The following is a 72089-nucleotide window of genomic DNA, read 5'->3' as shown; positions in this document are numbered from 1 at the left end:
AGCTGCCGGGTACACAGCAGGCGGCGCCTCCAGACACCTTCGGCACCTGGAGCTTGCGCTCCATTGGAACCACCCTCCCTATGCCCCAGCATACACAATTAGAATTGGGGAGACTAATACATTTTTTTACATATATATTTTTTATTATTGTTATTATTATCCTCTATATAGTGCCACATGGGTTCCGCAGCACCTTACAAAGTACATAAACAAATAAGCATACAAGAAAACAGTTATTAACAATACAATACAATGCAGGACAAGGACATGGTTTATATACATTGCTGCATTAGCGATCATAACACTTAAACAAGCAGCAGGGCATCAGCAACCAAGTGTTAGGTGCCATTGTGGGGAGTTAGGAATAAATGATAGTATAAGTAAGAGAATGAGAAACACATGAGGGAAGATATATTAATACTCTACATAGGAAAATGCAGGGGGAGGGGGTTCCGGTTGAAAACCCCCCTCCCTAGCCCACACCATGATGACCACAATAGAAATAGCATGTAATACTAAAGTGGTATGTTTTTAAGCTCCCCTTAGTGTCACAAATGAAATAATTAGCACCACCTGTTGATCTTTTAAAATGTGTTAAGGCCCCCATACATCAGAGATTGATTGCAGCAATTGTGCAATTTGCAATCGATTGTGTATAAAAATCTTTCCCTTTTTCAATCGATTGCAGATTGCAGAATTGCCACAATCGATTGAAATAGGGAAAGATTTTTATACACAATCGATTGCAAATTGCACGATTGCTGCAATCAATCTCTGATGTATGGGTGCCTTTAGCCAGTAATGAATATACTTATGCACCAACTAGGAGATCTGGACAACATGCATTGTTAGGTTTGCACTGATATAGACCATCTATTGGGTCAATTATTAATACTGTATAATAATACACTGTCTAGTACATAAGGAGACCAATCTGTATATATATGTCCAGGGCAGTACAAGGTCTTCTGCTGCTCCCTCTGACTCCCAAAGTTGCTCCCATGCTCTACATCTGAAATAAAAACATTCAGCTCAGACAGGATGGCCCTACTGCCGCATATAATGGCTTACTGTGATTGCTGGTCCTTTATATGTCATAATTATTACCAGGGGCATTTCTAGAGAGGAGGGGGCCCGTGTGCAGTCTCCGTCACGGGCCTCCTCCTCTCCGTCTGGTGGCTGGCAGCGCACTGAGCTGTGCGCGGCCAGTGCCGTAGTTATAGACTCTGGGCACTAGAGTGCGCACAGAGTTTATAGAGTATGCGCAGGTCACCGGGAGAATGGCCACGGCGGCCATTTTCCCAGTACTGCGCATGCGTAAACGACGGGAAAATAACAGCAGCGGCCATTTTCCTGCGCCAGACCCCCGCGGCGACGTGGGACTCCGGAGAGGTAAGTAATACTATGGGTGCAGGGTGTGCGGTGTGGGGCCACCCTGAATGCAGGGGCCCGTGTGCCCCGCACACCCTGCACCCATTATAGATATGCCCCTGATTATTACATACAATGTACTTCGTATTATGTAAATTATAGCCTCTTTAAGCAGGGGAGTTTCAAGAGAGGAGGGGGCCCGTGTGCAGTCTCCGTCACGGGCCCGCCCCCTCCTCTAAGTCCGGTGGCTGGCAGCGCACTGAGCACAGCACGGCCAGCACCGCACTGATAGACTTTGGGCACTAGAGTGTGCCCAGAGTCTATAACGCATGCGCAGGTCAACGGGAAGATGGCCGCGGCGGCCATTTTCCCTGTAGTGCGCATGCGCAAAACAACTGGAAAAATGGCCGCGGCAGGCATTGTCCAGGTGTTTTTACAGTGCTGACACCGGTACCGACGTGGGACTCTGGAGAGGTAAGTATAATATGCGTGCAAGGTATAATATGGGCCCCCCCTACACCCAGGAGCCTGTGTGCACCACACATCCTGCACCCATTATAAATACTCCCCTGTGGTTAAGTGCTGATTATGCCTTCTTCATGGATTGGCCACACTTGCTTTAAATTCAAGCATTTGGAAACCCCTCTCTAGAAATCCTGCGTTTTCCACTGCTCTATTTTATCTGCTTGCTCTATATCTAATATACTACAACTGTATGAGCCGTGAATTTCTAATAAGCCTACTACATGTTTAAATAACAACTATTGTCACTGTATCAATGCCTAACTTGTCTTTTTTCAATTTAATTATGGGGACACATTAGGACCTATTCATTTAAGGAGGGTTGGTGGGACCTACAGTATTTTTAAACATAACTTCTATTTATTGTCAATTATTTGGTTGATTTGCTGAGTTGAGTTGCTGTTGTGTTCTTGTGGGTTTTTTTTTTCTGGGGGGGAGGGTTGATAGGAAATTGTTAATAAATGTGGAAATTTAAATTTTAAGCTGGATCTGGTTGGAGGGATAAACATCTATTATGAAATGTGTATGCTATTAATTATATGCTTGGGCTGGTGTGGGGAGATAGGACTATGTATTACATAAAATCTTTATAAAATGTAATATAATAAACTGTGCAAATAATTAGTGATACAGGACACATTTATGTTTTGGAAGCATGCCAAAATTGACAAACTTTTTGCTAAATTAGCAATAGTTTTCAAAATGAATTAAACGGTTTTACACATTTTTCGATTTAGAGCAATAACCAGAGATATGTTCACATATCCCTCATTTTCCCACATGGGCGTCCAATAATCCAATAGCAATCAGCACTACTAAGCACTGTCTGCCTCAAAAAATAATGAAACAGTTACACTTCAAAACACTGCACACAAGTGAAATTCTCAAAGTCGGCTTTATGAAAGATAGTCAATTTATCGAAACGCGTCAGAATGGAGTGAGAAACACGTCTGGACCAACCAGGCGAATAGTGAGGGAATACATCGAAGCCAGCAGTCAGCTCCCGGGACTCTTAGTGCAGTATTCTGATGGGACTTTTCCTTACTTTCATCTTGTACGGAGTTGGTAGGCTTTTTAATAGTTTATGTTATGCTGCTATACTTTTCTCATTTTGTAAGTGGAACTAAAGTTTAAATATCCATTGTATTAGTGGTACTTCACTATACAGGTTGAGTCTCCCATATCCAAAATGCTTGGAATACGTGCATACCATAATTAGATATCTTAGGAATGGGACCCAAATTTAAATACAGAATGCATGTATGTTTCATATACACCTTTATATACATAGCCTGAAGCTAATTTTATACAATATTTTTAATAATATGGTGCATCAAACCAAGGGCGCAATTCGATTGTTTGGCCCCACCTCACGCCCGCTGGAGCTATTCAATTGTTGCTCCTGTTTGACGCGAACAGCTGCTGGCACCGGCATTTAAGCTCGCACCCCCCCTGGGGATGGCAAGCTGGAATGTGTGAAAAGTGACCCTAACGGCACTTTTCACGATCGTGCCCAACACTTTAGTCGGGTGTAGCCGTTTTCTGCTGCTAAACCTGACATTTTTTAGATTGGCATCAATTGAATACCGCCCCGCAATCTCCTGTCACTTTAGATGGGAGATTGGGCATGCTAAAACAATTGAATTGCGCCCCAAGTTTGTATAAATACACAAAATGCATTTATGTTTCATATACACCGGCTTATACACACAGCCTGAAGAGGATATTATACAATAATCAGGGCGGCCATCAGGGGAGGACTGCCAGGCCTCCTGTCCTGGGCCTGGAGAGAGATGGGGTCCGGGTGGTGGCGGTGAGGAAGAGCGTCAGTGCTGCGGCATTTGAATAACTAACATAGAGCTGGCCACAAGCCAATCAAAGCTTGCGGAACAGCAGCAATCAGGAGAAGCCGCTCCTGATTGGCTGCTGTTTCACGAGCTGTGATTGGCTTAACGGCCAACTCAGTAGTATTCAGCTGGCCGCGAGCCAATCACAGCTCGCAGAACAGCAGCCAATCAGAAGCGGCTGCTCCTGATTGGCTGCCATTATGCGGCCAGCTCCATAGTTCTAATGCCGCAACGCAGCCAGATGCTCTTTTTCTCCGCCTGGTGCCTGCCGCCCGATGCATTACTTGCCACTGCCACCCTGGCCCCTTTCTCAGGTTTGTTTCTGTTGACCCTGTCTTGTGCCCCCACTTGATTACAGCCAGCCTTCCCTAAGCCCTCTCCTTCCCAGCCATCCTTCCTTCCCTGCCCACCCCCCCAGTGCAGCCAGCCTTCTATTCCTGCCCACCCCCCCAGTGCAGCCAGCCTTCCTTCCCTGCCCATCCCCCCAGTGCAGCCAGCCTTCCTTCCCTGCCTACCCCACAGGCCAGCAAGCCATCCTTCCCTGCCCACCCCCCCAGTCCAGCCAGCATTCCTTCCCTGCCCACCCCCCAGTCCAGCCAGCATTCCTTCCATGCCCACCTCCCAGTCCAGCCAGCATTCCTTCCCTGCCTACCCCCCCAGTTCAGCCAGCCTTCCCTGCACTCGCTCCCCCTTCTAGTACAGCCAACCAGCCTGTTTTCCCTGTCCTAGTACAGCAAGTCTTCCCGGCGGCACCCCTATGTCTAGCCAGCCTGCCAGCCTTCTCTGCCCTGCCTCTCCCCTAGTCAAGCTGGCTTTCCCTGCCCTTTGCCCCCCCCCAGACCAAACCAGCCATCCCTGCCCTTTGCCACCCCAATCCACTTCCCAGCCAAGTGCCCCCGCTTTTTTAGCCTTCCCTGCCCTGTGCCCCCCCCTTAATATCCAGTCTTCTCTACCCTGTGCCCCCCCTCCACCATGTCTAGCCATCCCTGATTTACACACCAATTGATGCACCACCCCCGAAGTAGTTCCACCCACATTATCCACAACTCCACCCAAGTCTGCCCTATACCCCGGGGGGCCGTGCCTATTTTGTTAGTACCGGGCCCCAACATTTCTGATGGCAGCCCTGACAATAATAATAATAAATTTGTGCATTAAGCAAAGTTTGCTTAGAATAAACCATCAAAAAGCAAAGGTGTCACTATTTCAGTCATGCTAAACAAATTCTGTATTTTGGAATATTCTGTATTTCGGAATATTTGGATATGGGAGACTCAACCTGTATTTCAATTTCATTTTCTTACGTGGTACTTTAATGGAGACTTACTGTACCTGTTAATCCTAAGGGTGGAGAAAAAAAGATCTTGAGTTAACGCATGGAGCTAGTAAGAGCAATGGACCACATTAATTAAAGGATTGGAGAAGAATATACAAAAGGACACTTTTTTCATTTATTGAGGCAGAACATCCAATGGAACAATGCAATGAACCACGGGTGCAAAGGACGGATTAGGGGTACACACTATATGATCATCGTGGAGAATGGTCGAAAGTACCATGATTGCACCATACATCGTATATTGTGTACCCAGTATTACGTTCAAGCAGTATCTTAGAATTAAGGCCCTCATTCAGAGCCGTACGCTCTGAGCAGAGCGCACGCTCTGCATGAGGGCCGGGCTCCTTTTTCATGGAGCGTCCTCCTGGACGCTCGTATAGCTGTGGGTCACCACCCACAGGCTATACGAGCGTGCATTTTGATGGCCGCGATGGTCGTGACCATCGCGACCATCGAAATTGCGAGCCGGAGCCTGCGGTTGAGGTTTTCAACCGCAAGCTCCGGAGTGATTTTGGCTCTATCAGAGCCAAAATCACTCCCACTGACATCACTAGTGATGTCAGTGGGCCGGCTTCTGACGGGAGGCGTTCCCGTGGGAACGCCCCCGTCAGGGAGGCACGCCCCCGGCACGCCCACCAAAGGGGGCGTGCTGTCAATCAACATTGACAGCACGCCCCCTTTGATCGGACACAACGAGCGAAGGAAAGTCCTTCGCTCGTCGTGTCTGGCGCATGCGCACGACGGAGCTCCCTCCGTCGTGCGCATGCTCAGTGCAGACCATCGACCCACTTGCGAGCGTACAGCCGCTCGCGAGTGGGTCTGAATCAGGCCCTAAGTTCATATAGCTCTTAGAAAAGCTTTACCTTTAGGATTAGCTCTCAAGAACCACTACTTCATCAAGGCCCAGCTCTCATCCTAACTAGGGATGTGCGCCGGACCATTTTTGCCGGATTTGGATTTGGATTTGGTTCTAATTCGTCGTCCGGCTTTGGATTTGGATTTGGATTTGCCAAACTGTGGTGACTGGCTTTGGATTTGGATTTGGATTTGGATTTTTTTACAATAATTGACAAAAAAAGCTAAAATCACATAAATTGGTCTTTTTTTCCTTCCTAGAGTATTATTAACCTCAATAACATTAATTTCCAGTCAATTTAGACCATATCACAGCTTATAATATTGTTTTCAACATTATTGGCCAAAGGTTGCAGTGAGCCGACTGGTTACACTAAGCGACAAAGCAGCGGCACAACGACACAGACACCACAGTATAAAGCACATCTATGACACATTGCCACACAGCAGTGGCAGAAATGAAAAGTAGTGCACCCACCCAGTGGGGTACGGCCAGCAGAGTCACAGTACTTGTTTACAAAGTGGGCTACGGCCCTAGGAGTCACAGTGCACAATCTTATTCGCATTACACCGCACATAGGGCCTGATTCACATTACACCATAAAGTAGTGTCTCTTATTTATGTTACGACACACAGTAGTGCCCCTTTTACACAATGCCCACAGTAGTGACCCTTTTACACAATGCCCACAGTAGCGGTGTCCCTTACACAATGTCCCCCAGCAGTGGTGCCCCCTATGCAGTCCCTTTAGTAGTAGGGTCCACTATGCAGTGCCCCCAGTAGAATGCCCCCCAGTAGTATGCCCCCCATTAGCAGGCCCCCCCAGTAGTATGCCCCCCATTAGCATGCCACCCAGTAGTATGCCCCCCATTAGCAGGCCCCCCCAGTAGTATGCCCCCCATTATCATGCCACCCAGTAGTATGCCCCCCAGTAGTATGGCCCCCCCAGTAGTATGGCCCCCCCAGTAGTAGGCTGCCCCAGTAGCAGGCCCCCCCAGTAGTAGGCTGCCCCTGTAGTAGCCCCCCCTGTAGTATGGGCCCCCCCTGTATTATGGCCCCCCCTGTAGTAGGCTGCCCCAGTAGCAGGCCCCCCCCAGTAGTATGGCCCCCGCCAGTAGCAGGCCCCTCAGTAGTATGGCCCCCCCAGTAGCAGACCCCCCAGTAGTATAGCCCCCCCCAGTAGCAGGCCCCTCCAGTAGTATAGCCCCCCCCAGTAGCAGACCCCTCCCAGTAGCGCCCCCGGCCCTTGCACAAATTAAAAAATAAAAACTTACCTGTATCCCCGCTCCCGCGCCGTCCGCTCTGTCACACGCTGAGGAGGGAGCCGGAAGACGGAGCTCATGTGTGAGCTCCAGCCGGCTCCCTCCGTGCAGCAGCCAATGAGAGTCTGTGTGACTCTCATTGGCTGCTGTAACAAACACACAGCTGCCGCTGGCGGCTGTGTGTCTGTGTCTGTGTAGGGCAGAGCGCTATCACTGCGCTCTGCCCTACACACGAGGAGACCTGATGTCGGATTCTCTAGTGAGAATCCGACATCAGGCGGCCGCCGTTCGGCCCCGAACGGGGATCCGAGTCAGGCGGTGAACACCCGAACAGGGTTCGGGTGGACTCGGATCCCCAATGTTCGGAGCGGTTCGGATTCCACAGAATCCGAACCGCTCATCTCTAATCCTAACCCACATAATACTCTCTCCTCCCTATCTTCCCCTTCTGTATCATGCCTGTCTGTCTGCCCCTCCCCTTTAGAATGTAAGCTCTCACGGGCAGGGACCTCTTCCCTCATGTGCTTCTCCTTACACTTTCTTCTACTCCTTACTCCTCATAACGGCACCTAACACGTCTCTGCCAACTCCCGGCTGCTTATTGTGAGTGTTTTAATCACTATTGCAGCAATGTATATAATGTCCTTCACTGTACTGTAAGTTACTTGTTTTTTTTTTGTTCACTTATTAGTTTTATGTACTATGTAAGGTGCTGCGGAACACTTGTGGCGCCATATAAATAAAGGATGATAATTATATATATATATATATATATATATGCTGCTGGATGGTAATAGTGCATAATAGTTCCCACACAGTTTAATCTGCAATCATTTATGCTATTTGTACACCAGGGCTGGTGATGGGCTAGTCAACTGGATGAAGGTAGACCAGCTACATTTTTTTTTTTATTTGATCATGCAAACTTCTCTTCCCCTTAACTAGGATAGTATTGATGGTTAATTTAAGGATGACACCTGTACATGGACAATTCTTAGATCTGTCCGCAATATTGCTTCTATGTAGCACTAGTTCTGAAATCCTAGCAAACGTCAAATATTCTCTTTTCTGATGCCCTTCAGAAGTACTCAACCTCAGATTTACATTCCTCCATTTACTTTTTTTTTATACATATATTTTTTTACAGGCCTCTCAATCACTAATGTATTTGTATTGTCAATATATTTCCATGGTCTTATTTTCTTTATTATATAATGGATCAAACAGGTTTTGTTCTCTTCTTTCGCTAGAGCCTTTTCTGTGTGTGAGACATGCAGCAGCGATTATAACCTGTTACAAAAATCATCTAATAAGTGTTTGCTGGTTTAGTGCAAACATTAGTGCTGGCTGTCTTTAATACAACTATTTACACCATGTTTCACTATAACAGTACAATATAGGTTACATGAGATTAAGGGCTCTATTTATTAACATTATTTTTACTAAAATAAAGTGAAAAAGGGTGTTTTCACACCCTTTTCACATTATTTTAGTTTCACCTGTATTTATTACAGGGCAATTGGAGTAGAATTAGTAAAATTCTACTCCAACCCCCAGTATCACTTATTTTTAGTAAAGCAGATCGCATTTCCCATAATTGTAATGGGAAATGTGATCTGTGTGCAAGTTACTAAAAATAAATTGTAAAAAAATACCGGGGAAAGCCCTGTGATAATAACGCCACCTGGAGGTGGCGTTATCCAGGGTCTCCCCCGGTTACCGGGCTCCCACTCTGCTCTAACGGGGAGAGCAGAGGCGGGAGCCGGTACCAGTAATCAGCTATGTGGTCTAAAGAGACCGCAAGCTGATTGCTGTAAAAAAAAGAAAAAAAAAATTAAACATTTTTTTTTTCACTTACCTGAATCCAGGGACTGGTGATCGGGCCTCCGGTGATGGCTCCTCTCCGGTCAGCTGGTCTCCCACAGTGCACTGGGGCCCGGTCATCAGGTGATCGGGCCCCAGTGCAGTATGGGAGATCACCTGATCGGGAAGCCCGGAGAAGACCACCGGAGGCCAGGAGGATGCAGGTAAGTGTAATGAAGGGAGAGGGGGTCGCGGGGGGGGGGGGGAGGGGGGGTCACGGGGGTCCGCGATAGTGGGGGGCGGGGCTTAGCGTCGGTGGGGGGGTAGTAGCGGTGGTCGGTCGGCGCATGCGCGTGCTCTTAGTCGCGGTATTTTTTCCGAAAATACCGCGACTAGAGTGCGGATGGGATCCGCAGGGACAGAGCTTTATCGTAAATCCCTGTGATATTACCTGAATTTGCAATGCGAATTCACTCGGTAATATCACACTACAATCCGCATTCAATATGCGGATTGTAGTAAATAGAGCCCTAAGACAGTTGATATATTTTATAAGCAAATTTCTATGACAGTGCTGCCATCTACTGGTATAAAATAGCAAACATGACCTGGTTTTCCAAATACTGTATCTCAGATAAGAAATACAGTAAAAGTCTTAATATACAACTGGGTGCAATAAAATTAGCATTTTATCACAAAATATAAAAATTAGTGATTTATGTTCTTGACATTCAGCATTAAGTTTCAAAGTGGCTTAGGGGCCCATTTATCAATGATCACATACTCAATGCAATTTGGGCGCAATATTAGCCCCCATGATTGCATTGCAGTATGCGATCATATCAGCCAAACTTATTAAAGAGCACCCACAGGCACAGGGGCTCTGTCACTGCGATGTGCTTGAAGTGACTGCGTCAGCGCACTAGCTGCTTGCTATTTTGGTGTCGGATGGTGTCACCGAGCAGCCACACTGGCAGGGGAGAGGTTGTTGGCTGCCCCCAGCAGCTGCCATAGCGCTGGGTAAGCCCACTGTGTGCCCGAGAACAGGGGGCGTAACATGCAGCCACGCCTCCCAAGATCGGCACACATAAGGGGGTGTGGCTTCATGAAGCGAGGCCACGCCTTCGGCGAGTGCACAGATTCCTGCCTCAGCCTCACTGGGTGTTACCAAAGTAAGTGTTGCCCCTGTGTCAGCAGTCTCTTCACACCTGTGACAGGACTCCATCGCTTGTGCGGTCTTTTGACCACGCATGTGCCGAGGCCATTGCTGGGAGTTCCTCCAGAACCCCTCTCCCAGTAATTTTTGCGATGTGTTGCACATAGGCTACAGCAGCACAATGCCATCTTTAGATGGTGTTAGCTGCCGGGGACAAAAATTACGACACCATCGTGTCCCCCATAGAAACCTATGGGGGTTGCAGCTGCTGTTGGAAATGGAGGGACAGCAGCAGATATCGGAGATATCTGCTGCGGTCGCTCCATAATACATCTGGGGGGATACTAATTATCTGCTGTTATCCCCCGAAACTGGGTGTTTTGTGGAAATATGCTGCAAATAGTTCATGATAAATGGGCCCCTTAGACAGTTAGAGGTACCAATTAGTAACTTGATAATAACAGGAGGTAGGCAGCAGTTATCTATTACTATTAATTAGAGATGTGTGGTTCAATTGTCCTGAAAAACAAACACACCCAAACTTAGGGGTTCCCAGTCGAATGAAGTCCCAGTTCGGAATCACTTTGCGGTTCCGAGTGGTACTGAGTCCTGCCTCGGGTCTGTGGTGAGTTCAGAACTCGGATTTAAAAACAAAACTCGGGTTTTGGATTGCAGGTCTAAATTACATGATGCTGATTAACAAGATAAGAAATCCAAAACCAAACCAAAACCAAATCCGAACCAAAACACTTGAGGGTGCTTTTGCCAAAACCAAAACACAATGATGAATTAGAACCAAAACCAAAACACGGGGGTCCGCGCACATCTCTACTATTAGTATTAGTTTATTTCTGGGAATATCATATTACAAAATATGCAATTATTAGAGTTAGTCATTAATTATTTTTCCTTCATAATCTGTTCTTGAGGATAATGTGATCTTTGACCATTGAATTGCCCTTTATCCAAGGGGAATTATTTAGACATTTAAATGACACTAAAACATGGGTCACCCATCTCCTGAATACATCTTATTTCAAAGTTTTAAAAGCTGATGAAAATGTTTATTGGTTGATATTCAGGATGGGGCTAAACATAGCTCTATTCATTTTGTGGATTGAAAGTTGTCAATGTGTCTCTCAATTGATAGTATTTTGCAGTTTATATGGATTGAACAGGGGAAGAACAATGCATCACCAGGCCCCATAGTAAAACTTAGGTAGAGGAACAACAGTGTCACTGAAGCCACAAGGAGTGTTGCAGGTGCCCCGGAAGGGAGGTAGGTCTCAGAGTGCTCCTGCAACCATAGTAGTTCCACCAATGGTCATAATTATGTGGAAGCTGCTTGGTTGCCATGGGTAAATTCTCCACTGGTACACTGCTCCACTTTTTTCAATACTTCATACATCTGTCCCATTGTGTCATACATGTCATGTTAACTGTGATTATGGAGTGTAGCTCCCAGTCCATGAGACCCATAGACAAATTTTGGGGAATGCAGACTAGACAATGCGTATTTGCAGCACTAGACTCTCCTAAGCTGCTCTTTTCCTGTGTATGAGTGGAGGATAACACCTGTATACTGGAGCCCGGTTTGAACTTCCTGCTCCATTGTAATAATTATCACAACCTTTTCTTGTATTGCTGCTTAGGGCGGCTTACTGTCCTTTTGTGGTTCATTGCTATTTTGGAACACCTGCAAGATTCATTAAAGCCCATTTTTGAGTTCTACAACATGCAGTTTGAGCTCCATTCATATAGTACAGTACAGTAGTAGAAAGTTTATATAGAGAAATAGATACAACCAAAGTATTTAGAGCCTCATTTATAGAAGAAAGATACAAGGTTAAATAAAGAGAATAAATGCATATTTTATTTGATAATTGAACACAATAATGTATGTTATGCGGATTAATGTACCGGGGCATTTATGAACAGTATAAATCAAAAAAATGTAGCGCAAATGCTTTTGTGAAGCCATGTATGTACCTGTATTTGCATAACTGGACCTATTTCATGGATTTGCAAGTCCACTGTACCTAGAATGGGATCTGGTCTTGTAAACTAGGAGGGCAAGAAGCACTTGATCACATAAAACAGCTTTACCAGGAGGCAGATATAGGGGTCTATTTACTAAGCAGTGTTAGGAGACAGAGTGAAAAGTGATAAGAAAGTGATAAGGTGCCAGCCAATCAGCTCCCAACTGTCATTTTTCAAACACAGCCTGTGAGATGACAGTTGGGAGCTGATTGGCTGGCACCTTATCACTTTCTTATCACTTTTCACTCTGTCTCCTAACACTGCTTAGTAAATAGACCCCTTAGATTCTTACTGACTGCACATAGGAAAAGCAGCAGATATCTGCCACATTGCAACAAGTGACCTTTCTCAGACTTCTATAAAACATGCCCACAGTGGTTTCAGACAAATAGAAGGAACTTTATGCCAAACTGCATCCTGGGAATTCTACAGCCGTCAAGTAACAGGAGTGTACAGGACTAAGACACTGCCTGACTGGGCTGTGACTGCGTCCTACATAACGTGTAGAAACCCGCTGAAATACAGAGCTAAATTATAAATTAACTTGCAGCATTATACATGTAAATGTAATAAATAAATTATTCATTCTTATGAACTTCTATCTCCAGATATCCTTTAGCATTCTGGAACTTGTTACTTGTAAAATCAACCAGCAAATGCTTCTTGCCATCCTTATATGGCGTTACTGTTAGAGGAATTGTGGTGGTCTCATTAGGCCTCACTGTGCTTCCCCTAAAGGCAAAAAAACAATAACATTATTATATTTATATACAGGCAGAGCACCAAATACTTAAGTTATTATTAGTGGCTTTTACAACAAATGGTTGATGCCATATTAGAGTTATTTTACTCTGATGTATAGATTTCAATACAGCTTAGGTGCATAATTTGCAGTTAAGAGTAAATCCAGAGTATTGGCAATACTTTTATAAAAACACCCTTATTACAATGCAAATGATAAAGACATTTGCTCTAATACAGTCGGCTCTATTAAGGTGTAATGAGTGATGTAAGGGGCTGATTCTCTTGCACGCTGTCTGTAGCTGCTGGCAGCCGCGAAAGCCAGATATACTATTTTATGCTAATGTGAGAATCCATAAAGGTAATCCGGGGGGTTAATGCATATGCAAGTGGAAAGCCGTGTCACCCACTCATTTTACACCAGTCACCGCAACCATCATTATTGTATCAGCACTTGCACTTGCTCCATGGTCAGTGCAAGAGATCTGTCAGAAACAGGCTTCCCTTTCCCACACACATGACTTAGAATTGCACGGATACATGCCCATGACACTCCCACAAGGTAGGGCGGGTCCGTGCACCCGCTTTTTTAGTATTCACCTGCTCCCCCCTCCCAAAAAACCTAATAAAAGACAAATGCGGCCATGTTCCTCATGACTCGGCATAGGATTGTCGAAGCTGGATAATTGGCTGAGACAAGATCAGCTTAAAATTAGATCGAAACGATGCCATCTTGCGAATGGCCGCAAGACACCATCTTAAAAATGAGATTTGCAAGACGCCATTTTGCGAATGGCCGCTCAGCGCCATTTTATCTAAACTCACACTTAAGTACATATGGCGATGCTATTATTAGCATCATGCGATCGCATATTTTACCATACCTCATACACACATTAATACACACAGTTGCACTGTTAACATGTCACACATAAGCGAATGCATAATATCCTGCATGTGAACGCTGTTTATTAGCTTCATGCGTACGCATCTGCCCCAAGTTAACTAGCGTCTTTTCCCAAACCCCTAATACTTACACAATGCACACTCACATAAAAGGTTCCATAGCCTCAAAGTGTAAGATTCAAGTTTTATTCATTTATTACTAATGCTGTGAAATAAAGGCTATTTGGTATCTAAGGTTTAATACGTGATAAGTAAACCGTGTTTGGTGTTGTACTGATCTACACTTTCTCAACAGCTTTCCGGTATCATCGGTGAGAAGATTGCAACATGCATTCTCAATTTATGGATTGTAGAGAGTTAAAACACTAAAATGTACTTTGTAAAATTAACAGCTTAGATTTGCATGAGGCGGGAAAACAGAGACAAAAGGCTGTCGGAGGCTGACCTGTGTCCATTTGAATCGACCTGTTAAATGTCCTGTAGCAGAAGCACCATGATGGAGAACCAATGGGATCGCAACAAACCTCTCTATTGTATAGTCTATTTCTGTAAGGATATACATATATGTGTGTTCTGACCCCAATCTGGAGTCTTCTTGCTGATTGCTGATTGCTGGAGATTTCTTGTTGATGCCGGTAACTGGTCCCAGAGTGCGTGCGTATGTATAACTGTACCTTGGGTCTGTATAATTTCTTTGCGCTACATTGTATTTAGATCACAGCATGTAACTATCTGTACTTTGCTTGAATAATAACCTTTGTGCGTTGGAAACACATTTTCTCAAAGTCTGAAGGCATTTATTTACTGTATGACTGCATACACAAATAGCGTCAATTTTAGAAGGTATAGGCAGGAGCATATAGAGGTTTAAATTCAGTATCCTTAGTTGGGGGCTCGTTGAGTGAGGTCACTTACCTATTCACACGATAAACATACGGTCATCGATCTCTCACCAAAGGGTGGAGTGTGGCCACACGCAGTTTATCTGCAACCACTTGATGCTGAGAAATCGCTACCCATTATCGTGTGAGTCAAGGTACGCTGACTAGAACCCAGGGACAAAAAAGGAAAAAGTTTGTTTTCCTTTGATAGAATTTCACGCTAAAAGGGGTGCTGCAGTATTGCGTACACGGCTGAGTCTCATTTTTGCGCACACAGCAGAGACGCACTGTTGCATACGCAGCTAAGGGTAAGAGTCATACAGTTGTGTAATAGTTGCATTATTGTGTAGGCGAATAGTCGCACAATAGCGTATACGTATTTCCGGTTGTGCTGCCACGTGTTTAAACAAAGCCGTTGAGATTACATTATCAATTGTTGCCAATAACTGGTGTATTTGTCTGCGCAGGAAAAAAATGTGTAACTGTGAGTATTTGTTAAGGGTGTAACACGGGACCTAAATGTTAAGGGTATCGAAGGACCCTTAAGTGCTAGGTGCAGGAGTTGGCCTAGTGACTCGGTAGCTGCTTACCATTTACTTTACACAAGGCAGGTGTATGGGTTGTTATTTTTGTTAGGGTTCGGCTCCCAGTGTGATTATAGTATTCAGTAATCAGTGTGTGTGATCTGTTAGGCTTATTTGAACACTATAATTGAACCACATAGTTTTGGGATAAACTGTGATTGTGAACTGGTGAGAGAGTGGACGAAATCAACTAGAAAACAAAGGGTATTTATTGCTCCCTAGCAGTTGGAAAGTAATCAAAAAGGGATTTCTGCGTGGGAGCAGCTTTCTCCCATAGGTGAGTGGAGGCGTCTAGAGTTCCTCCACAGGGTTCGTGGATACACCCTCTTTCAGAGGAGTCCGCAGGTAAGTGAAAGTATCTTGACTGTCTTTCACCAGTTTAAATCTTTATTGAAAAACGTAGTAGTCCCGAGATGGGAGCCACGCAAACAATAGAGATGTTAGACAATGATGTGCTGCTAATGGAAGCGCCGCTTGGATCGGCCCGTCGTATTATGCATACTAAGTACGGTGCTTATGCAATAAGGTATTGTGACGTATGGTTTAAGATAACGATGAAGAGTGTTAGGCAGTTCCCCAGAATTGGTAGTTTTGATAAAGATGTATTGAACAATGTCCAAGATCACATCAGCCTGATGCATTCTCGAGGGAAAAAGGTAAAATATTACGAATGTTTAAAATTGTGGCAGCATGAAGGGGATGCGTGGCTTAAAAATGTGCAAGCGACGCAAACTAGCATCGCGAACGCATTGCCAGAAAATACACCCGCGGCGCTGGATTGCAATGTGTGCGAGCCGCAAAACAGCAGGCACGTGCAGCAAGGTAGCTTTGCGGAATGTATTGCCAGTAGTTCACGCACACCGCCACCACCTTATGTGGATGGGGGTGCAGGTACAGTTATTGAAAAAACCCATAAAAATGTAACAAGTAATTTGTACCCTCTCTTAAGTAACCATAAGGAAAATGTTTATGATGTGGATGATGAGCCTATTGTCATGTCTGCCATTTCCCATGCTGTACACATTTTAGATGCTGCACCATGACAAGCAAAAGTGGTGCCACCATCTCCATCAGTAACAGCATGGGAAGTGTTAACATCCTCTGCACCCGTAGAGGAAGTTGTTAATACCATACGTTGCAGCAACAGACTAAACCCCCAGCCAGGTAATAAGGTCAAAAGCAGCAGTGTGGCCGGTCTGCATCCCATCCAGACAATAACTGTTTCCGAATGGGAATGCGGATGCGAATGGAGTAGTGCCCACAAGGGAAGTGGTAATGCATTGTCCTTGGACAAGAGAAGAGCTAAATTCCATCATGAATGATTTCCCTGATCCCAAAAAGGAATTAGCCAAATGTCAAAGATTTTTGAGAAATTTGGGTAGTTCTCACGAGCCAACCAATAAAGATTGGCGAGTGGTGTTAAGGGCCTGTCTACCACGCAATATCACGGATTGTGTATTGGATGGTGACGTTCCCTTAACAGACAAAGTAAACCAAGGTAACATTTCCCGTATTATAACTCAATTGGGTGTATATTTTCCAATAGTAGTTAACTGGAACAAAATCTTCACCATAAAACAAAAAGACCGGGCTCTGCAGGCTATCACCCAGTACACTGGGTTAGAAGATATTAAAGATAGCACTCACCACAGGGGAATGATTGTCACTATACTCATGGATGGTCTTAAAGAGAACCTAAAGACCCAGGTTCAGACCTCAAAGCCTGGCTGGAGGGGAGTCACAGTAGATACCCTCATAGAATCCGCCATAGAACATGACAAAAACATCTCTAAAAAGAGAGAGACCCAGAGCGAGAAACTAATGGCTGTCAGTATTCAAGCTTTAGAAGGAATGACGGTAACATCACAGCCAACCGACACACCTGCACCCACATCCACACCTGCACTTGAACAGTTACACGTCCTCACTAATCCCACACCATAGCAAACACAGCCCTACCCCACTTATCATAAACAACCACAGATCCCATACTACCCACAAACTCCATACCTCCCACAATATCCTTTTCCTCAATATCCTTACCCATACCCACCACCTTTCTCTCCTGCTCAACCTACACAACAATCCTTTTCTTCATCTAACCTATGAAAGTGTTATAACTGCAACCAGCTAGGACATGTAAGTAAAAACTGTACGGCAAAAAGGGTAGGACCCCCAAACCAGGGAGTACCTGGATATCCCCATAAAGGATATACACAGAGACCAGCAAATGTCCAACAGGCACCAGCTCCAATTGTGGCCGTTAATGCTTTATTGGAGAGTGGGAGCCAATGCTAGGGGTCAGGTCATACCTGTAGTCTACAGATAGTCAGGTTAATGGGAAGTACTAGGGAAGAGCCAGTCACGATGGTTGATGTAGCTGGTACTAAATATCCTTTTCTTGTAGACACAGGTGTGACCAGGTCAGTGATAACATCTCCCGTTAATTTACAGGTAACCAACGAGACAGTACCAGCAATGGGCGTAACGGGTAAAGTGCAACATTATGCTTTAACAAAATTCACAGAGGTTACTATTGGGCCGAGTCATACCAGGCATTCTTTACTCCTGGCAGCAGCAGCTCCTACTAACCTACTGGGAAGGGATTTGTTATGTAAAATGGGATGTGTCATATATTGTACCCCTGATGGTGTATTTTTAGATATCCCAGAGATAGTTGCACACGATGTGAGGGATATGTTGGACACTCCCCAAAGGATAATGTATCACTCTACCAGTTTAAGTGAAAATCCATCCCAGGTAGATCAAATGTTATCCCAGATTCCAGATTCACTTTGGGCCAAGGATGGACAGGACACTGGATTAACGGCAAACGTAAGCCCCGTAATGGTAAATTTAAAAGGCGGTAGGCAAGCTTTAAAAATTCCCCAGTACCCACTAAAACAGGAGGTAGAATTAGGGGTTTATCCAATAATTGAGTGATTATTACAACAGGGAATTTTAGTTCGTACAGTTAGTGTAGCCAACAGTCCCATCTTTCCGGTAAAGAAGAGTGGTGGGAGGGGTTATAGGCTGCTACAAGACCTTAGAGGTATTAATAAGGTAGTGGAGAGCCAGTTTCCCATAGTGCTAAATCCAGCTGTCATTCTCATGCAGATCTCACCAAATGCAACCCATTTCACTGTCATTGACCTCTGTTCTGCTTTCTTCTCTGTGCCTCTTCATCCTGACTGTCAGTACCTATTCGCTTTCACATACAGGGGTGTACAATACACATGGACACGATTGCCCCAAGGTTTCATAGACAGCCCCAGTATCTTCTCCCAGGCCTTGCACGACTGTTTACAATCTTTTCAACCTGCCAATGGGTCTGCTCTAATTCAATATGTAGACGATTTATTGCAATGTTCTGATTCGTTTATGTCATGTTTAAATGATACTAAACTTTTGTTGCTTCACCTCTCGCGCACAGGACACAAGGTTGCTAAGGACAAACTACAGCTGTGCCAAACCAGAGTAATATATTTGGGACACTGCCTAACTCAGGGATTACGACATCTCACAAATGACAGAATCCAAGCCATACAGATCATGACACTGCCGCAGAACCAACAGCAAATTCGTACCTTCTTGGGAATGTGTGGATACTGTAGAATGTGGATCCCAGGTTTTTCTATTTTGGCCTTGCCATTACAGGACTTAGGCCCTGATTCAGAGCCGGACGCTCTGACAGAGCGCTCGCTCTGAATCAGAGCCGTCCCTACTCCTTTTTGGAGCGGCTATAGCGAGCGGCCAAAATGATGGTTGCAATGGTCAAGACCATCGTGACCATCTGGCTTGTGACAAGACCCTGTGGTAGGGTCTCGCTGCCGCAAGCCCAGGAGTGCTTTTGGCTCTAGCAGAGCCAAAAGCACTCCCACTGACATCACTAGTGATGTCAGTGGGGCCGTCTGGGCAGCCACGCCCCCGGCACGCCCACCAAAGGGGGCGTGCTGTCAATCACCATCGACAGCATGCCCCCTTTGGTGCAAGACCCATAACGACGGCTTGGCCGTCGTTATTCAGGTATCGCGCATGCGCACGACGGAGGTGCCTCCATCGTGTGCATGCACACTTGGGCACCATCGACCCGTTTGCGAGCGATCAGCGCTCGCGAGCGGGTCAGAATCAGGCCCTTTGTCTCTTCCTCAAAGCCCAATCGTGTCATACACACAGAGGAATCAGTGCAGGCTTTCCTTAATCTTAAGGATAGTCTGACAAAAGCACCTGCATTGGGAATATCTGATTATGAAAAACCTTTTGATTTGTATTGTATGGAAGCCGATGGTTGTGCCGCAGGTGTCCTCACACAAAAACATGGTGATGCCAGTAGGCCCGTAGCATACTACAGTGCCCAATTTGACACTGTGGCAAGATCACTCCCAACGTGTTTAAGAAGTGTGGCAGCAACTTCTCTATTGGTGAGTAAAAGTGAGGACGTAGTATTGGGCCATGATATGATTGTCTATACTCCCCACTTTGTATCTGCTCTGCTGAACTCTGCCCAAACCAGACACATTTCTTCAGCTAGGTTTACCAAATGGGAACTAGCTCTAATAGCACCTGCAAACATCACTGTTAAACGATGCAATACGCTGAATCCAGCAACGTATTTACCATATGTACAACTTGATGTACAAAGGGTGGAAGGAGACGAGTTGCTGGCGGGAAGTGAGTTCAGTGGACATAATGATACACACGATTGTATGGAATATCTGAACCAGACCTTTTCTGCAAGACCTGACATACGTGACACCTTTAGAGAATGTGGATGTAACATTTTACATGGATGGGAGTTGTCATAGACAAACAGACACAGGTGAATTATGTACAGGTTATGCTGTTGTAAATGACACAGACATCATAGAAGCTGAACCCCTTGGTCCTCCTCACTCAGCCCAGGTGGCAGAGTTAGTAGCACTAAAAAGAGCATGTGAATTGGCAGCAGGCAAATCTGATAACATTTACACTGACTCTAGGTATGCTTTCGGCGTGGTACACGACTTCAGAGCTCTGTGGCATCTGAGAAATTTTATGACAGCAGCAGGCACACCAGTTGCACATTCCAGACATATAAAACAATTATTAAGAGCAATCCAACTGCCCAAAATGGTGGCAATACTTAAGTGTAAAGTCCATACATGTGAGGATGATCCGGTGTTACTGGGCAACAACAGAGCAGGTGAAGCTGCAAAATGGGCAGCAGGGTTAAAAATGAACATACCAACGGAACAAATTATGTCTTTTCAAACAATTGATATGTTGAAATTAATTGAGATGCAAAATTTGTGTTCAATCCAGGAAAAGTCAGTCTGGAAGTCAAAGGGATGTGGACAAGAGTCATCCGGGCTCTGGAGGGACGGACAAGGTAAGCCAGTAGCCCCCAAGGCATATTACCCCAGCCTGGCGGAGGCAGCACACGGTCTGACTCATCTGGGAAAGCAAGGTATGTGCAAATTGGTGTGCACCGGGTTTTTCTTCACAAGCAGAAAAGAGAGCAATGTCCTGTCTGACCTGCTTGAGGAAGAACATAGGGAAAGCGATCCCTACCGAACCATCCCACATTCCACCGACTGACGGACCTTTCCAGGTAATACAAATTGATTTCATCCAATTACCACCCTGCAGGAATCTCAAGTATGTATTAGTGTGTACGGACGTGTTTTCCAATTGGGTTGAGGCCTACCCAGCAGACACTAATACTGCTGCGTTTACTGCCAAGAAAATTGTACAGGAGTTTGTATGCAGATACGATATCCCTAAAATTATCGAGAGTGACAGGGGTACTCATTTTACAAGTGATGTTTTTCAAAATATGTGTAAACTGATGGGTATTAATAGTCGACTTCACACCCCTTACCGACCGCAGGCCAGCGCCAAGGTAGAGAGGATGAACGGGACTATTAAAAATAAGTTAAGTAAAATCATGGCAGAGACGGGACTTGCATGGCCAGAAGCATTACCATTGGTCCTACATAGTATAAGGACCACTCCTAGACCCCCTCTAAATCTGTCCCCCTTTGAAACACTGTTTGGTAGACAACCTCATTTGATTATAAATTCACAGGAAAACTTGAAGGGTAACAACAAGGTAACTGTAAGGTATCTTATTTCAATGAGTAAACAGTTAAAACAGCAACAGCAGAAACTGAAATTGTTGTCCCATGATATGCCTAAAACTAACTGTCATGATGTTGAACCTGGAGAATATGTTATGATCAGAAATTTCTTGCATTCAGGTTGTTTGACTGATCGGTGGGAAGGCCCGTACCAGGTGTTGCTGATGAGCACCACATCCTTGAAGGTGGCTGAGAGAGATACCTGGGTCCATTCCACTCACTGCAAAAAGGTCAACCAACCGGTGGAGAAACAAGGCGGAGACAAGGCTGATAACATGGAACTGTCGATCGCGAGCTTGTTCCGGGAGGATTAAAAGATTGTAGTGAGATACCTGAACTAAAAGAAATGTGCAGGTCTTTGTTGTGGCAATGGACTGGCCTGCTGTGTTCATTTTCATATTCTCTTACAGAGTTTTCACCATACTGGTTGGTTCGGGAATTTCCGGTTTCTGTGACAGGGGACCGATAGAGGAGATGGTAGCTGATGGCAGTGCTGATGGAGTGGAGTCAGGAGGAGGAGTGCTATGCCAATCAGGGGAGTGTCTGCCCAATCTTAGTACTGTAATTGTTAAGAGAGCTGCTATTCCGGACACTCGGGGACGGTGTGGAGGTTTATCATCTGCAGATTCCTGTATTTCTGAGCTTTGTGGGTCCCTAGTTGATGAGAACTGTATTATAACAAAGAAAAGATATCGACTGCGCACACCAGATGATGCAGCCAATAAGGGGAAAACAAAGACTCTTCACAAATCTTAATGGTCAGAAACTAATAGTACAAATATCCCCCCAAAATATGGCGCTTCACCATATAAATAAGGTAAAACACAAAAAATCCTTACATCAATTATTTTCCAGTTATTTTCCGTTCCTTTAATAGGATAGTCTTTTCCATATACAATTATACTGTCTCAAGCATATGTAGAGATGGAATCCAAGCTGCGGTGATACAATTAATGTGTACCTTGTGGTGAATTGGCTGGAATCATCCTAAACTGCTACCTTGTGGAGGAAACAAGTTTCCGGGACTTTTTGACCTCTTACCTGGCACCATCGGGACGGTAACATTTGTTGGATGAGATATAGCTATTCTTTCACCGATTAATACCACTGTGTGGTGATATGCTCATTTAATTTTTTTAAAATGTGAGTTTGAAATCCTAATAAAATTTATGTATCTCTTTGTGTGACAATATCACACTATGTATTTTTGTTTATTTTGAGTGACTGAAGATAATACCCTTGGACAAGTGGATTGCATCTCTACATATGCTTGAGACAGTATAATTGTATATGGAAAAGACTATCCTATTAAAGGAACGGAAAATAACTGGAAAATAATTGATGTAAGGATTTTTTGTGTTTTACCTTATTTATATGGTGAAGCGCCATATTTTGAGGGGATATTTGTACTATTACTTGATGAGAACTGTATGCAACGGTGCCAGCCTAAATATAACCCGTACTGGGGTGGGTATCCTTTAGAGGATTATCATAGCATGGTAGGCAAAGTATTAAACCAGACTGATTGTTGGGTGTGCTCACATGTGCCACAGGGTCAGCATAATGTAGGGTTGGTGTCATTTCCGCTGAATATTACGGAAATTTTAGAATTGCAAAAAGCGAAAACGCTGGATGGAAAATTCCTCTCATCCAAACCACCTCATTTCAAAATATATCAATTCCAAGTAGATAGATCACTTTTGTGTTTAAACATAACCAACCCCAATAAACCAGGGAGTTGGGAAGTGACAGGGAATAATCAGACGATGACCTTCTCACTGAGAGCTGATAATGAGTCTCGCTCGGGGTACATTCAATTTTAGATATATTCATGATCTTGCTAAATTGATAGATAATGTCACTGAGATGTATGATGATACCTTCAGGTATACAGGTAGGGAATTGCAAGCGTACAAGAAAGAACTGGTGCAACACAGGCTAATGTTAAATTATTTAACCACTGTCACGGGAGGGTACTGCGTAACTTTGGCCACTCAATTTGGAGTGAAGTGTTGCGCCTATGTCACCAATGATACCAGTGACCCCAAGGAGGTGATAGACTGGAAGATGGATGAAATTCTGCAGCTGAAATGGGAATTTCAGAAGAACTGTAATGTTTCAGTGGCTGAAGTAGAGGAGAAGGTAGAGGAATGGGTTTCATGGTTGAACCCCATGAAATGGTTCTCAGGTCTAGGAGAATGGGTCCAGGAAATGATCGCAAGCATAGGTAAACTCCTGATCCTCATACTGGTTGTCATCATAGTAATTGACATATGTGTCCGGTGTGTTCCTACTGTGGTGAAGTGTGGAAAATGTAAAGATAAGGTAAAACGAAAGAAAGAAATTATGCTGGTGGTCAGTAATTACAATATGCATACTGAGGTAAATATAGAACTGCATTACAACCCTGAGCTAGGAAATACCATCATATAATGTATTATATTTAGTGGTGCACAAAATGTATTATTAAAATGTTATTTAAAAAAAAACACCTCAAATAATGTAAGTCCCTATTCCCCCTCAAGACTGCCTTTATAGGATTGATGCATCCCCACATCACTCCCATGATCTTCCAATATCCGTGGTGTGCAAATAATGGTAGTTTTATTTCCCCTCCCAGAGACACATTATTGATGGATTAAGAACCACCTTGTGCCATCCCATAACAACATTAAATAATATATCATAATGTAAGCCTAAATTAATTTTAAAATCAGAGTATGATAGCATGTTGTTCGCTATCAAAGGGTGGACTGTCGAAGCTGGATAATTGGTTGAGACAAGATCAGCTTAAAATTAGATCGAAACGATGCCATCTTGCGAATGGCCACAAGACACCATCTTGAAAATGAGATTTGCAAGACGCCATTTTGCGAATGGCCGCTCAGCGCCATTTTAGCTAAACTCACACTTAAGTACATATGGCGATGCTATTATTAGCATCATGCGATCGCATATTTTACCATACCCCATACACACATTAATACACACAGTTGCACTGTTAACATGTCGCCCCAAGTTAACTAGCTTCTTTTCCCAAACCCCTAATACTTACACAATGCACACTCACATAAAAGGTTCCATAGCCTCAAAGTGTAAGATTCAAGTTTTATTCATTTATTACTAATGCTGTGAAATAAAGGCTATTTGGTATCTAAGGTTTAATACGTGATAAGTAAACCGTGTTTGGTGTTGTCCTGATCTACACTTTCTCAACAGCTTTCCGGTATCATCGGTGAGAAGATCGCAACATGCATTCTCAATTTATGGATTGTAGAGAGTTAAAACACTAAAATGTACTTTGTAAAATTAACATCTTAGATTTGCATGAGGCGGGAAAACAGAGACAAAAGGCTGTCGGAGGCTGACCTGTGTCCATTTGAATCGACCTGTTAAATGTCCTGTAACAGAAGCACCATAATGGAGAACCAATGGGATCGCAACAAACCTCTCTATTGTATAGTCTATTTCTGTAAGGGTATATATATGTGTGTTCTGACCCCAATCTGGAGTCTTCTTGCTGATTGCTGATTGACTGAGGTTTCTTGTTGATGCCGGTAACTGGTCCCAGAGTGCGTGCGTATGTATAACTGTACCTCGGGTCTGTATAATTTCTTTGCACTAAATTGTATTTAGATCACAGTGTGTAACTATCTGTACTTTGCTTGAATAATAACCTTTTTGCGTTGGAAACACATTTTCTCAAAGTCTGAAGGCATTTATTTACTGTATGACTGCGTACGCAAATAGCGTCAATTTTAGAAGGTATAGACAGGTTTTAGAAGGTATAGGCAGGAGCGTATAGAGGTTTAAATTCAGTATCCTTAGCATGGACTGTGCATGCGCTGTATGTAAAAACTTGCTGTTTGCGTCCATGCACAGAGATCCACCAGTCTCAGTATCAGCCCTCATGTATGATTTTGAGGGACTGTGTGTTTTGAAAAATACAAACTTTACTTGTTATAAATATATAATCAACCTTCCTGCTCTTTATACGAGGCTGTAAAACTCAGTAATCCAACAAACAATAGGTTTCTGAGGTTTTCAGTAGAAAAAATTGTTTATGAAGATGGAATATGTTATAAAACTACTGTACTTGTAAAGAAATCGGTATGAATTACAGTCGGGATCCTGGCGGTCAGAATCCAGACCCCGGGATCCCGACAGGGACAACATACCGACACCTGTTGGTCAGTATGCTAATCCTCCCCCTCTCCCTACTCTAGCCTTAACCTTCCCTCTTTGGTGCCTGCCCTTAACCTCTCCCCTAGTGCCTGAACCTAATCTCCCCCTCCCTGCACCCTAAACTTAACCTTTCCCCCTTAGTGCCTAACCCTACCCGCCCCCTAGTGCCTAACCCAAACCCATAAACCTAACCCATCCCGTTACTTATCTTCGGCATCCCGGCGGTCGGAAATCCAGCGCCAGGATTCTGACCGGCGTCGTTATTCTGGTGCCAGTAATGTAAGTGTCAGCATCCCGACCGATGGGATGCCGAATGCATTCCCTTGTGAAGGTGCTTCTTCTCCATCTACACGTCATTAGGTAGGTTGTTTAATGTCAGTTATTAGTAGAGATGAGCGCATAGCAGATTTATCTTATTGGCTATCCAAAACACGTGAGAGCCAGATAGCCAATAAGATGTCGTGTTTGAGATCCACACATTACCAAGTAAAACTGAACTCATCTCTAGTTTTTAGTAGTCCATAAGGGGAATAGGTGGACAAGCATGTGCCCTGCTACCATGCGCTAACCATGAATAACTCGGAGACATGAAACTGGTCACAGCTTTATTTTCACAATAATGCTGACTGTGTCTCCCTGCCTGCCCCTTTATACCCCTCTGACTCCTGCCTTGCCCGGCTGCTGGTCACTGAGCAGAGGTAAGAAAGGTAGAGCGGGAACCCCCATATGACTCTCCAGCGCCATTGCAGTGCCTGCCACTCCCTTCACTAACAAGGAATTAATGGTATACAAGGAGAAGAGCTCTACTCTAAAAAAAATACTTTTCTAGGGATTGCCAAAGACCATCAGAATGTTAGGAAACTCTGTTTATATGTGCAGCGTGTCTTGGGAGCTAGTGTGCACAATTATATTTGCTAGCAGGCACTGCAAGCACCATTGGGGACTACATATGTGCAGTGTAAAACAGACGTTGGCTTCTGGGGAATGTGAGAAAGACTCTAAAGATAATGTTATGTCGCTCTTCAGGCTTCCCAGATGTACTTAAAGTAAAGGTTTTAGCACCAAATTTTAAGGTGACATAACCATAGCCACCTAGGAGTCATTTTCAGACCTTCCCTCAACACCGCCTCAGGGCAGCTGGACAACTGACAAGCTGCTTTAATTAAGCTGTGCAGCTACCACCAACATGATATTAGTTAGGTCTTCTTTTTATTCTCTGGCTTTCACCTCAATGTCCCCCTCCCAAGTCCTGGCTCCCATGGCTGCAGCCTAGGTAGCCTAATGGTTGAACAAGCCATGGGATCATGTCTATCAATTGCAAAACAATGAAGTACAAACCACAAAATGTTTTGACTAAGAAGATATATAGGGCTCAATCCAATTAGCCGTGGTGATCTTGCAGATGCGAGTCATTGCAGCAACAGCCACACTTTATGGCAGCTCGAACTCGCACAAAAGTGCTCGCAAACCCATAATGTTCTGAGCAAAATTGTGCGATTTCTAGCGCGGAGTGGGTCGAGAGGGGTGCGAGTTCAGGTGCCATTACCAGTGTTTTAACCCTTCGCGGACAATTGGATTGACCCCTTAGTCTGTAATTGTTCTAAACAATATTTTGACTAGTTTGACCGCACTGACAACAAACATCCTCTCATTTTATGTTACATCACCTTTATTCCTTTGCATATACATCTTTTTTTACTTTTACATTGTACTTAAGTTTAATAATGAAATTATTTGTTTATGTTCCTTAGAGAAAAGACGAAAGAGCATTGTTTCAATAACCATAAGAAGCATGCATTACAAGAAAAGAACCTGCTCTGATAGCACAGTGGCTCACGGCCAGCAATATATGACATTTCCTGGCACAGCTGTACTAAACCATACTGAGCCAAGTGATTTGTCACATCCCAGTGCAGTTCTGTTCTAGAGAAGAGTGATCATTTTATACTTTATAACAAAGGAAGGGAACCTGTAGTTCTCCAGCTGTTGAGGAGCTGGAAGACTAAGCATATCTGCACTACAAGTGCCAGCATGTCTAGCCAGCCAAAGCACCAGGCCATTGCCATTGCTGACCTGTATTTTAGTGGCAGTAAAAGTGTAATTATAACAGCTGATGTTAATGGTGTGGTAAACAGAGACTTATAAGCTTACCTAATTGTTACTGGATCTTTGATCAGACCGCTGCCTTCTGCAGTCACCACAATATCAGTGACGTCTTTGCTAAAGGGGTTTGTGAATATTATTTCAGCATCTACAGGTTTGTTCAAGCAGGCCTTTCCCTTTAGCTGGAAATGAACATGGGAGACAAAATGTTTCCATTGGTATAACAGGTGCTGTATATCACGCAAATCTCTTGAAACTCCATCTCTCTACCAACTCATATATGTACATGGCCCTTTACTTGCCCAATAAATAAAGTTTGTGTTACATGGGCATTTCTAGGCAGAACAGTGCAGCCCTTGGACGTTACTGTAGGCACATCTACCAGTAAAAGGTAAATACAGTTTCCATATTGTTGCTTCACAAGTTTGCTCAAACATGCTCAAATGTAAGTGATCTGTGATTGAATGAGCCTGTTTCAGTAATGCATTCTCTTAATATGCAACCCCAGTAGAGACAGACACTTTGTGGGCTGCACAAGAACACAGGACCTGATTCAAACCTGCTCGCTAGGATGCGCTCGCTCGTTGCTGCCCGATTTTTGCGTTCTGCGCATGCATATGCATCACATTGCGTGTGCGCGAACCACTGCGACAGACCAGGAATCACTCGCTCGCTCAGCATAGACAGCCCAGTTGAATGAGTACCAGGAGAGGCCATTTGTGTGTGGTAACAGGGGCAGGCCACTAGAAACGGGGGAGTGGAGGTGTGAGCGCAGGTGTGCCTGTGTGTTTCAACGCCGTTTCATAGGTGTGCATAATTAACAGGCAGCATCATTGTACACGTCACCTGGATGTATTTCACACTGAAAGGATCGCAATGCTTGCGGGCAAGTATAGTCAACCTTAAGCACTGCAAGCACATCCGATTGTGCTCGATGTACCAATGTTTTCATGCACTTCATGGAGATGACGTACGCAAGTGGGCGTCTTATGAATGGCTGGTGGGCATCTGCTTATACAAAGTGATACCTCGCCAAGACATAGTGGGCGTGCTAATGCCTTGCCGAGCAATCACCTGCCTTACTGGGCGTGCGCTAGATTTACATACGCTGGGAGCGAGCGAGCGCATCTAGTAACGGCTCTGAATCAGGCCCATAGTCTGTTAATTCAATATACTGCACAATAATGTTATTAAATCCTAGTGAATTAAGAGGTGGGCTGCTAGATCCCTCCCTTACACTAACAATTCTATCTGTACGCTGAGGCTGATTCAGCATTGCACGTATGCAGCTTTGGAATACCGTCCAGTACTGAATCAACCCCTCTGTGTTATATTACACTACTAATTAGCAATGCACCAACAGCACCAGGACATTACCAACTACCGACAGCCAACTGTGACATAGCCTATCAGAGAGGAGCTTTGGCCTCATGACACATGGGCATGGTCTGGAAGAATATGGTGATCTCAGATTTTTATTCAGGAATGTTATAGTGTTATCATACAGAATAGATGTGATCTGGACATCCCTTACACTTCTACAGAGCACAACACAACTGACGTCACTATTAGTGAGATCATGTCACCTAGGCTCCCAATATTTGCCTTGTCAATGAAAGCACAATTACAAAGTGCTGTATGCTGTATGTTGTATGCTGTATGCATTGGGAGAGCCATCTAACATGACCCTGATCTATGAAAGGGGCTACTGATGCCAGAATCAAATATAACATTTCTCTTATTCATATACACAGTCTGCAGTTCATTAACCAAGCATACAGTAGCAACTAGTAGTGGTTACGCTTCTTGCTCTCTGCATGTGATCTTTTGATAAAGTTATTTTGAATAGTGATATCTCTATCCAATTACCACATTGTGCCATGCTTACTGAGATATAACTCACATACAGCTATGTACGTATAGCTGAACCTGGAAATATAAATATATTTTATGTTTATCTAATGTATTAATATATTAAACTTTAAATATTGCAGTTGCCATAGTTCATAAAATAAACTGTAAATCTAAAAAGAATAAAATTTCCTTTTACATGGACTTTTTTTTATTGTGATCTCTAAAATGAATACAATATAGACAACAATCACTTGCTACTGTAGATTCTCTTTAGTGCATGGTTGTTTTGAAACTCATAACAACAAAAATAGTTCTTAGGATAACCGCTTTTTGTACTTAGGGACATAATATTCTTACTATGTATTATAAATCTTACCTTTATCTCAAATTTAGGATTATCCAGGACAACATTTATTTGGACAATCACTGTTCCCTCATATGGTTCAGAGGAACATGCAGCTGTCACCTCGATTGCATTATCTGCACTCAATAGATCCTCATACTGAGCATAGGTTATGATCACTGGCTCTTCCTTCACTGAATGGAAGATAACAGTGTATATTACTTGTTATTTACATATTGTATCAGACAGAAATACATTGAGAGTCACCTTGTATGACCAAAATACATCAAATACAAATGTAATCTGCTTGCAGGAAGAAGATATTAAGCATTATAATCACAAACAAGCTCCCAGTACCAGGTGACACAAATCTATTACAACCTAACTGGCAAATATAAAAAAAACTCAGATATTGTCAATTTGTAATGAATTAAATATGGTAAATAATATCTAGTCACACAAAAATACACTCAGTGGGTATCTAGCGCCAACCTGTAGGCATGTCTAGAAGACATTATCTTCCCCAATTCTCTAGCATATTTTATTATTTTTTGTATAATACCCTGTAACAATTATCCCAATATAGCATCCACCCCTCCCTCTGTAATGTTGATGCTCCCAGATATTATCACCTCTCCCCTATGGCATATTCCTGTAGGCTGTGATCCTCCCAGTACTGTAAGAACTATGCCAACCCAATGACATAAGCCCTTAAGTGTTGAGACCCCTGCCCCCTTCACGATTATTTGCTTCCCCCCGTGATTCCTTTCCCATATATGTATAACAGAGTGGGGTGGAGCTTGTGATATGCAGCTCATAGGGGACAGATCAGTCCCCTCTGAGCAGGAAGCAGCACTCGGAGGGCCTGATGATCACACATCAGCCTGGTCTGAGTGCCCTGCAGTGATTGGTGATCCAGTGCTCATAGAGAGGAGATTCATTTCTCATTCAAGCACTTTTGCAGTACTGAGAACTCTAACTACAGAAAGCTGACTGCAAGGCATTCTGGGATTCACAAACGACAAGTGATGTCAGTGGTCAGAGACTACTGACATCTCATCCCGACCGCTATCTGAAGAAGAAATTATTTCCTCTGTAACCCAGTACAGAGTCGAGGCTGGCCAGGCTCATAAATATGCTGTAGGAAGAGCTGAGCCTATGTTTGTATGGCAGTGAAAGCCCACCTGCCTTTGTTTGCATCCCATGCACCCCTGCCAGGCAAGTGGATAAATATCAGATGGCATTTCTGAGTGTAGGTTGTTACAGTAATAGGGATCTCAGTAGGAGAAGACAGGACAGTCAGTTAAGCAAGTATTTAAGCAAGTATTCTGGAGGGAGATCTTCGATGATTAGTGTTGTAAACTGCAGAAATGAGAAGTCTTTTAGGGTATTTGTCTAGTACAATGCATAGGTAAAGAATACATTATGTCTGGGCTCCAGGGACGGCCACCCTAGCTCTGATAATGTGTCACAATGTTGGGCTTTGAAGTTACACAGCAAAACAAAATTGTAAAGTTGCAAAGTGTATCAAGTGTGCCAAGGTGACCCATAAACAACATTCCCATCAGTGTAATTGGCATTAGTAGCAGTTGTATGATGCACTTTCTGCCCATGACAGGTAGACAGGATTTATTTGGGTAATATTTAGTCTTCTTCTGTACATGTAGAACTCAACACGTTACATAAACCCCACACAGGTAGCAATACACAAGCATTGTTCTTATACAGCTATACCTAAACATTTCCACAGGAATATATTACGAATGCTGCTAAATATCAATGTAATACTTTTAATATTCATAATTGTTGGTTAAACTTACATACCATTGATGACCTTGTCCACTGCCACAGGGAAATGTTATTTGTGTTTAGTCTTTATCAACCAGGTTACCTGTTGAAAAGGCTACTGGAAACAATCTGGAGGGATGCACTTGGGACCATAGAATAATGGCTTACACTCAGCTAATTAACAAAATTAAATGCAATTTCATAAATCTTAAACATCCAGAAAGCCTAAAATACAAGACTATCCCATTGTGTCATAACCCGGTAGAAGTTTTCTTATCAGTAACATATATTTGTTTTTTACATTCCTATACAGAGTATTACCTTCACAGCTTTCCAGATTCATTTTCCTGCTCTCCTTCAGAAGTTCATGCAATTCCTTCTTGGTGTATAGGATGGAGCATGCCCTAATGTCAACATTAATAGTCTTCGAGTTCATTATCAGGTTTGTTATTGATAAGCTAAGAGTCACGTCTTTGCCAATCGCCTGTACACCGCTCATCTTAAAGTCTGCCAATATCTCATTTTCAATGCAGGGAGATTTACAAGACTGGCTCATCATTTCTTCCATGGTTAGCATATGACTGCAAAATTCCTGTTGGAAGACAGAAAAAATATGAGACCCATGTTTCACTAGAAATGTATGTGTAAAAGTGACAACCTATGGAAGAAGTGTTTAAGCTATAATGCTTGGTGGTAATGTTATATCAGTATGTGTGACTTACAGGACCACTATACCTACCTTATGTTATAGGCTACTAAAACTTTTACATATACATTTGTAAATGTTAATAACAGCTCTGAGAATTGTAGATATTGGAGACATAAATATGATGAAATGGGGCATGTTTTTCCCTGCGCATTTAGCACACTGATAGACACAACAAAGAACAATATAGGCCCAGATATCTTATAGGACATATCCACTTTCAATTTGGCTTCCATTAAAGCTAGTAAGCCCCATATACATACATATTTTCCAATACAACATAGCAGTACCATATCAGTTTATTTTGTATGAAAATGCATCATAGTCTAGTACGGTGTACAGTAGAAATTAGGCAAATTTTCTAAACTTTTCCATATAATATCACCTCATTTCAGTGCTGGAACTCCCGGATGCAGTGGGGTAATTGGCCTCCGGGCACCAGCTGTCAGGGGGGACACAGGACACAGGCCTTGTGACAGTGGGGGGTACAAGAGGCACGCAGATAAATCCATCTTTAACTGCTGCTTGCACCCTGTTGATCACTGCAGTGGCAGAGGTGCAACAGCCGGCAGTGCCTGAAGGAGTTGCAACGCGGCATGAAGAGTAGCAAGCACAGTCAGAAGACCCAGAAGAAGGGTAAGTGTCTGTGGGCTGGAGTTTGAGGGATGCAGGGGCAGCAGCTGGAGAGACACTGTGGGGCTGACTTGAGAGACAGAAGGGGGCTGGCTGGAAAGACAATGGGGGGCTTGATAGACAGAATGGGACTTCATAGGGGGAGACAGTGGGGGGACTGGAGAGACATAAGGGGGCTGGCTAAAGAGATACTAGGAAGGATGGAGATACAGAAGGGGCTGGCTAGGGAGACACTGGATGGGCTAAAAAGACAGAAGAGGCTGGCTAGAGAGACACTGGAGGGACTGGAGAGACAGAAGGGGTCTGGTTCCAGAGACATTGGGCTGCTGGAAAGACAGAAGGGAATGGTTGAAGCTGAGACACTGGGGGTACTGGAAAGATGGGTCCGGCTGGAGAGACACTGGGGTGGTGCTGAAGAGACAGAAGGGGGCTGGATGGAGAGACACAGGGAGCTGGAGAGACAGAAGGGCTGGCTGGAGAGACACTGGGGAGGTGCAAGGACAGAAGAGAGATTGCTAGAGAGTCACTGGGGCAGGAGGGACAAAATGGGATTGGCTAGAGAGACAAAAGCAAGCTGGCTGGAGAGACATGGGGGGGCTGGAGAGACAGAAGAGGGCTGGCTGGAGAGACAGAAGGGGACTGGCTGGAGAGACACTGTGGGGGGCTGGAGAAAAAAAAGAGGGCTGGGTGGAGCTGGAGAAACAATGGAGTGTAGCTAGAGAGTCAGAAGGGAGCTGGCTGGAGCTGAAGAGACACTGGGGGGCTGGAGAAACAGAAGGGGGCTGGCTGGAGACACACTGGTATGCTGGAGAGACAGAAGGGGGCTGGCAGGAGCGGAAGAGACAATGGGGGGCTGGAGAGACAGAAGGAACTGGCTGGTGCTGAAGAAACACTGGAGGGCTGGAGAGACACTGGGGGGCTGGAGCAAGTTCCACTGGGGGGAGAGGGGGTCAATACCATTTACTTTGCATCCGGGTGCTAGGCATGAATTTATGCCTCTGCCTCATTTCCCATTTGTCTCAAAAATGTATATGTTTTGCCATCAGAATATGGTCTTACGTGTCCAGCGAAGAATTACATGTTTTGCCATCAGAATATGGTCTTAGGTGTCCAGCGAAGAATTACTCCACAAATAAGATGATCTGGGGACATTAACAGGCGGTTCAAAAAATGCTCTATAAGTGACTGTTGAAGTCAGGACGCACCAGGAACATCATTGGAATGGGTGTAGATTTTATTCTGAAGTTTAAATTAGACATAAAAACAATGATCCAATCAGTTGCAAGGACCAAGCAATAATACTGTAACACAAAACGTACTGTGATACATACAAAGTTGTGGGAAAATTGTATATTTCATGATTTGGGACAGCATGTGACTATTTCACTGCTGTTATACCAGTTGCTAAAGATGACACAAGGATTAGAACTGCAGAGTGTCATTTATTGCGGGATGTAACAATATTTGATCAGCTTTTTGGGTGGCTGAGGATGGATTGTGCATTGACACGAGTGGGGATAGAGATTGTGCAATTTAGCAATTCTGGGCTGAGCCATTATGCCACACAAAATGGGCAGATTTAGGGGTCTATTTACTAAGCCTTAGATGGAGATAAAGTGAACGGAGATAAAATGAACGTAGATAAAGTGAACGGAGATAAAGTACCAGAAAATCAGCTCCTAACCGCCATGTCACAGGCTGTGTTTGAAAAATGACAGTTATGAACTGGTTGGCTGGTAATTTATCTCCGTTCACTTTCTCTCAATCCAAGGCTTAGTAAATAGACCCCTTAGACTGGTAGGTGTGTTAATTACCGTCACGTGCTGGATCCCGTGACCTGGTTACCAGGTCCAGCGGTGACTTTTGTTGCCTCTTCCCAAAATGTTCCTGCACTGTTTTCTCTACATGCCTGGTGACACCTCCAATTATTCCTGCTGCTCCGCTCCATGAGTGCCGCCATATTGCAATGACATCATCCAGTCTTCCGACCAACCAGCAAAGGCAGTTCCAGGTCACATTGGTTAAATGCACCAATCGTCTGTGAAGGCGTCCTATATGTATGTGCAAATGCTGGCAGACAGGGCTACTGAGACAGCCACTGGCCCCAAATAACGAAGGAGGCGTAGCCAAATCCAGGAGGCAAGGCCACACCCCCTCTATACAATGTGCGGCACTGGGAAATGGTGCCACTTGCTGCAAAAGGGCCCAAGCCCTCGCTGGGCTTCTTCAGGAAGCCCAAATAATTAGTACCCTTCGCTGCCACCTCTCGGCACCCCTGCTGGCAGATAGTTGCCAGTACAGCTTCTTTCCCTTGTGCGTGGACAGCTTGGCTCCAGTGTTCCCAGTGCAGTTTCCAAACTGCTAATCATTGTCAGCTACAGCCTGCAAAGCCTGTGCAGTTTCCAGACTCCTGATCATCTCCTGCAAAGCATGTGCAGTGTCCAGACTCCTGATCATCTCCAGTTGCCTCCTGCAAAGCCTGTGCTGTTTCCAGACTCCTGATCATCTCCAGTTGCTTCCTGCAAAGCCTGTGCAGTGTCCAGACTCCTGATCATCTCCAGTTGCAGCCTGCAAAGCCTGTGCTGTGTCCAGACTCCTGATCATCTCCAGTTGCCTCCTGCAAAGCCTGTGCAGTGTCCAGACTCCTGATCATCTACAGTTACCTCCTGCAAAGCCTGTGCAGTGTCCAGACTCCTGATCATCTACAGTTACCTCCTGCAAAGCCTGTGCTGTGTCCAGACTCCTGATCATCTACAGTTACCTCCTGCAAAGCCTGTGCTGTGTCCAGACTCCTGATCATCTACAGTTACCTCCTGCAAAGCCTGTGCTGTGTCCAGACTCCTGATCATCTACAGTTACCTCCTGCAAAGCCTGTGCAGTGTCCAGACTCCTGATCATCTACAGTTACCTCCTGCAAAGCCTGTGCAGTGTCCAGACTCCTGATCATCTACAGTTACCTCCTGCGAAGCCTGTGCAGTTTCCAGACTCCTGATCATCTACAGTTACCTCTTGCAAAGCCTGTGCAGTTTCCAGATTCCTGATCATCTCCAGTTGCAGCCTGCAAATCCTGTGCTGTTAATTACTGCTGTCCTGTTCAATTGCCAGACTGCTAATCAGCTCCAGTTTACAAGTCTGTGCAGTTACTATTGCTATCCTGAACAGCTCCCTGACTGTTATCACATGTAAGTAACACCTGCAGTTCCTGTTCTGCTCCAGCCTTTTTCCTCAATTCTGCTCCTGTTCAATACTTCACTTCAGCATCAGTGCTAAATAATTTATACCTGTGCTCTCCCACCATTCTGCTCCATTCCATTTCACCAGGCCCACATGCCACATGAAGAGCAATATATCACCACCTACTACCTTTCACAGCACTCCAGTTACCACTACTAGTACAAGAGACCCTGACCAGAATATGAACGCGTGATGGAGGGTACACACTAAGCGATATGGATGGTATGTGGTTCCAATTTGCCGCAAAACATCATATCATCCTATACAGTATATTACTTAATGTGTACCCGGCTTAAAGGTGCCTACACACTTAGCGATATTTTACACGATTTGCCCGATTCCGACGCACCATGACGACAAATTGTGTAAAATATGCCCAAATCATGAGTGTCCACTCACGATCACGATGCCAATGCGCGTCCCCGCAGGTCGTACATTGCATTTTCAGATCTGCCGGATCGTGAGCACATCGCCAAGTGTGTAATCGGCCTAACACAGATGGACTATGAAATCAGTGTTTCCACCTTTGGTATTTTATTTTTCCTGGTTTGCAGCAGTGTTTCTTCTTTTGGATAACCCCCTCCCCGGTTTTTCACAGATTTTCCTGTGTTTTTGCAATGTTAAGGTATACTGGCCCTGATTCAGAGCCGGTCGCTCTGACAGAGCGCTTGCTCTGAATCAGGGCAGGTCTTTTTGTTTTTTTTTAGAACGGCCTCCTGGCCGCTCGCATAGCTGTGGGTGACCAGGAAGATGGTCGCGATGGTCAAGACCATCGCGACCATCGGGCTTGCGATGAGACCCTTGTGGTAGGGTCTCGTTGCCGCAAGCCCCAGAGAGATTTCGGCTCTAACAGAGCCGGAATCTCTCCACTGACATCACTTGTGATGTCAGTGGGCCCGGCCCCAAATGGTAGGCGTTCACATGGGAGCGCCTCCGTGTGGCCAGCCACCACCCCTGCCCGCCCACCAAAGGGGGCGTGCTGTCACTCAACATCGACAGCATGCCCCCTTTGGTGCGAGACCCGGAGCGACACATTGCCCGTCGCTATCCGGGTCTCGCGCATGCGCAAGACGGAGCTCTGGGCCACCATCGACCAGGTTGCGAGCGCTTAGCGCTTTACGACCACGTCTGAATCAGGCCCACTGTTTCCACCTTTGGATTTTTGTATTCCTGGTCATATAGAATTACCTTTTCAGTTTTATTTTTATTGTAGTTAGTTTTGTCAGCTCTCCTGTTATGTAATTACTAAATTATTTTAAGAAAAAATGGGCCTGGGCATTTACAGGGAATTTTTCCTGGTAAGTCAGGACATAAACTGATAGATATTAGGAAATCTAAACACTTGAAAGTGGAAATACTGCATGAAATAGCTGTTTAAGGTATAAAACTATTAGGCATGACAGAAAAGTAGGCATGTACTCATGCTGCTGCAATTTTAAATGCTGTAAATTTCCCCAAAGTCTGATTTGGGAATTTAGGGCCTGATTCAGCATGGATCGCAACTAGAACCGTGGGTCTCATTCAGAGCCGCTCGTAAGCGGCTGCTCGTTCGCTCCGAGCGATGTTCGCACATCTGCGCATGCGTATGGGTTTTAGTACCAGTCAGTGCGGTCGAAAATCGTGTGCTCGCAAAATGGCGAATGCCTGCTAATTTGATTGACAGAATGTACCATTTGTGGGTGGTAACAGGGGAAGGTGTTTGAAAACGGGGAGTGGAGATCCGAACGCAGGCGTGCCAAACGGTCAAAACGGGCGTTTAATGGGAGTGCATAATTAACAAAGCAGTGTCATCGACCACGTCACTTGGTTGTATTTTAGCCTGAACTGTTTGCATGATTGCGGTAGGAAAATCCAACCACAAGCACTGCGAGCAGTTCATACGCCTTTCGATGTACTCGATTAATCAAATAAATAGCGCATGTTTCGTTCGCTCGTTCAGACATAGAGACGTCAACAGACCGCAAAGAGCGAGCGCTTAATTTAAATAGCCAGCCCCTTTTTATGAACGAGCGTCCGCAAATAGCGTCCGGCTCTGAATCAGGTCCCGTGTACGCAGATTGTTGCATACTGCGCATGTCTATGCACGTGCACAGCGATCACACTGCGATTTCGCACGCAGACAGGAATTCATTGGAGAGTGAGTGACAGGCTGTGAGCGTTTGGGGGTGATGACGGGGGAGTGGATGGAAAAACGCAGGCGTGTCTGTTCGTCAGAATGCTGTTGCATGGGTGTGAATAAATTAGTCACTGCGATTGCCAGCTTGAGTACTCACTGCGTGCAACGAGACTAGCAATTTCTGCGATGGGTCAGACCTGCTGTAATTGTACGTGAGGGGCCGATGTGCTTCGATGCAGAGGCGTCACTAGTGTTGGTGTCACCCGGTGCTATAACTCATGGTGACAACCCCCCCCACCGAAAAAAATAAATAAATTGATGCGCAGCTCTGCAAACTCTCCTAAAATACCAGTCCAGCAGACACATTTACACAAGTAGTGGTGCCCCTTATGCAGTGCCCCAATGCAATGTCCCCAGTGGTAATGCCCCCTAATAGTGTCCCCAGCGGTAGTGGTAATGCCCCTTGTAGTAGTGCCCCCTATAGTAGTGACCCCAGTATTAATGCCCTCAGTAGAAATGCCCCTAGTAGTAATGCCCCCATTAGTAGTGCCTCTAGTAGTAATGCCTTCAGTAGTAATGTCCCCTGTAGTAGTGCCATCAAAAGTAATGCTCCCTGTAGTAGTGCCTCCATTAGTAATGCCCCATAATAGTGCCCACAGTGGCAGTGGTATTGCTCCTTATAATATTACCCCCAGAAGTAATGCCCTCTATTGTATTGCATAGAGTGTAACAGTGACTGCCAGATAATGCAGAGAGCGTCATGGTAACCGCCGGATAATGCAGAGAGCATCGTAGTAACCGCCAGATAATGCAGAGAGCATCCTAGTAACCGCCTAGTAACCGCCAGATAATACAGAGAGCGTCGTAGTAACCGCCAGATAATGCAGAGAGCGTCGTAGTAACCGCCAGATAATGCAGAGAGCGTCGTAGTAACCGCCAGATAATACATAGAGCGTCGTAGTAACCGCCAGATAATGCAGAGAGCGTCGTAGTAACCGCCAGATAATACAGAGTGCGTCGTAGTAACCGCCAGATAATGCAGAGAGCGTCGTAGTAACCGCCAGATAATGCAGAGTGTCGTAGTAACCGCCAGATACTGCAGAGACCATCATTGACCCATATATAACACATAACATGAATACACCCCTTATACACACAGAAACACAATGAGTATACCAACGCATATACATTAATACACCATCCCCAGCATAGACACTCTCTCCTCACTGAATTATTTACTTACCATTACACCTACTGCATGCTGTCTCCCAGTTCCTTCTCATCCTCTCTGACTGGGAGGTCAGAGGGTCACGCTGGGAAGAAGCAGGGACAGTGTACAAACTACTTGTCAGTAGTCAACAGTATTTGAATACACTTGTAAACTGGCAAATGTTTTGTAGACTGTCCCTGCTTGTTCCGATCTGTCAGACAGGGAGGGAGCTGACTCACTGAAGAGAGGAGGAGCAGGAGCTCAGCTGCCATCCACCCCAGCGGCTTCAGTCAGGCTGATAGTCTTTACACTGTTTACAGTAAGTAATCAGCCCCGTGCCTCTAGCGCTCCTCCCCCCCCATGGAGGGGACTGTATGAAGAGCACAGCCGCACTTGCCACTTACTGTATAGTAGGCTGCCGCTGGCTGTCTCAGTGTGACAGGCGCAGCGGCAGCCGGCAGAAGTAAAAACTGTCTCAGCAGCTGCTGCAGGGAGAGCGCCTCTCCAGCCTGGCGTCTCCCTGCACTGCAGGCTCTGCTGAGCTGGGAGCGGGGACGAGTCGGATTTTGGTGTCACCCCCTTGGAGGGTGACACTCGGTGCGGCCCTCACCCATCGCACCCCCCTTGTGACGCCACTGCTTCGATGTTGCCGATGCATATGCAGGGCTGCAAGTTATTACGGATGTGAGAAAGCAGTAGTGGGCGTCTCTATGCTGGCTAATCGATGGCAGGCATTAGCATATTTTGACAGCTGCATTGCGTGCGATTACACAGGTCTGACCCGGAGGATTGAACAGGGTTCCAAACCGGATCAGACTCGGAATTTAGCCGGCACCGACCCAGGACATTCCTGAGTCGGCGCCGTTCACACCAGAGCAGGGTCTGCAGAGACCTGGCTCTTCCGGCATGGAAGTGGATGCTTGGAGATGACGTAATCTCCAAGCGCCACTGAAACCGGCCAATCAGCCGGCATGCGGTGTGCTCAAAGTCATCGTGACCCGGATTGCGCTATTTACACTGCAGGGTTTCACGAGTCATTCCCGTGTTAAACCCTGCAAGTTACCTGGGTTGGATTGCCGGGTCACTCGACCCAGGAATCCAACCCTGTCCCCTTTTACACCAAGGAGCTACCCAGGTTAACCCTGCAATAACCCGGGTTTTAGCTCTGGTGTAAAAGGGGAATTATACAGTACAACACAGATCTATTTGTTCCAGCTTCCATAGTAGATGAACATGCCTTAATAGGGATCAATAATCACAAATAAATAAATTATTTTGTTTCATAGTACTGCATAAAACCAAAAGGTGATCCTGCATTATCATTATCACACTGAGTTGAGCTGATGTGCTATGGGCCTGATTCAGCATGGATTGCAACGCTGAGTTCGCACACGGCCGATGCAAATAATGCAATCGCACTGCCGCCACAGCACAGGATGTAGACGCCCAGCACTACATAAAGCCGCCCCCTTACCTTTACTTACATCCGCATTGGTTAGCAAGACAGCGAAAACATCGGTAACATCGAGAATCATCGGAACCATACGCACAGTTGTGGTTGACTTGTCGAAGCCGGATGATTGGCTGAGACCATATCTTAAAATTAATATCGAGCAACGCCATTTTAGGTTGCTTCTGATGATGCCATCTTGCGTCGTCAGCATGAAACCATGATGTGTGATGCTAATATGCTATTATTAGCATCGTGCGATCGCATTACCACTGCATACTGTTTAAACTCCTATCATACCCCATACGCACGGATACAAATATAAATATATATATTTAAAGACTTCATATATTCAGTGATGACAGACTTGTCTTGTAGACATGTCTGTGACAAATAATCAAGAATACACAAAGATACTGTGAGTGTTTACTTCAAATATATACACAGTATGTCTGTGGCAATTGAAATGTAACCCAGACACTGATATGCACAATTGAAGTGTCCTAAATATGGATTTATAAACAATTGCCAGACGTGTAGCTATTGTTAACAAATGTAGGCCTTATATCCAATGCTGATGTAGTTAAGTATAACAGTTATACTAAGAGAGCCTTTTGTTAAAATTATCAGATTGTTTGCCAAAGCTTGCTCCATCTATGAGCAGGACAAAACCCCATTGTCTGTCATTCTTTTAGTTCAGACAGAAGCAAAATAAATAATAAGTTTGAGGATATATATATATATATGTATGGGAATATATATATATATATATATATATATATATATACATGTGTATATATACATATACACTTAAACGATCACATGGGTGTCCACAATGCGTGCACACATATATATACAGTTGCAATTATAAATAGAAATGCACAGCGCACCTTTTACGCTGCATGAAGACACACAACGCATAACTACATATAATCATAAATATACACGCACTCATAAAAGGTTCCTGCACATTATGGTTTATATTGCAGTTATTAATTATGATGTAAAATGTATGTTTTTAATATTTATGGTATACAACATGATAGACATGGCATGTTCACTACTAAACTGACACACTGTTTATTTCCAGATATCTGAACCTATCAGCGAGGGAGCCGCATCTTGCGTTCGATGGTTATGGAATATAGAAAATTATTGGTTAGAATGTATACACTGTAATGTAGCGTCTCTATCTAATTTAAATCAATTAAAGAACGACAATGTAATCTGGAGAATTGGGACATACCCCAAGTGAACTGTCCAATGAACTACAGCGTACTACAGAGACCAAGAGCAAGAACCAATGGAATTAGCGACATTTAGGTATATGATATTTAAGGAATTCATAAATGGGGGCTCATCGAGTGAAATCATGCTACCAATTTACACGGTAACACCCGGCTATCTGTCTCTCACCAAAAGGGTGGACGGCGCCATAAGCAGGAAAGAACACTTTGCCTTCGAATATCTACTACCACTTTGTTGCTGATAGACCGCTACCCGTTATTGTGTGAGTTTAAGGAGCGCTGATTAGAACCATGGACGAGGAAGGAAAAGTGTGTTTTCTTTCGTTGTTAAAGTTTTGTGTTAGGAGGTAAGTCGCACAATAGCGTCCGCATATTTCCTGTATTGCTGACACATGTTCAAACGGTCATTGTATTCATAGAGTGATTGCTTGTTAAAAAAAAAAAACCTCTGAATTATACTGCTATATTTAGGGAAAAGGTTTTAATTGTTTTCTGCGCAGAAAATGTGTGTAATTGAAACGTGTGATTGTGAAGTCTACTGTCTGTTAAGCCTAAATAGTGGAGGTTATTGTTAAACCTCAGTGAAAACTCGGTAGGTGCCTGAAGGGGCAGTACAAACTACTGGGCCAGTGTACAAAGCAGGTACATTGTGGTTAGGTTATCAAGAAACTAAGGGGTTTCTTGGTCCGGCACCCATTGATCGCAAAGTCCATTGATCAGTTAGGTTCCTTGGGCAATGCGATTGAACCGCATGGTTATATAAACCGTGATTGTGAAGTGGGCTGTCGTGGAAGTGAAACTGCTGGCAAGGTTAGGAGTTATTGGAACTTTTAGATGCTACCAGCAGGCGTAAACTCAAAGTAGGAAGTGAAGCTTGAGTTAATATCGTCGCAAGTAGAATAATTTTCAATAGGTGGTTATTCTGCTCCTCATTATACAGGCCGAATAAAGCCAGGCCGGTCTGCTGTGTATAACGGGGGGGAGTGCGTGAACGTAGCTCACTGAAAATCGTTCACCAATTGAAATTCTCTAGAAATTGCTAAGCGTTTACTCAGATGGGTGCAAGGCAATCTCTAGTAATGGTCGATGATGTGCTGCTGGTGGAAGGGCCGCGTGGATCGGCCAGGTATGTTATGTTTAAAAAGTATGGGGCGTACGCTACTGCGTACTGTGACATATGGGTGAAAATGACCAAGAACTGTAGAACACCTTTTCCCAAGATGGTAACTTTGATTCGGAGGTTCTGAACAATCTCGGAGACAGTATATGTTTAGTGAAGTCTCTGAAGAAAAGGGTAAAATGTAATGATTGCTTGAAGTTATGGCAGCACGAGGGGATCATGTGGCTTAGCGGTGTGCACGTGATGCTAACTAGCGTCACACCCACGATGCAAAAGAGCGCGCACACACAACAAGGTAGCTTTGCGGAAGGTATTGTTAGTAGTGCACACCACCTCCGCCCTATGCGGATGGGGGTCAAGGTATAGTTGATCTCAAAAATCATAAAAATGTAACAAGTAACTTGTACCCTCTTCTAAGTAACTATAAGGAACATGTTTATGATGCAGATGATGAACCTGTTGTGATGTCCGCTCTTTCCCATGTTGCACAAATGTTAAATGTACCACCACAGCAAGTACAGGTAGCTACCCCACTAGTACCAGAAAAGGAGGTAGCCCCACCAGTGCAGAAAGTATTAACACTAACTGTAACAGTAGCGGAGATTACTAATACCATACATAGTAGTAGTAGGCTGAACCCTCAACCAGGTAATTTAGGCCAAAGGTAGCAGTGTGGCAGGCATCCATCCCATCCGGACAATAACTGTTCCCAATGGGAATCTGGATGCACATGGTGTAGAGGCCACAAGAATGTAGCAATGCATTGTCCATGGACAAGAGCAGAACTATGTTCCATAATGACAGATTTCCCTGACCCTAGGAAGAACTAGCAAAGTGCTAGAGATTTGTAAAGGATTTGTAAAGGATTTAGGTAATGCTCATGAGTCAACCAATAAAGATTGGCAAGTGGTATTACGGGCATGTCTTCCACACAATACTGACGTGAAAAAATGTATCACGGCCTGAGTATTGGATGGAGATAGTCCCATAACTGATGCAGGTAATTAAGACAATATAACCCATATTGTCACCCAGTTGGCTGTATTTTTCCCTTTAATTGTAAACTGGAGTAAAATCTTCACGATTAAGCAGAAAGAGAGTGAGTCTGCAACAGATTATTTTACCAGAGGGCTGCAGATTATTACCCAATACACAGGCATAGAGGATATAAAAGACAACACCCATCACAGGGAAATCACAATCACAGTGCTTATGGATGGTCTTAAAGACACTCTAAAGGCCAGGGTTCAGACCTCACTTCCTGGTTGGAGGGGAGTTACGGTAGACACACTCAAGGAATCTGCAATTGAACATGACACAATTGACACAAACAATTGACACAAACATCTTTAGGAAGACAGAAATGCAGAGCGAGAAACTAATGGCTGTTAGTATTCAAGCTCTGGAAGGAATGCAAATAACACTGCAGCACTCTTATCACACACAGCCACAATACACTCATCCCATACAACCTCCAAACCCTTATCACTACATACAACCACAATCTTTCCTCATTCCCCAACCCACACAACAACAACCTTTCACAACACACCAATCACGAATGTGTTATAGATGTAACAAGGAGGGCCACATAAGTAAGTTCTGTAAGGCTAGAAAGTGGGAAACGCCAAACCAGGGAACACCCAGATACCCACAGAAGGGGCACCCACAGCAGTCAGCAGTCAGGTCAATTCCAGCCATCACCTGCTCATGTTGCAGCAGTGAATGCTTTTGCTGGAAGAAGATAGTCAGCTCTAGGGGTCAGGTCACACCTGTAGTCTACAGCCAGTCAGGTTAACTGGGGATATTAGAGAAGAACCTGTAATGATAGTTGATGTAGCTGGTACTAAACATTCTTTTCTTGTAGACACAGGGGCGACCAGATCAGTGATAAAATCTCCATCTAATTTACAGGTGACCAGCAAAACAGTACCAGCAATGGGTGTAACGGGTAAAGTGCAACATTATCCTTTAACGAAATCTGCAGAGGTTACTATCGGTCCATTGCATACCAGGCATTCCTTTCTCCTGGCAGCATTAACCTACTGGGAAGGGATTTGTTATGTAAAATGGGATGTGTCATTTATTGTACCCCGGATGGTATATTTTTAGATATCCCAGAGAGAGTTGCGCACGAGGTGAGGGATATATTGGACACTCCCCATAGGTTAATGTTTCACTCTACTGTTCCAGATAAGAATCCATCCCAGGTAGAGCAGAATGTTATCTCAAATACCAAGTTCACTTTGGACCAAAGATGGACAGGACACTGGATTGATGGCAAATGTAGCTCCCGTAATGGTAAACCTAAAAAGTGGTAGGCAAGCTCCAAAAATTCCCCAATACCCATTAAAACAGGAGGTAGAGATAGGGGTTTATCCCATAATTGAGCAATTATTACAACAGGGAATTTTAGTCCGTACAGCGAGTGTAGCCAACAGTCCCATCTTTCCTGTAAAGAAGAGTGGTGGGAGGGGTTATAGGCTGGTACAGGACCTTAGAGGAGTTAATAAGGTAGTAGAGAGCCAATTCCCCAATTGTGCAGCAGGTTTACGAGTAAATTTGCCAATTAATCAAATGATGATGGTTTTCCAAATGATTGATATGCAGAAATTAAATGAGATGCAAAATTTGTGTTCCATTCAGGAAAAGGCAGTCTGGAGATCTAAGGGATGTGGGCAAGAGTCCTCTGGACTGGAGAGATGGGCAAGGTAAGCCGGTGGCACCCAAGGCATACTAGCCAAGCTTGGCTGAGGCAGCACACGGTCTGACTCACCTGGTAATGCAAGGTATGTGCAAGTTGGTAAGGGCATATTGGTGTGCACCAGGTTTCTCTTCCCAAGCTGAAAAGAGGGTAATGTCCTGATTGACATGCTTGAGGAAGAACGTTGGAAAAACAATACCAACCGAGCCATCTCACGTTCCTCCGGCAGACGGTCCTTTTCAGGTAATACAAATTGATTTCATCCAATCACCACCCTGCAGGAATCTCAAGTATGTATTAGTTTGTACAGATGTATTTTCTAACTGGGTAGAGGTATACCCAGCTGCCACTAATACTGCTGTGTTCACTGCTAAAAAGATTGTTCAGGAGTTTGTATGCAGATACGTTATCCCTACAATTATTGAAAGTGTTAGGGGTACTCATTTCACAGGTGATGTCTTCTAGAACATGTGTAAGTTGATGGGTATTAATAGTAGACTTCACACCCCTTACCGACCGCAAGCCAGCGCCAAGGTGGAGAGGATGAATGGTACTAAGATCATGGCAGAGACTGGACGGGGTGGCCAGAAGCCTTACCACTTATCCTTCATAGCATCAGGACAACTCCTAGACCCCCTCTCAATCTGTCCCCCTTTTGAAATACTGTTTGGCAGACAACCTCATTTGATTATAAGTCCGCAGGAAGATTTGAAACTTAACAACAAGGTAACTGTAAAGTATTTTATAACAATGAGTAAACAGTTGAAGCAGCATCAGCAGAAACTGAAATTGTTGTCATATGATATGCCAGAAACAAACGGTCATGATGTTGAACCTGGAAAATTTGTTATGATCTGAAATTTCTTGTGTTCAGGTTGTTTGACCGATCAGTGGGAAGGTCCGTATCAAGTGTTGCTGATGAGTACAACTTCCTTGAAGGTGGCAGAGAGAGATACCTGGGTCCATTCCACTCACTGTAAGAAGGTCAACCAACCGGTGGAGAGACAAGGTGGAATCGAGGCAGATAACGTAGACCTGTCAATTGCCAGTCTGTTCTGGGAGGGTTAAATGTTACAGTGAGATACCTGAGCTAAAGAAATTTGTAGATCGTTGTTTTCAGCAATGGAGTGGCCTGCTGTGGTTATCTTTGTGTTTTCTCCTAGAGTTTATCATCCTGGGTTGTTTCGGGATTTCTGGTTTCTGTGATGGAGGACAGTTGACGGAGAGGAGAGCGGATGGTGATATTGATGGAGTGGAGTTGGGAGAAGGAGTGCTAAACCAATCGCTGGAAAATCTGACCAAACCCAGTACAGTAATTGTTAAGAGATCTGATATTTTGGAAACTCGGAGACAGTGTGAAGGTCTATTGTCTGAGGATTATTGTATGTGTGAGTTTTGTGGGTCCCTAGTCAATGAGAGATGCATCCAACGGTGCCAGTCTAAGTATAACCCGTATTGGGGTGGGTTTCCTTTAGAGGATTATCATACTATGGTGGGCAAAGTTTTAAACCAAACTGACTGTTTGGTATGCTCTCACGTCCCTCAAGGACAACGTAATGTAGTGTTAGTGCCATTGCCATTGAATATCTCTGAGGTTTTAGAATTGCAAAAAGGGGATGCACTGGATGGAAAATTTCTTATGTCCAAACCACCTCATTTTAAGCTCTACCAGTACCAAATGGATAGATCACTTTTATGTTTGAACATCACCAACTTCAATAAGCCAGGAAGTTGGGAGGTGACTGGGAATAACCAGACGATGACTTTATCACTAAGAGCTGATAATGAGCCTATAGATTTTGAACGGTTACGCACAATTAGGTTAAATGGGAGACACTCCTGGTATCGGTATATATGTAGTGATACTAAAGAAATGGTTGGTAGGGTACCAGAAGGGTACTGTGCCAGGGTTATATAATCAGAAACATGTACTGATCAGATGGGAATAGGATCACTTGCTAGGGAAGAGTGTTTAATGATTATGATGTTTTCTATCCCTTATGTTCTCTCCGATGATGTATATTTTATATGTGCAGGGAAAGCGTATAAGTATCTCTCTCTGAGTTCCGAAGGTTTATGTTATTTGGGAAGGATACTTCCAGAGGTTATGACCCTTACACATGATGAAATGCTAGGTATCCATAAAAACACACCATCACCATATCTTCATTCGCATTATGAACACTAGTGACCCCAGAGAGGTGATAGACCGGAAGATGGATGAAATTCTGCAGCTGAAATGGGAATTTCAGAAGAACCATAATGCTTCACTGGTTGAAATAGAGGAAAAGGTAGAAGAGTGGTTCACTTGGTTGAACCCTGAGAAATGGTTCTCCGGTCTAGGAAAGTGGGTCCAGGAACTGGTTGCTACTGTGGGTAAACTCCTGATCCTTATACTGATTGTCATCTTAGTAATTGGCTTATGTGTCAGGTGTATTCATAATGTATTGAAGTGTGGAAAATGTACACGGACGAACAGAGAAACAGAGATGATGGTGATGAGCAATGATATTATGGATACCAAGGTCAAGGAAGAACTGTATTACAATCCTGAATTAGAGTGTACCATCAGATGATGTATAGATTTAGCCATGCATAAAATGTATTACGAAATGTTATTTTAAACATCTTAAATAATGTAAGTCCCTATCCCCTTCAAGACTTCCTTTATAGGTTAGGTCCATCCCCACATCTTTCCCATGATCTCCCAAGATCCGCGGTGTGCGTATAAGGGTAGTTTTATGTCCCTCCCAGAGACACATTATTGATGGTTTAATGACCACATTGTGCCATCCCATAATTTAACATTAAATAATATCCCATAGTGTAAGACTAAAAAAAAAAGAAGAAGACCAGAGTGTGATTTAGTGTTGTTTGCTATCAAAGGGTAGACTGTCGAAGCCGGATGATTGGCTGAGACCAGATCTTAAAATTAATATCGAGCGACGCCATTTTAGGTTGCCTCTGATGATGCCATCTTGCGTCGTCAGCATGAAACCATGGTGTGTGATGCTAATATGCTATTATTAGCATCGTGCGATCGCATTACCACTGCATACTGTTTAAACTCCTATCATACCCCATACGCACGGATACAAATATAAATATATATATTTAAAGACTTCATATATTCAGTGATGACAGACTTGTCTTGTAGACATGTCTGTGACAAATAATCAAGAATACACAAAGATACTGTGAGTGTTTACTTCAAATATATACACAGTATGTCTGTGGCAATTGAAATGTAACCCAGACACTGATATGCACAATTGAAGTGTCCTAAATATGGATTTATAAACAATTGGCAGACGTGTAGCTATTGTTAACAAATGTAGGCCTTATATCCAATGCTGATGTAGTTAAGTATAACTAACAGTTGTATTAAGAGAGCCTTTTGTTAAAATTATCAGATTGTTTGCCAAAGCTTGCTCCATCTATGAGCAGGACAAAATCCCATTGTCTCTGTCATTCTTTTAGTTCAGACAGAAGCAAAATAAATAAGTTTGAGGATATATATGTATGGGAATATATATATATATATATATATATATATAAATAAAAAATATCATACAAACTCCTCCTCACATGCTTTTCAAACTGCAACTCCTTTGAACATAGGGAATGTTGGTTCCAAAATATTGCAATAATTTGTTAAGCTGACCACCGCTTCACGGTCATTCCCATCTGGCCAGTCCCTACACTGATTCTCAGATAAATGAACTTGATCTGCCACCTTTGGCTCAAGCTTGCATACATTTTAAACATGAAACTGGGTCCTGCCTTAAAGAGACAGTACCACACCCAGGGCTATCAGATAATAAGCACCTGGAAAAAGAAAAAAAGTTTGTCTTACATTTGAAAAACAGGGTGCCCTAGCAAGTGTGACCACAAAATTTAAATAAACGACAGGCTTAATCCACGGCACTCAACCATCTGGGGTGCCCTTGGCCTTTTATGTAGATGGTGTGGTCACATTCCAAGGGCACCCCAGATGGTTGAGTGCCGTGGATTAAGCCTGTCGTATATATATATATATATATATATATATACACATACACTTAAATGATCACATGGGTGTCCACAATGCGTGCACACAGTTGCAATTATAAATAGAAACACACAGCGCACCTTTTACGCTGCATGAAGACACACAACGCATACTTACATATAATCATAAATATACGCCCTCATAAAAGGTTCCTGCACATTATGATTTATATTAAAGTTATTAATTATGATGTAAAATGCATGTATTTAATATTTATGGTATACAACATGATAGACATGGCATGTTTGGTACTAAACTGACACACTGTTTATTTCCAGATATCTGAACCTATCAGCGAGGGAGCCGCATCTTGCGTTCTATGGTTATGGAATATAGGAAATTATTGGACAGAATGTATACACTGTAATGTAATGTCTCTATCTAATTTAAATCAATTAACGACAATGTAATCTGGAGAATTGGGACATACCCCAAGTGAACTGTCCTATGAACTACAGCGTACTACAGAGACCAAGAGCAAGAACCAATGGAATTATGTTTGTCTGTCTACATTGTTGTTGTTATCATGATCTGTTAGGGTATATAGCCTGTGTCCCGGTCCCAGTTAGTAGCCATTCTCATGGATGACCACAGACCTCTGGATTGATGACTGTAACTGGGACCGAAGCGCTTGCGTAATGTATCGACTATACCTTGTTTATGTATAACCTTTTGCGCTAATTGTATTTAGATCACAGCGTGTAACTAAATGCTTTTTATGTGAATAATATCTTTTTGTGCTTTGGAACCACACTCAAAGTCTGGAAAGCAATTATTTCTTGGGTGACTTAAACGCTAAATAGCGACATTTAGGTATATAATATTTAAGGAATTCATAGACTGATCTTCACTCACAAACTGCTAAACTTCCTGCATGCAGTGAGCACTCAGGCTGCGTATGCCGACGAAGGGGCTTAATTATGCACACCCCTGCAGCGGTGTTCAAATGCACAGGCACGCCTGCGTTTCTCTGACCACCCCCCATCACCACCCCCAAACGGACACTTCCTGTCAATCACTGTGTGAAGACTCTGCGTGCTCAGTGCAATCTCTTCTCGATCGCAGCGGCCGGTTCGCGCACGCGGACTGCGATGTATGCGCAGAATGCAAACATCGACTGGGTGCGTGCGAACGCAGCATTGTGATCCATGCTGAATCAGGTCCTATGTCCATTAGTTGGAATGGGTATGTAATGCCGGCTGTCGGGATGCCTCCTGTCACAATACTGACAGCGGCATCCCAATGGTTGGTATCCCGACAGGGGTCGGGTAAGTATACTTACCCTCCCCCTTCTCCCCCTAACCCTCCCTTCTTGTAGCGTAACCCTAACCCTCCCCACACCGCACCCTATCCCTCCCCATTAGTGCCTAAGCCCCCCCCAGTGGTGCCTAAGCCAAGCCCCCCTAGGGGTGCCTATCACTAACCCCCCCCCCAAAAAAAACAACCTAATGCTAACTCCGCTAATTCTAATTTACCGAAATCTAACCCTCCCCCCTGCGGCTAACATAAGGCCCCCCCGGCCTACCTTCGTTGGGGCACGCATCCTCCTGGATTCTGGCGTCGGGATTAACATAGGCGTCGGTATTTCGACAGCTATTTTAAGTCCCTTGTCGGGATTCCAGCGCCGGGATCTCATAACTACATCCCCCATTAGTTAGCTGATGTTGAGTAGAACAGAAAAGAAGGGATAAATTGACAAATGTCATTTAATGTTCTCCTGTGAGGCAGTATACATATACAACATGGTGAGTTAGATTGTGCAAAGTAAACCACTAGCGAAGCACAATTCTTATCTCTGGTTAAGATCATATTAAAAGATAATTCTTGTAGCATATTGTGCATGTACTATAATATAAAACACCTCTGGCAATACATGAAGACATTGTAGAACATGTAATCCAAGATAAATAAAGAGTGCTGTGATTATGATCCAAAACTAACAATAGCATATTCAGCAAATAATCTGAAAAAACCCCAGCCTGGATTAGACTTTAATGTCGGTCTATGTGTTAAATAAAAAAGTTTTCAAACTAAAACCAATGGAATAGGTATCTGTTACTGTTGCTGTTGATCCAATGCTGCATCCCCTCACTCTTCCCTTATCCATTCTTCCCCCTGCCTGCTCTCTTGATCAGTTCCATTACATTTGTTGTGTTTTGGGTGCTGTGTCATCGACAAATGATTTCAAATATAACTAACAGAAATAGCAAGATATAAGTATGGCATAACTCTGTAGGTCAGCTATGGATAATCCTGGCCTGATTATATAGCTATTATAGTACAGTTTGTTTTATTCCTAAATCAAATTCTCAGGCAGTTCCATTCATACCAGTAGTGTGTTCTGCTAAAGCTGGGTACACTGGCAGATATATTGGCCGATCTATTGTGTGCCCGTCAACCAGAGTGTACCAGCAATATATGTCTGCGAACGACATTGTTCACAGACATATTGAAATCGGCTGTGCTGCACACACAGCTGATGGCAGATATATCTGCAGATGGGATTTACTGTAGTCAATATACCTCCGATCGTGATGCCAGCGGTCAAAATCCCAGCACCGGAATCCCGGCATCAGTTTAGAAGCCTGCACCGGAATCCTGACAGCTGGCATCACGTTCGTAAGTATACCGGTCCAGGTTAGCTGTTAGCCATGGGAAGAGGGGGGGGTAGGTTTAGGCACCACGGGGGGGGGGGGGAGGTTAGGGTTAGGCTGTGGGAGGTTAGGGTTAGGCTGTGGACAGGGTGGGTTAGGGTTAGGCACCACCTGGGGGGGGGGTTAGGCACTAAGGAGGGAGGGTTAGGCACTAACCGGGAGGGTTAGGGGGTGAATGGGGGTGGTTAAGACACTTGCCTAGCCCTTGTTCGGATTCTGAGAATCCGGTCTCCCATACCCAACCCCTGCAGATATATCTGTCCATCGTGCTGTGTGTACGGACAGTCAGCTGACCTCCCATACACTTGCAGGAGAGGCCGCAACTCCCAGCCAGTGGGACCAGTGGAAAGATGACAGATGATGATTGTTCAGTGTGTATAAATAACCATCATCTGCAGATATATCTTTTAGGTGTGTATTCAGCTTAAGCCATCAGCCTTGTATTTAATGTCAGTACCAAGTCTCATGTTTAGTCCATTGACCAGCTCAATGTGCAAGCACAAACATATTTTAAAATCAGTGAATTTAATGTAAACCAGTATTAGGTCCTTATTAGGTCAATTTGGCATACAGTAATTGAACTGTAGGATGAACGCAAGCTTTCAGGTAGGGATGAGTGGGTCCAATTCCCACCCGAACATAGGGGATCCGACGGGGATCCGAATCCGGCTTGGGTTTTCCCATGTGACTTGGATCCCAAAATAAGGCAAAATGGCATCTTCCCATTGTTTGATCTCGAGTGTTTTGGCTTGCATATAAAATCCCTTCCCACGTTCAGGTGCCATTTCACGAGTGAGATCCAACGAGGTAGGCAGTGTAGGCAGGGCTCTTAGTGAAAAAGTTAGTTAGCTAGCAGCAGCTACTGTAATGCACAGTCAGTGTCCCTTCATGTCTCTATAGGCAGGGGCACTGTCTGTGTGGAGGAGGGAGCATTTAATTGTGTGTGTGTGACACTGAATACAGCAGTGCATAGTCACAGGCAGGGGCGTAACTAGAACTTTGTGGGGCCCCCTAACTCAGGGCTCAACCGGAGTGTATACATATATAAATCTATATATTATATATAAATCTATATATATTATATATATATATATTCACTCCCCTCACCCTGTATCACCTCACTAACTCCCCTCAATAACCCTGTAGCACCTCTCACTCCCCGCCCTCACCATGTAGCACCTCACTGACTTCCCTCAGTCACCCAAGTGAGGGGAGTGTATTATTCTGGATGGTCTGGCCAGCACTGGGTGGAGGGGGGAGGGGGGCGGGCCCGGGTGTACTCAGTGTCAGCAGCGGGACTCGGCAGTGCGTCCATCTGTGACTGTCCGAACTCTGACCGGCAGCAGTGGGAGCGGGGAGACTATGTTAGGGTCGGGACTCATGCCGTCACTGGGAGAAGGGGGGGGGGTTTGTTGTACTCACCGGCATCAGCAAGAGAGAGTGTGTCCGGCGTCTGATCTGTCCAACGTGGGCTTCTCTTGCACTGCTTCAGGATGATGTCATCATCTCGCGAGTCTGTCCAACGTGGGCTTCTCTTGCACTGCTTCCGGATGATGTCATCATCTCGCGAGTCTGTCCAATGCGGGCTTCTCTTTCACTGCTTCCAGATGATGACATCATCATCATCTCACAAGTCTTTGAGATCTTGCCGCGAGCGGCTCTGACTCTCCTCAGTACAGGACTCCTGGTGAGACCCGAAGGATTAAATAAACTTTTCTTAAAATAATAATTATATTGACTTAATCTTTAAAAAAAAAAAAATGAAAAGAAAAAAAGTGCAGATTGCTTGCTGGAACTCAAGCCCCCCCCCAAGCGGCAAGCCCCATAGCAACTGCACCCCCTGCACCCTCTGTGGTTACGCCACTGGTCACAGATCAAGTCTGTATAAAGCAGGCAGGGGCACTGTGTCTTTGTGGAGTGGAGTAAGGGAGCCTGGTGTGTTCAGGGCAGTGGGCACACTGGGTCTGATTCAGAGTTGGGAATAGAGAGAGAGATAGCACTTAACTGTGTACCTGGACAAACCATGTTGCAATGCAAGGGGTGTAAATAATTTTTTTTTTTTTACATGTGTGGTAAATAGTGGCTGCTTTTACATGTAGCCCACAAACACTGCACAGCTTTATTATTACTCTACAATTTAGATGTCAGTTTGGACACCTCCCTCCCAAATCTAAATCTCACATTTTAAATCTGCCCCACCTGCAGTGCAGCATGGTTTCACCAAGATGATCAGTTGAGAGAGATATCTCTCTCTATTCCCAACTCTGAATCAGGCCCACTGTCTGTAATAAAAACAAAAAGTGTGTTTGTGCCATTGTAGTTATCACTACTGGTCAGTGTCACTATCACGACTGACCCTATGTAAAAAAATAAAACTTTTTTTTCCACCAACTTGTGTGAGTTCAGCCAACACAGGAAGGCTGTGCTACCTTGTCTAACCTTCAGTGGGTCCAGTCAAAGGCCACTGCCGTAATATTTGTGCAGTGCAAAGGTGTTGTCTGTTGCACACCTCAAAAAAATGTTAATCTTTTTTATTAGAAAGGTACTGTGTGTCTGTGTGCACTCAGTCAAAAAAGGAAGGTTGTGCTACCTTGTCTCATGGTCAGTGGGTCCAGTCAAGGGCCACTGTCGTACTTTGTGCAGTTCAACAGTGTTGTCTGTTGCACCCCCCAAAAAATGAAAATCTGTTTTATTAGAAAGAATTGTGTGTGTGTTCGTTCAGCCAACACAGGAAGGTTGTGCTACCTTGTCTAATGGTCAGTGGGTCCAGTCAAGGGCCACTGCCGTAAGATTGCAGCAGCTGCAAGAATAGTTTAATTTGCCCTGTCACCAGCTAAAGCAATAGGTAATAACAAGGTGGAATTCTACCCTTTATATTCTTCAGCGGGTGGAGGAACAGCAAAAAGCCATCCAAAGCTACACAACGAGCTATGACATAGGGAGAATGTACCTTACTCCAGCGCAGTGGAGAATATTTTCTGTGTTGTGCAAAGTGCTGAAACTCTTTGAAGTTGTCACCTGTAAAGTGAGTTCAGACACTGCCAGTTTGAGTCAGGTCATTCCCCTTATTAGACTTTTGGAAAAGCTGCTCGAGAAAGTGAAGAAGAAGCTGAAACAAAGTGATTCCGCTAAGTATGTCGGACTTGTAGATCAAGTCCTTTCTTCTCTTTGCCAGGATCTAAGGGTTGTCAACATCTTAAAATTGGATCAATACATTTTGGCAACTGTGCTCGGTTCTAGGTTTAAGTCGTACATCGTGTCTTTATTTCCAATGGACACAGAGCTGAAGACATGCAAAGAGCTGTTGGTGAGCAAATTGTCAGCTCCTTCAGTTTCTCCGGCAATCGTAACTGCCAGGAAAAAACTCAGCTTTCCTAAGAGCCCACTGCTGATGCAAATGAGTCAATGCAACAGTTTGACATCTAGTCGTGTTTAGAAGAATTGACAAAAATTTGTGACACCTCTACCATGACTCCATCTGATACGGTCACCATTCAAAGAATGGTTGAGGATTATTTTAATGATAGCATACAAATAGGCATGTCAGACAGTCTGTTTGACTACTGGCAGGAAAAAAAGGCAATTTGGAGGTCCTTACACAAACTGGCATTGCTTTACTTTAGCTGTCCACCCTCCAGTGTGTACTCAGAGAGTTATCAACACAGCCGGGAACCTTGCCAGCAATCGGCGTAGGAGGCGACTTCCTTAAAATGTGGAAAAGATGATGTTTTTCAAAATAGACTACAAATTCCACGAGGAAGACCATTACTGACAATTATGTAAAAGTCCAGAGACACCTGTAATGGTGGATTCCAGCGGGGATGAATTAATATTGTATGAAGATGATGCACACACTGATGAGGGTGAGGAATCGGATGATGATGGCGACAACATCTTGCCTCTGTAAAGCCAGTTTGTGCATGGAGAGATCATTGTCAGCAATGTCAGCTGCCCATTGGTAGCTAGTTTTGTGGGGGGTCCAAACAAACCAATCACTTCAGCCACAAGTGATTGGTTTGTTAATCTGTGCTATTGTGCAGGTCCTATTTAATATATACAACATAAGGGTGTGTGGAAGGGCCGAAGGACCATTTCATCTTGCACCTCTTTTCTTTGCATTATGCACTGTTTCCATTATGCGCTGTTTGGGGCATTGCTGACATTTTTATAGTTTATTAAACCACCATCCTGTCTGCCACTGCAGTGCCACTCTGTTTCCTAGATGTACCATGTTGGAAGTACAGCCAACGTGCAGTTGCTGAATGCCAAAAAAGTCCAGAAATGTTTATGTCCACAGACAGCATCTCCTGCATGCCCTTTAATTGTAAAAAAAAATTCTGAACCCCCAAGTTTATTTTGTTGGCATAACATGAGCCATGTTCACCCAGTTGTAATTATTAATTAATTTCTGCCCTGGCGGTCTAGTGTGTGCTCTCCTCCTGGCTCCTGAATCACTGTGAGAGGGACTTATATCAAATCCAAAACCTGTGAAATCCAATGCTGGGATGAGGACGTTTGGTCTCGATTTTGAATCTGAGCCTGGCGGAAAAACCCCAGCTGGGGCTTGGATCCCCCTCCTCCCTCATACATTTTCTTTGGAATTAAAAAAATGTAATTCAATTTACGAATGAATCAATCGCTCCTTTCCCTGCCTTCCACAACATAGATACTCTACCTCCCTCGGCCACTGATCTAGTTCTTCATTAATGAAAAGTTACTGTCACTCTGTTTCCTAGATGTGCCATGTTGGAAGTTTAACTGCCACATCTGCTGAAATCTTCAACATGTGGTTGAAGAATGCAGAAAATGTCCAGAAATGTTTCTGCCCACAGACAGCATCTCCTGCATGCCCCTTTGATTTTTTTTAAAAACAATTCTGAACCACCAAAGAGCTCCACTGGGGCATGGACTGATGGGAATGAGAAAATTTCTTCTGTAAATGACTCTTCTCCTCCCTCATAATTTGCTTGGGAATCTTAAACTTAAATTAAATTTACTATGAATCAATCCTTCCTTCCTTTTCTTGCTTTTATGTACATACAAACTCCATCTCCCTCAGGACTCTTGATTAATTTTGGAAGTTGAACTGCCACATGTTTTTTTTTAGATGCATTTATAATTTTTTCTAAAATACAGATCCAAAACCAAAGGTTTTGGCAAAACCAAAACACAAAATTAGTACAGATCAAAAAACTAAAACACGGGGGTCGGCGCACATCTCTACTTCCAGGTGATTGCACCGAATGATCACTGGGGATCCTGGTCACACTTACAGCTATGTTAATTAATGCTTGATGCATTATAGCGGAATTACAAGATAAAGAGGAAAGGACAACATTTTAAAGATGATTTTTATTAACATAATGGAATGGTTTTTACTAATGCTATGCTATAATAGTTAGATTTTAGGTATGGCAGGTACACTTCAAATCTGTCCCCTGGGAAATGCTAAAACATTTGCTTGTTATATAAATCTGCTCTGTGTTTTTTATTTACAAGCAATTAATTCAGGTCACTTGAGATAATAAGGACAGATTATATAAAACACCAACAAATATACCTACTGATCACGTTTAAGCTATTTCCTTGTGCCTATGATCCCAACCATAAATCATGCTATATTTAAGTAGTACTGTGAATAGTCAGCTGGTTAGCTTATGTTGTCATATTATCTTTATATAATCTTACACATAAGTATGTGTAATTAGGTAATTACAATAATTAATAAGATTACTGTACACAAATGTGAAGTGGTTGTATGAAGAAAGTGTAAAATGTCTTGCTAGGGGCAAATTCACTGAAGGATAATAAACCTTCTAACAGCTGATGGGCTTCATATGTGTAGTTCAGTATAACTACCTCTAAAATAAAGTCTTATTTACTAAGGGGTAAATTTAGAAGTAGAGATGTTGCCCATGGAAACCAATCAGATTCTACTTAACATTTAACTACCACCTTCTAGAAGATAATAGCTAGAATCTGAGTGGTTGCTATGGGCAACATCTCCACTTTCGAAAAACTCTCACTTTAGTAAATTTACCCGTAAGACATGCAATTTGTCAGAACAATTATTAGCTATTTTTTTAAATCATAAATTGAAGCTAAATGAAAGAGATGTATGGTAGCAAAGAAAAGGATAGCCAGAGTCAATGAAACCCATCAATGCACCACACATCAACAATACAGTATGCATTGCAGGCGGATACCGCCAAGGGGGCCAAATGCAACACAAAGAGAATATCCAACTCAACCTCCTAACATGACTACCCACCAGTATTGGTGATGACCTGCCCCCGCTAGGGTGGTACAGCCAACTAAACAGTCAACGAAGGTGAGTGTATCCAAAATTAAATAATTGCATCCGAGTTAATGACCTGCTGTTCTTTTCCAAGGCTCTGTTTACAGAAACCTTGCACCGCCTCCATACAATACCCCAAACTAATACCAAAATAACCCTAAACAGATCCTCTAGAAACAAAGAAAGCTCATCCTAGGTTAAATGGACCCATCAGGTCTATAAAGGTAACTATACCTATACAATATCAAAGGGTAATGTGCCACAAAACATATAAATTATTATTATTATATTATATATGTATTATATATATGTTACACACAGGCCACACCCACTAAAACCCACTTTAATGAGATACACTGTTGCTAGTTGATGCAGTCATCTATATCGGGTTTCAGTTTTACAAGACCAGAAGTATTTCAGTGTACCATGATTATTGAGGACTCTGTTGTATTTGATCTGCATCTCTTATGAGTATACTAGCAGTCTGTATACGTCATTAGCTCACAAGCAGCTTGAAATGTAGGGAGTACTCAAGCTTTCATCACACAAGCAGTTTGTAACTGAGTACTAATGGTACAGTATTACATTTATAAAATGGATAACGTCATAATTTGGTTCATGCTGATGTTATTTAAAAACTTTGATAGTCTTAAAACATTTTCTATAAAACATGAAAAGTCATTAATTACTGTAGGTAGGACAATTTGGATGGACACATTTTTTGTAAGACCACAGAGATGTTTGCAATTTAAACCATTCAGGGGCTTATTCGTCATCACTTAATTTTCACAAAAGCAGGTGATAATTTTTACAATTGCAGGTGAAAATGTGCATTAAGTTAAGTTTACCTTCATCAAGAAGATAAAGCAGGAGATATCACAGATATCTCCTACTTACCTACCTCTTACTGAATGGCCCGCTGTCCCAATACACTAGTATGGGAACAGAATTCATCAAGCTCTGAAAATATAATATTTTCGGAGCTTGACTGCGAGAGCATTCACCATCTTCAGATGGCGAATGCTCCTGCTCTGGGATCGCAACCCGCTCCTTCCCTACGGGAAGAAGGTCCGGGTTGCGATGAGGAATCCTTTTGGTTCCCTCTGCCCCTGTCCGGCTCCTTCCGCCGGACGACGGGGCACTTATACGCATGCGTGACCTGTAGATCGTGCATACGCAGTCCCGTCACTGCTCCAAAAGATTCACTGCTCCAAAAAGGAGCAGTGAAAAGATTCACTGCTCCGAAAAGGAGCAGTGAAGCCGCTCGCGGGGACAGCTGATATCGCATCAGCTGTCACTGCGCCAGAGCAATGATGAACTGCTTTGGTAGCCACGGCGAGTTAGAATGTAAATTGTCGGGGTCCGTTCAGACCCTGATAATTAAAATCATGAATAGACCCCTCAGTCTTGTAACAGTCACCCACCTTAACTCCTTCTTTGTTCTCCCAGGTAAGCAGATGATGGATAACACATGCAGCCTATACTATTTATTTTGTCCATGGTTTACCATTCATTTGTTATGAATGTCCATGTATATAGTGAATCTGTTCTATATAGGGATCAAAAATCCCTATTATAGGTACAGTTTCACCTTTATTTGTTCTATGTTCTCTACTGGGAGAGCAAACCATTCCTCAAAATGATGGTACAGCTAAGATATCTGCCATGGGTATATTTTACCACTCTCATCCAGTCCCACATATCACTTTTGGGAGGGTGTTTCCCCCGTCTAATTGGGCTTGTTATATTGTTTCTGGAAACAGGTAATATATTTGTTTTCCAGAATGCTGGGATTACCCATATTGCTTGTCCCTCAAACCTTTATTTTGATTTTGTTGACTATATTGTCCAACAAATGGCTGAAAGATACAGTATATGCTTCAATTTTTCTCTCCTGTACTTAAGAATTAGATAATGCTTTATCATTATACAAATTAATGATAGCAGGAAAGGACCAGACAAGTTTGTCAAGATATGGTCCATGTGGTTGAAATGTCCACAAATTATTTACTTTGGTACTATAATTGTCATGTATTAAATATATTTTCTGTATAATAAGTAATATAAACTTTGGTTGCCCAGATCAATGTTATACCCCTTTTACACCGGAGCTAAAACCTGGGTTTTTGAAGGGTTAACCCGGGCAGCTCCCTGGTGTAAAAGGGAAGAGAGTTGGATCGCCGGGTCGAGTGACCCGGCAATCCAACCCAGGTGACTAGCAGGGTTTAACACGGGCGTAGCCCGTGAAACCCTGCTGTGAGAACAGCGCACTCCGGGTCACGATGACCTGGAGTGCGTGGCTAGCCGGCCGATTGGTCCGGCTTCAGTGGCGCTTGGAGATGACGTCATCTCCAAGCGACCACTTTCACTCCGTAAAAGCCGGGTCTATGCAGACCCGACTGTGGTGTGAGCGGCGCTGACTCTGGAATATCCTGAGTCGGCGCCGGCAAAATTCCGGGTCTGATCCGGATAGGAACTTTGTTCCAACTCCGGGTCAGACCCGGAATTTAGGTGAAAAAGGGGTATAATAGTCTTTCACAGGTGCATGAAAGGGGGGGATTAATTTAAATTAGAAAAAAATAAAAAAATAAAAATGTCCCCCCAGAATGCTGCATTAGACCAGCAATAACATTGGAATACTACATGATAATAGAAATCCAGAGATCTTCATTGCATATATTTGCAAAGATATGTTTAAGCAATGGGGCACCCTTAAGGCGTCTCTGTATCGGTGTCCCTAACGCTACATGATAATAGCACCCATATAATTGCATACGGTTATGTCACATGATAATAGCATATACATCTTTTCTGTACGAGTCTGGTCTTTTTACTGTTTGTGTAAGATATTATCTTTTAGTTCAAAATAAAGCAAATCATAAGCAAAGTAATAATTGTATACACAAAATAAAATGATCTTACTTGTTACATAAAATCCATGCATACATACAGAAATTTGAGGCTACTGAAAATAGCTTTGATTAAAATGACATAATAAATAAATTACATTACGTATAAAATACAATAATCAATAAATATGGTATAGCTGCCCCTCTCCAGGGGCGGAATGCAGAATCCTATAACTGACAGTTTGATTATTTTTTACCTTTATGTTTGAACTGATTCCTGAGGGAATCTTTCCAGCATTTACCCTGTCATTTAGCAAATTAGGATGTTGGCTTTTTGGAAATGGTGAAAGATAAAAGTGTGAAATCTCTGCTGAATTAAATCTTTGTCTCCGCTGGTGTGCTCATCCCAATCAGCAACAAATTAATAATAAATGTTAGTCAGTGCTGAGCATCTTGTGGCGTATAAACACACCCTGTTTAACTTGAAACTCTAGTATGTGACTCGATCAAATCAAGAACATCTTGATCATCATTTTATGCTTTAATTCCATCCCTTTGTGGGTTTTCTTTGCTATGTGTCATGTGACATTTCTAAAATTTAATCTTGGGCTCCTTATAGAATTGATTGATTAATCAAAACAGATTATCACATTGTGAGTAAGCATTGCAGGCAATTGTTACATATATTTATACTGCATGTATAATATGCGTCACAAGTGACTAAACTAAACAAACAACTGTTCACTAACTTGTTTTTAGGTCCAGTTTACATTTACAAAAACAAATTATATTGCTTTTTGGAGATGGATAAACCATACTTGCCTACTTTGAAAAAGCATTTCAGGGAGATTGTGAAAGCAACACCTATGAGCGTGGCGTTAAAATGAGAGGCGTGTCATAATATCGATTTACATCCAAATGTAAATGAGCCCCAAAGCAGTTAGTAAGATCTACTTGTAGATGAAAACACACTGATACTTTTCAGAAAAATGCATGTAGCCATAGGGATCATTGTGCCTTATAGCCAACTCAGGTAATTAATACTAATGATCCCATTTTAATGTATTTACAGTATATCTGGTTTTTTTTTTTCCATAAAACTGCTTCATAATGGGGGTAAGGTGCATTCAGGGAGATTGCTAGACTCTTCAGGGAGGCTACTATTTCAGGGAGTCTCCCTGACAATCAGGGCGAGTTGGCAAGTATGGGATAGACCTCTCATTTTGTATAATTCTCATGAAACAGCTTTTTCATTTAGTGGTTTACTATAAGAAAATAAAATACATAAAGTATAATGTGCACAAAATATACTCAAAATTATATTCTGTAGTTTTTTAAATGTATTTTTTTTATATTGATGTAGATATATTGTTATACCTACTTTATTAGAAGAGTACTATTAAGCATACAAATAAAAGTTATGTTTTGTAACCTCCCTGTATTTATAAGGAGGACAAATGACATAATGTGTGTGTATATATATATATATATATATATGTCTAGTGGAAGGAAATGCAAGTTAGAGTCTATAGACACATTGGGGGAGATGTAAGAAGCTCAGAAGCGGTATCAGCGCACGTTATGTGCGCTAATATCGCTTCTACCTGATGTATGATTGGGGATTTGGCGGTAAATAAAGATAGCAGCGCTGATAGCCTGGGCCATGTATGAAAGGTCAGATTGCCTGACCATTTGGCTCGCTGTAGCTGTCGCTATCGCCAGTTACAGCCTGGCGCTGCCCTATCCCCACAGCAGGGACAGCACTGTCCCTGCCGCGGTGACTGCCGGCTCCAGGCTGCACGCGGGGATCTCAGTGGAGCCGGCTGGGACTGACACACAGCGCATCTGCACTAGGCTGATGCGCTGTGGTCTCCCAGGCGGGGAGTTAACACTCCCCCTCTCCAGCCGATGAGATGTTCATACATCTCATCAGTAGTGCTTCCTGCTTCGCCTCGGTTAAAAGGCGAAGCAGGAAGCATTATAGCGGCACGTTAAGTGCCGCTATAATACATCTACCCCATTGTGCGATAACCCTAATCTACATGACTACTTGGAATGTAGAAAAGGGAGGGGGGTTTAACCCCCTATTGTTCCTCAGCACACTGAATTATACTAGCAACCATATATGAACACTATATGGTAATAGAATTTCAGAGATATTGGTTGCAAGCATTTGCAAATACATGGGAAGCTGCTAGGCCACGTCACGGCTTCTCTGTCACTAGCAGTCCCTAACACTAAGGGGTTCACGTCCGGGACACAGAGCACCCCAAAAAACATCCAGCCCAGGAGCCCTCCCAGGGCATCACACGAAAATGGAAAAAGGGTACCAGTGCAGTGTAAAGTATAGATGTGTGCGAGTGAGTAATAAGTGTTCAAAAAGAGGTTAAAATATATGTGAAAAAATACATGAATAAAAAACAAACATAAAAGGTGATGTGAAAAGTAACTATGTGTATTAAGTAGAGATAAGTGGTTCAGATTCTGTGGAATCCGAACCGCTCCGAACATAAGGGATCCGAGTCCACCTGAACCCTGTTCGGGTGTTCCCTGCCTGACTCGGATCCCTGTTCGAGGCCGAACCGCAGCCTCCTGATATCGGATTCTCGCGAGAGAATCCGACGTCAGGGCTCCTCTAGTGTAGGGCAGACTGCTGTGATGGCAGTCTGCTCTACACAGACACAAACACACAGCAGCCAGCGGCAGCTGTGTGTTTGTAATAGCAGCCAATGAGAGTCAGGCAGACTCTCATTGGCTGCTGTACGGAGGGAGCCGGTTGGAGCTCACTCATGAGCTCCATCTTCCGGATCCCTCCGCGCGTTATACAGCAGAGCAGAGCGGACGGCGGCGGGAGCGGGGATTCAGGTAAGTTTTTTTTCATGTGTGTGTGTGTGTGTGTGTGTAAGGGGGCATTACTGGGGGGGTATACTACTACTGGGGGCCTGCAAAGTGGGGGCCTGCTAAGGGGGGACATACTACTACTGAGGGACTGCTAAGGGGGGGCACTACTACTACTGGGGGCCTGCTAGTGGGGGGCATACTACTACTGGGGGCCTGCTAAGGGGGGGCATACTATTAATGGGGGCACTATTGCTACTGGGGGCCTGCTAAGGGGGGGCATATTACTACTGGGGGCCTGCTAAGGGGGGCACTACTACTGGGGGCCTGCTAATGGGGGCACTGCTACTTGGGGACATACTACTACTAAAGGGACTGAATAGGGGGCACCACTACTGGGGCCATTGTGTAAGGGACACCACTGCTGGGGGCATTGTATAAGTGGCACTACTACTGTGGGCTTTGTGTATAAGGGGCATTACTACTGTGGGCATTATGTAAAAGGGGCACTACTGTGTGTCGTAACATAAATAAGAGACACTAGTTTATGGTGTAATGTGAATCAGGGGCACTATGGGCCTGATTCAGACCCGCTTGCGAGCACTGAGCGCTCGCAAGCAGGTCGATGTTGGCCCAGTGCGCATGTGCACGAGGGAGCCGGCTCCGTCGTGCATATGCGCGAGACCCGGATAGCGACGGCCAAGACCCTTGTGGTAGGGTCTCGTCTGCCGCAAGCCCTGGAGTGCTTTCGGCTCTGATAGAGCCGAAAGCACTCCAGGGCTTGCGGCAGATGAGACCCTACCACAAGGGTCTCGTCGCAATCATTTTGGCCGCTCGCTATAGCTGTGGGTGGTCACCCACAGCTATGCGAGCGGCCAGGAGGCTGCTCAAAAAAAATAGAGGAACGGCCCTGATTCAGAGCGAGTGCTCTGTCAGAGCGTCCGGCTCTGAATCAGGCTCTATGTGCGGTGTAATGTGAATAAGATTGTGCACTGTGACTCCTAGTGCCGTAACCCACTTTGTAAACAAGTACTGTGACTCTGCTGGCCGTACCCCACTGGGTGGGTGCACTATTCATTTCTGCCACTGCTTTGTCGCAATGTTTCATAGATGTGCTTTAAATTGTGGTGTCTGTGCCGCTGCTTTGTCGCTTAGTAACCAGTCAGCTCACTGCAGCCTTTGGCCAATAATGGTGAAAACAATATTATAAGCTGTGAGGTGGTCTAAATTGACTATAAATGACTGGAAATTAATTTTATTGAGGTTAATGATACTCTAGGAAGAAAAAAAAAAGGACCAGCTTTTTTTGTCAATTTTTGTAAAAAAATATCCAAATCCAAAGCCAGTCACCGCAGTTTGGCAAATCCAAATCCAAAACCGGACGACGAATTAGAACCTAATCCAAATCCGGCAAAAATGGTCCGGCGAACATTCCTAGTATTAAGTGGTGATGCCCTGAGGAGACCCAGCCAGAGTATCCTCGGGTGCCCTATGCCCAAACGCTCACCACAAATGTAAAATATATAATTTAAAGCCTCATAATAAAGGCACATATATATTTTTTTATTGTATTTTTTGTTTTTTTTGTACTTGGAATGATTATAATGCATGCTATTCTACTCTATAGAGACATTGTACATTTACAGTACCCAACAAGTCATGACTACTTAACATTGTAATAAATTATATAACACTCTTTAGAGACATCATACAGCACACCTATCCAACATGACCTGGCCACTGGATGCAATCAATAATGTCAATATAGGCATAGGACATTATATCTATATCAGAGTGCAATAATCAGCAGCAGACAGGGCCACCAACCTGACACATGGAATATAACCCTGGCTGCAGCATGATATATCATATATCATTAACAGTTAAAAAGAAATAATGGTGAGCCCTGGGATAGTATGCCTAGCAGCCATGTGTACTTTCTAGTGATTTACAATAGAATGACGGAGTGTATGGACAGGCACAATTATATAACCGTGCCTGGAATTACATTTCCCAGCCCCACCTGCATGCACACTTACAGTACTCTCAAGACCAGAAGTAGTCAATGCTAGTTCTCCAGTCCATTCCTTTTTTGGTCTCTAGGGTTTATGGATATCCATGTTCCATTATCTTATTAGAAGTTGGGTATGGAATGCTGGCACTCGGGATCCTGGCGGCCAGAATCTCGACGCCATCATCTTGACAGGGTTAGAATACTGACACCTGTTGGTAAGTATCCTTATCCCTACCCCTAACCCTCCCTCCCTGCACCTTAAACCTAACCTCCCACTCTAGTGCCTAACCCTATCCCTTCCCCCTAGTGCCCAACTCTAACCCTTCCCCCCTAGTGCCTAATCCCTCCCCCCCTAGTGCCTAACCCTAACCCCTAACCATCCCCCTAACTCCACTACTTACCATGAGGATGCCGGCACAGAGATTCTGACTGGTATCGGCATCCTGACAGCTGGGATTTCAACTACCTCCCCTTATTAGAACCCTTATTGCTAATCCTTTCTATATGTATTCAATCAGTGTTCTATTCCTCACTCTTCATCAACAGTAAATCCACTTTTATTGAAGCCCTCAATTGCAAAACAAACTATTTAAGCTTCTTTTCTTAACCAATCATTATCCACTGTCAGTTAGGAATGGTGGGGAAATAGACATGTACCATTGCTATCCCAGCTACTATCTCAGCTACTTACTGACCCTGCTGTCTGCTGCCACCCTGACCATTGCCATCCCCAGACCTCAGCCTGGATACTGACCTTGCCTGTTAGCCATCTGCCCTGCTCTCAGCCTGGCTAATGACCTTGTTTGTTAGCTGTCTGGCCTAACCTCAGCTTGGCTACTGAACTTGCCTGTTAACCACCTGCCCTGATCTCAACTTGGATACTGATCTGGCTGGTTAGCTGCCTCCCTGTCCTCAGCTGTGATACAGTTCTTGCCTTAATGGTAAAATATTTCAATATATAAAGAATATCCTAAAAACCTCCTTGTCTGAGTAATTTTTAAACTTTTTTCTTACTTTGAAAGTGGCAGATACCCCATTATTAGACTATGGGGTAAATGTAATAACCTGCGGACTGCAGGCATCGGCGAATTCCATTTGAGACTCCCCAATGCTTTAATGTAGCAGGCAAAACCAGGTTGATATTGCCTTCTAAATAACCTCTATTTTAAAAAACTGGGCAATCTCGCATGGTACTTGCTGATACCTGCAGTCTTCAGGCTATTACATTTACCCTCATGTCTGAGTAAAAAAGGCATCAAAGTTTCAATGAAGGTACTATATGAATTACTTCTGATGACGAGTGAGGACCAAGCATCGATTTTCTATACCAAGAACTTTATTTAAGGCTAATTGTCTATCCCCACAGTCTATCAGTAATATATTGCCAGGGCAGCTGAGTGATACTGGAGTAGAGTGGTAAGGGCTAATATACCTCTTCACCAGGCAAGTCTAGTGTATGTGCACTCAACCAGGTCATGCATGAAATGCTATGTACAGGAGAGGAGGAGGATGAAGACTGTGAGGAAGAGATCAGAAGAGCTGTCTCTGGCAATAATGGATACATTATCACAAAGCGACAAATGCTATCGGAAGATGGTGTTATCTAATGGGACCAAGCTTAGCATTTTGGTGCTTGGTAACTCGGGCCAGACCGCAGTTTCTGCAGAGAATAATGGGGATGAAGTATTAGTTAACCTAATGCAGGCGATATCTATATTAGACTATTCTTAAATAGCCCCTCCACTTACTCTAATGTGGAAAATGATGGTAACATATGATTTTAAGAAAACAGGGGTTTAACAAATAAGCTGCAAAGTCTTTAAGCTTTTAACAATTGTACAGAAACATTTTTGGGCTGATGCAGTGTTGAATGCAAGTAATTGCTCCCACATTGTGTGCACAGAATGAAATGTTTATATTCACCTGTGTACAGGGTTTATGCACCTCTGCCAGTAGATCTGCCCCATCCGTACACTTGGTTTGATACCAGTCAGCATAATCAGTGAGCACTTACGCCACCGACCAACTCTGCACAACCCGCAATTCTGTCGACATGCCCTCACTGAATATTGCCTAGGTTAGAACACCAGGATACAACTCAGTTATGCCCCTTCAGTAGCAAGTGGAGATACGTTCAGTTTGTTTATGACTTTGCATTACCCGTACTTGTGAAAGCTTGCTTCCACTGCATGGGCAGATCAAACACATGTAAGATACGCTCCTCAACTGGACTTGTGATCAGTTCTGCAACAGCCCTTCTATGTTATTACTTTTTTATACTGGCAACCAACTACAATTATGAGTAGTGCTCATAATGTCCCTTTTAAAAGTTAAATCTTACTCCTGCGGAATAGTAATCAAATTAAATATTATCAACTAGAGCTGTGCAGTTCAGTTTTGCAGAAAACCAACACACACAAACTTTGGGATTCTAAGTTGATCTGAGTCCTGGCTCAGATCACTTTTTTTGGGGTTCCGAATAGAACAGAGTCCCGGCTTGGGTCTTCCTGTAACTTCGGACTCGGATCTCAAAACCGAATCTTGGGTTTTGGATTGCATGTAAACAGGTGAAAATTACATGATTTTAGCTGTTTGTATTATAAATTTTAAAGAAATCCAGAACCAAAGCAAAACACTTGAGGGTGGTTTTGCCAAAACCAAAACACGGGGGTCCACACACATCTCTATTATCAATGAAACCGTACCGTTAGGTCTTCCTTCTCACCTAAACGTGAGTGACCCAAGCTTCATGCAGACAACGATCTGTTAGTATTCCGCAATTACTTATACTGTAATTACAGGAGATTGAGGTACAAAGAGTTTTGACCTTAGTCAGCAGTTAAGAGTCTTTTGATACCGGCGGTGGTTTATAATAGGTGTGTTTCGAAAAGAAGCCCTGACCTCCAGGATTTAAGGAGTCGAGACTTACAGGCCAGACTGTGCACACAAGTTGCTTCCTGAACTTTAGATTATGTGCTGTTTTTTTTTTGCAAAGTACATGGTGTATGAGCCTGGCTGTGCTAAATACACTTGTTTAAAATACCAAAATATTATGATAAAACTGTTTATTAAGGAATTATCAGTTGTTGGGTGGGCATTCAAACTCAGGGCTGAAGGTAATTTTAGAGAATAATAACAAAAAAACTGAATATACCATCAGGGTACCCACGGTTTATCCTGCACTCCAGGTAAGTACATTTTGGTGGCTGGGTTTGCTTAATGATAAATCACCCACATTTCATATTTTCAGTATAATTATTGTTTATTGAGTCACTTAATATTATCATCTGTCAGTACAGTATGATTGTCATCCCCAGGGTTTGAGTATTTTTTGGGGATTCCAATGGATACTATTGGAAATGAAAACTGGTTATTTTGGGGTATCAGAATAATGGCACTCTGACTTATGGATTGACTATTATTGCAAAAGTAATAATTGCTCTTACATATGGTTACAGATTGCCAAATAAGAATTATGAGTTTTAGGGATAAGGAGAAGGGTTAAGAAAAATACATGCAGTAGTAACCTAAAGACAGTAATGTGGCTGGGGCAAGACCACTGGGGGATCTGATACTATTGGGGGGATTGGGGTTAAAGCAACTAGGGGATCTAGCATCACTTGTGTATCTATTGCCACTGGAGGGGGAGGGGGGGTAATGGTTGATGTTTCAATGGGAACCCATAGACCCTGGGATGATGCTAGGCCCCCCTAGGTGTCTTTTTCACTCAAATATTTAAATATGCTTTTATAAATATATTGTTTATGTAAATAAAAAAACAAACATTGTTTTTAGTTTATTTAATTTAATTAAAAAAATGTTGGCAGTTAAATGGTTAAAAATTATGGGATTTTTGCAACACATTACTATTTGGAATGATTTTGTTACTTTACTGAAGTATCATAATAATAACAGTACATGCAAAGTGGTAACAGGGTGCACATGTACAGTGCAAGCTGACACATTGTTCTCAACTGTGAACACATCTGCAATGGTCACATCAGTATGGAACTTAAAATGCTATGAAACATAACCCTACCATATTTTAGTTATTTAATTATTATTATTTTGTTTTTGTTTCCTTTTAAGGCATTTTACATAGCCAGGGTTGTGCATATTAAATGCATTGTGTAACATTACAAAGGGCAGAGCCTGATTCATTTTTTTTGCTTTGTCAGTCACTCAAATATAGTTCTCTAACTTCCCAAATGCCCTTGAACATGTTAAATATTACAGTATGTCAAGCAATGTTATGTGTTCAGTCCAGCACTCACCTTACCGTCCTTATGCTGTACAGTCTGCCACTCTTTGAATCAGAGAGATGATTGTCTGCTGTCTCTGGTCATGTAAGCTGCTATTGTATTCACAGGAAACGCCTTTTAAAACTTCTTCAAAGCAATTGAACAAAATAACTGTGAATCATATCCCTTGTTCTAGCATGCTAAACATTTGCACAATTTATGTATTCACTTTTCAGAAACCCCTAAAACATCCCATGACCATGCACTGCATAGGAATAGTTAATGCACAACAGATGTTTTACTCTTATACATTAAAGCATAGCATAGTACTTTTCCCAATGAAATTCGTGGGAGAAAGATTTTTCATTTGTGAACTAATACTTCAACACTGAACTAAAATTGTAATAATAATGGTACTGTAACATACACACACACACATTATATATATATATATATATATATATATATATATGTTATACTACTAACAGCAGCAAAAATGGGGAATTGTTTCAGTACCCAAATATACATCACAGACATAGGCGCATTTATAATGTGGGCAGGGTGTACTGTGCACGTAGGCCCCTGGGAGGCCCGCACCACACACCCTACACCCAGAACCTTTGCTACTTTGTGCACATGCGCTGAACATCACTGGGAAACTGGTGCCGGGGAGGAGGGGGGCTGGAAGTAGTTTGCTGGCACCAGGTAAAATGTGGAGGGGCAGAGGGCCCTGCTGCACAAGTTAGGGGGACCCACAGCATACTGCCCCCTCAGGCGTTTATATGTCACTGATCAGAGGTGGATTATCCACAAGGCGGTACAGGGGGCTGCCTTGGGACCGGGGTCTCCCAGGGGGCCCGTTTGAAACCACCACCGGCATTACAATTAAGTTATTTTTTTATATACTAAAGGGCCCATGTGAGGGATGGAGAGTATGACTGGCGCAGAGGGACAGCGGTGATCTGAGCCAGGGGTTCACGTGTGGCATCAGCGTGTGTGTGTGTGTACAGCCGATCCATACAGA

General features: G+C 43.6%; 1 protein-coding gene across 1 annotated transcript; it reads right to left on the bottom strand.

Annotated features, from left to right (window-relative positions):
- Window positions 1-12454: 12454 nt before the first annotated feature.
- Window positions 12455-71137, bottom strand: LOC148512612 (protein-glutamine gamma-glutamyltransferase E-like). The gene is made up of 5 exons (XM_088481939.1): window positions 71099-71137; window positions 32022-32292; window positions 29946-30106; window positions 27764-27897; window positions 12455-12928 (listed from the first exon to the last, which is right to left on the bottom strand). Exons 2-5 carry the CDS (start codon window positions 32275-32277, stop codon window positions 12775-12777), a joined length of 705 nt encoding a protein of 234 aa, XP_088338065.1. The 5' UTR covers window positions 32278-32292; window positions 71099-71137; the 3' UTR covers window positions 12455-12774.
- Between the last annotated feature and the right edge of the window lie 952 nt (window positions 71138-72089).

The sequence above is a fragment of the Taudactylus pleione genome, unplaced genomic scaffold (genome assembly GCF_031769625.1).
Source record: "Taudactylus pleione unplaced genomic scaffold, aTauple2 ptg000279l, whole genome shotgun sequence".
Lineage (NCBI taxonomy): Eukaryota > Metazoa > Chordata > Amphibia > Anura > Myobatrachidae > Taudactylus > Taudactylus pleione.
Note: the sequence above shows the minus strand (reverse complement) of the source record. Positions and strands in the feature narration are given on the sequence as shown.

Bases quoted from the DNA above. Each gene is read 5' to 3' on its own strand.
- LOC148512612 (XM_088481939.1), bottom strand. From the start codon at position 32,277: ATGCTAACCATGGAAGAAATGATGAGCCAGTCTTGTAAATCTCCCTGC. The intron at 27,898-29,945 runs GTAAGATTTATA...GTTCATTTCCAG, and splicing joins ATCCTAAATTTGAGATAAAG to CTAAAGGGAAAGGCCTGCTT. The intron at 12,929-27,763 runs GTAAGCTTATAA...TTTTGCCTTTAG, and splicing joins AAAGATCCAGTAACAATTAG to GGGAAGCACAGTGAGGCCTA.